Raw genomic sequence first — 60441 nt, 5'->3', positions numbered from 1 at the left:
AGGTTATCACACTTGATGGAATCACTGAATTGCCTAAGTATATTGTCATTTTACATTTTGTTCTCTCACTTCTCTGGCTTGATTGTTTCCATTACTCTGTCCCCCAGGCCATTAATTCCTCTCCTGTCTTTAGCCTGCTATTTCTTCTATCTAGTGTATTTTTTATTTCTATGTGTTGTTGTTGTTGTTTTCTATCTCTGGTTGGTTCTTTTTTATCTGTTTTAATAGTCTCACTAATGTCCTCTGCTCTTTTCTCAAGTCCAGTAAGTATCTTTATGATCATTACTTAAAATCTATCAGGCTTATTAGTTATCTCTGTCATTCCTTCTCCTACACCCAGTCATTCACTCCTTCTTCTCCTCTTCTCCCCTCCTCCTCCTCTCCTTTCTACCTCCTCTCTCCTCCTCCTCCTCTCCTCTCCTCCTCCTCTCCCTCCTCCCCCTCCTCCTCCTGATGCTCCTACTCTAATTCCTCCCACCCCTCTTCCTTCAACGCCACCTCCTCGTCCTCCTCCTCACCTCTTCCCCCTCCCCCTCCACCTCTTCCTCCTCGGCCTCTTCCTCCTTCTGCTCCTCCTCTTCTGCTACTGCTCTTTCAACCCTGGCTCTATCTTTTCTCCTCCTCCTCCTCTTCCCTCTGCTCACGTCCTCCTCAATTTCTTCCCCCAGCTGCTCCTGCTCTTTGCATCATCCTCTTCCTCATCCTGGACTTCCTCCTCCTCCACTTCTTCCCTCTCCTGCACCCAATCATTCACTCCTCCTCTTCCTCCTCCTCCTCCCACTCCTCTTCCTCCCACTCCTCCTCCTCCTCCTCCTCCTCCTCCTCCTCCTCCTCCTCCTCCTCCTCCACCTCTTTCTCCTAGGCTTCTTCCTCCTTCTCCTCCTACTCTTATGGTACTGGTCTTCCAGCCCTGGCTCTATTTATCTCCTCCTCCTCTTCCCTCTGCTCTCATCCTCCTCAACTTCCTCCCCCAGCTGTTCCTGCTCCTTTGGCTTTTGCTCCTCCTCTTCCTTGTCCTGGACTTCCTCCTCCTCCACTTGTTCCCTCTCCTGCACCCAGTCACTCACTGACTCCTCCTCCTCCTCCTCTGCTTCTTCCTCCTTCTCTTCCGACCCTTCTGCTACTGCTCTTCCAGCCCTGGCTTTATCTTTTCTCCTCCTCCTCTTCCCTCTGCTCTCGTCCTCCTCAACTTCCTCCCCCAGCTGCTCCTGCTCCTTTGGCTTTTGCTCCTCTTCCTCGTCCTGGACTTCCTCCTCCTCCACTTGTTCCTTCTCCTGCACCCAGTTATTCACTCCGCCTCCTCCCCCTCCTCCTCCTCCTTCTTCTCCTTCTCCTCCCCCTCCCCCTCCCCTTCCCCCTCCCCCTCCCCCTTCTCTTCCCCCTCTTCCTCCTTCTTCTTCTCCTTCTCCTCCCCCTCCTCCTCCTCCTTCTTCTCCTTCTCCTCTTCCTCCTCCTCCTCCTTTTTCTCCTTCTCCTCCTCCTCCTCTATCTCCTCCCTACCTCTTCCCCCTCCTCCTCCTCCTCCTCCTCCTTCTCCTCCTCCTCCTCCTCCTTCTTCTCTTTCCTTTTCTTGCTTTTATTCCTTCCCTTCTCTATTTTGGTTACTCTGGTTGTTGGTTTGTTTAAGCAGACATCTGTAATCTATTCTTTTTTTAGAACTGTTCTGTATCTCCTTATTTATTTTCTCTCTCTCTCTCTGTCTCTCTCTCTTTCTGGATTAAGTCATATAGTTTCTCTGATTCTTTCCTGGTCAATTTATTTTTCATTTTCTTTTCCCCCCACCCCTGTTATTTCTCTCTTTATATGGGATAAGGCTTCTTCAACCACCACCTTCATCTTTTTAAAAAAATTTTCCAGGGTTACTTCAATGAAAAAATTAAAGCACACCTGGTTGAAGGCTCAAACTACCACTATGAGTAGAGAGATACAGGAACCAGAATTACAATAACAGAGAGCATGCAACAGACTCCAAAAACACCTCCTCAAGGGCCAGGCCCTGGACAGTGTATGACCTTTTTTTAACATAATAGTGCTTGCAGGTGCAGGACACATAATAAGCTATTAAAACACATAAGGGACAGAAAACTAGTGAAAATGACAAAACAGAAGAATTCTCCTCAAAAGGAAGACTTTATAGAATACAAGTCTACCACAAGAAATCTCAAATAGTAATCTAGCCTTATACCTAAAGGAATAGAAAAAGAAGAACAAACAAAGCCCAAAGTGAGTAGATATAGTGAAAGATATAATAATGATTAGAGTGAAAATAAATGAAATAGAGACTGAGAAAGAAATAGAAATTATCAACAATACCAAGATATGGTTCTTTGAAAACATAAACTTAATTGATCAAACTTCAGCCAGGCTCACAAAGAAAAAAATAGAGATCTAAATGAATAAAATCAGAAATGAAAATGGAGAAATAACAACTGACACCACTAAATACAAAGAATTATAAAGGATTGCTACAAAAAATTATACACCAACATATACATTTTTATAAACATGCAATCTTCCAAAACTAAATCATAAAGAAATAAAAAATATGAACAGACTACTTACAGTAATAAAATTAAATAACAAATCAAAAAGTCCCAATAAATAAAAATCCAAGGCTTGATGAATTAACAGGCTAATTCTACCAAACAGTTAAAGATTTATATACTATAAAGCAATAATTATCAAAGCGATATGATTCTGGCAAAAAAAAAAAAAAAAAGAATAGACATAGATCAATGGAATGGGATAAATACCACAGAAATCCACCCATATTTATATGGTAAATTATCTAAGACACAGGAGGTAAGAATACAGAATGGGGAAAATGCAGTCTCTTCAGTAAATGAGGTTGGGTGAACTGGAAAGCTGTATGCAAAAGAATAAAACTGGACCATTTTTAAAATACCATACACAAAATAAACTCAAAATGGGTTAAAGACCTAAATATGAGACCTAAAACCATAAAATTCCTAAAAGAAAGCATACAGAGTACTATTTTGGACATTATCCTTGTCAATATTTTTGTAGATGTCTCCTCAGTCAAGGATAATAAAAGGAAATAAACTATCAGGACTACACCTAAAATAAAACATTTGCACAACAAAGGAAACCATCGATGAAACAAAAAGACAACCTACTGAATGGGAGAAGATATTTGTAAGTGATATATTCAATTAGAGCCTAACATACAAAAAAAAAAATTTTCTATTTTCACCACCAAATAAACTAATAATCTGATTTTATAATGGTCAGAGCTGTGCATAAACATTTTTCGAAAGAAATCATAGAGATGGACAACAGACACATTAAAAAAAAGTTCAATATTACTCATCATCTGAAAAATTGAAATCAAAACTACAATGATATATCATGTCACACCTGTCCAAACAGCTAGGATCAACAACACAAGAAACAACATGTGTTGATGATTTTGTGGAGAAATAGGAATCGTCATGCACTGTTAGTGGAAATGTAAATTAGAAACTGTAGAAAACAGTATAGAGGTACCTAAAAAAATTAAATAGTAGTAACATATGAGCCATTAATTTCACTCCTAGTTATTTCCCCAGAGAAAACAAAAAAATGCTAATTTTAAAGTATGTGCAATTCAATGTTTATTATGCATTATTTATAATAGCCAAGACATCGGAACAAATTAAATGTCCATCAATAGGCAAATGGATAAAGATGTGGTTTATATATACAACATAATATTATTCCATAAAAGAAGAATGAGCTTATATCATGTGACAAGATGGATGAATGGGTAAACATATGGTGTGTGTATACACACACACACAGACACACACACAGATACACATAGACACACACACACACACAGTGGATTGTTAGCCTTAAAAAAGAATAAGTTCTTACCATTTGTGACAACATGAATGGGCCTTGAGTGTATGAGGCTAACTTAAAAGATAAATACCATATAATCTTATTTATATGAGGAATCTAAAAGGCAAAACAAATGAACAGACAAAACCAGAACAGTTTAATAAACACATAGAACAAACTAGTGGTTGGCAGAGAGGAGGTGTGTAAGAAGGTGGGCAAAACAGGTGAAGTGAGTTAAAAGGAGTTAAAAGCAACAAACTTCTAGTTATGAAATAATTAAGTCATGAGGATTAAAGGTACAGCATATGGAATATAGTCAATAATATTTTAATAACATTGCATGGTGACAGACACTTACACTGGTTAACATAACTTAATGTACAGAACTATTGAACCACTATGTAATATACCTGAACTAACAGAACATGGTATGTTAGGTACATACACTTCAGTAAAAATATTAAATAGGGCTCTGTGCTGACAGCTGAGAGCCTGGAACCTGCTTTGAATTCTGTGACTTCCTCTCTGTTCCTCTCATGCTCACACTCTGTCTCTCAAATATAAACAAACATTAAAAAATTAAAAAGAATGAATTCAAACAAGTGACCATCAACTTAACACAATCAACAAAACTAAAAGGCAGACCACAGAATGGGAGAAGATGGTTTTATGTTAAACCAGGGATTGTCACATAGGAAAAAATATAGCAGTAAAGCTATAGAACATAGATGAAAGTGATGGTGAAGAGTTTAAACAAACAACATAGCAGCTCCTAAAAAGTGACAGTCGTGCTATCCTTCAGGGCTAATAAATTGAATTCCTAAATTCAGGGCTACATTTCTATTTACCTATTTCAAGATTTTTTGAACTTTTGTGATTTGTCTTTTACCCTTATCCTTTGTTTCTGTTGTATACACCTTCCTGTCACTGCATCAATTGTCAGTACAATTAATAAAAACAAAAGTGTAAGTACCTGTCACACACAACACAATATCATGCTAAAACCATTGGCTAACAAGTGGTTTGACTAACCTTATGTTCTAAAACATGTCACTTAACCTCTACATGTCTTCCTCATCTCAGAAGTAGATTACAAGTGTTTTCCTTCTTGTGATCTCTACATATTACTGGTTCTTTGAAGTGGTAATAGTGGAACTGCTTCAAGACTTAAAATGGAAATCTACTGCTACCAACTATCCTAACTTTTCTTTTGTTTAAAATTATGAGCTCTATAATATTTTTTTCCTTTCAGTTTTTTTTGAAATATAATTGAGATACAGCACTATATGTGTTTAATACATACAGCATAATGACTTGCAAATGTGAAAGGATGACCACAATAAGTTTAGTAAACATTCATCATCTCATATACTTAAAAATTTTTTTGTTGTGTGGGATGAGAAATATTAGAATTTATTTGTTTAGCAACTTTCAAATACAGCCCTGGTAACTATAGTCAACATGTTGTATATTTCATCCCATGTATTTATTTATTTATAACTGTTGTACCTTTTTCCACCTTCATCAAATTCCTTCACCTCATACTCTCACCTCTGCTAACCACAAATCTAATCTATTTTCTATGAGTTTTGTTTTAAGTTTACACATATAAGTACATATTTGTCCTTTTCTGGACTTAATTTCATTTAGCATAATGCCTTCATGATCAGTCCAGGTTACCTAATGACACAGTGTTTTTGTGTGTGTCTAAATACTATCTGACTGTAAAGATAAACCACATTTTCTCAGCCATGAGAAATACCGTCTGTCAGTAGGTATTTAGATTTTTTCCCCATATCTTATGTGTAATTACACACACATAATATTGTTGTGAAACAAAGGTACAGGTATATGTTTAAACACTGATTTTGTTTCCTTCAGATAAATACCCAGATGTGGAATTGCTAGATGATATATAGTTCTATTTTTAATTTTTGAGCTCAATTCATACACTTCATAGGTGGATATATCAATTCCACTAACAGTGCATAAATATTCCCCTTTCTTCTCAACAAGCTAGAATTTATCTCTTGTCTTTGTGATGATAGCTATTTTTTAAATGTTTATTTCTGAGAAAGAGAGAGACAGCACAAGCAGGGGAGTGGATGGAGAGAGGGAGACACAGAATCCAAATCAGTTTCCAGGTTCTGAGCTGTCAGTCCAGAGCCTGATGAAGGGCTCAAACTCATGAGTTATGAGATCGTGACCTGAGTTGATGTCAGACGCTCAACCGACTGAGCCACCCAGGAGCCTGTTGATGATAGCTATTCTAACAAGCATAAGTTTTGATTTGTGTTACCCTGATAAGTAATGACATAGAACATTTCATGTAACTGTTGGCCATCTGTATGTCTTCTTTGGATATCTATTCAGATCTACTGTCCATTTTTAATTGCACTGTTTGTTTTTCTGCTATTGAGTTGTATGGGTCCTTTATATATTTTGAAGATTAGCCCCTTATCATGTATGTCTTTGCTAATACTATCTCCCATTCCAAAGGCTGCCTATTCATTCTGTTGATATTTTCCCTTCTCTGCAGAAGCTTTTTAGGTTAATGAAGTGTTATTTATTTACTCTTGCTTTTGTTGCTTTTGCTATTCTAATCTCATCTTCTGTCAAGGAGTTTACCGCCCATGTTTTCTTCTAGGAGTTTTATGGTTTCAGATATTATATTTAAGTCTTTAAAATATTTTGAGCTAATTTTAGTGTATGGTGTAAGATTGCAGTTTGTTTTCATTCTTTTGTATGTGACTATCCAGTTTTCCTACCCGCAGTTGTTGAAGACACTGTTCTTTCTGCATGTTATATTCTTAACTCCTTTGTCATAAATTAATTGATGACATACGTGCGTTAATCTCTGGCCTCTCTATTCTGTTCCACTGGTCTATATGGCTGCTTTTATGCCAGTATTGCAGTGTTTTACTTATAACAGCTTTGTAATATAGTTTGAAATTAGAAAGCATGGTAGCCTCAGCTGTGATCTTTCTCAAGGTTGCTTTGGCTTTGGTATCATTTGTGGTTCCATACAAATCTTAGGGTTATTCTAATTTTGTGAAAAGTTGTCACTGGAATTTTTATAGGGATTGCATTACATATGTAGATTCTGTGAGTAGTATGGAAATTTTAACATTAACTTTCCACTCCATGAGCATAGAACATTTTCCATTTATTTGAGTCTTCTTCAGCATCTTTCATTAATGTCTTGTAGTTTTCAACATACAGCCTTTCACTCCCCTCCTTTTTTTGATGCATAATTAACACATAACATTATGTGTACAGGTGTACAACTAACAACTTGATATACGTATATATTGGCAAATGATCCATAACAATAAGGCTAGTTAACATCAGTCACCATATATAGTTACAATTTCTTCCTTATGATAAGAATTTTTAACATCTTTTCTCTTAGCACTTCTCAAATATTGAACACAGTATCATTAACTGTAATCATCTTGTATCCATTATATTGCATAACTTATTTATTTTATAACTGAAAATTTGTACCTTTTAATCCCCTTCACCATTTTTCCTATCTCCACTTACTACCTTAGGCATGCACCAGTCTGCTGTCTGTATACATGAGGTTATATTTTAGGGGGGTGGAGGGTCATTTTAAATTTCATATGTAAGTGAGGTTATCATATATACATATATGTAATAAAATTTGTATTCTATATATTATATCTATTAATTTTTAATGTTTATTTATTTTTGAGAGGGAGAGAGACAAAGTGCAAGTGGGGAGGGGCAGAGAGAGAGGGAGACACAGAATCAGAAGCAGGCTCCAGGCTCTGAGCTGTCAGCCCAGAGCCTGATGCGGGGTTTGAACTCACAAACTGTGAGATCATGACCTGAGCTGAAGTCGGACACTTAAATGACTAAGCCACCCAGGCACCCCAGAAGAATTATTAAAATATCAGTACAGAGCCTTACATGGGTCTCAAACTCGTGAACCGCAAGATCATGACCTGAGCCAAAATTGATGCTTAAGTACTAAACCACCCAGATGATCCCTCCTCTTTTTTGGGGGGCATCTTTTCATGTGTCTGTTGGCCATCTCTGTGTTTTTGGGGGGAAACATATATTCATATCTTCTGCCCATTTTAAATTGGATATTTGGGTTTCCCCCCTTGAGAATGGTATTAGTTGTGGGTTTTTCATAGATAGTCTTTATTATTTGGGCATATTTTCCCTCTAAATCTACTTTGTTGAGGGTTTTTTATCATGTACGGATGTCGTACTTTTTCAAATGCTTTTCTGCATATATTGAAGTGATCATATGATGTATATCCATTCTTTTACTAATGTAATGTATCATGTGGATTATTTTTTGAATATTTATTTTTAAATCTTGAAGCAAATAGACAATCTATTAAACATCTCAGATGAAAAAAGATGAAGTTACAAATTCTCTAGAAGAACATTTTTTACCCTTTTGCTTGTTTTACACTCACCTGCTTAAAATATCTTATGAAAAATATATATAAGATATAAAATATGAATCACACTAGGACTTTTACCGCTTTCTCTTAGTGGGTATTGCCATTTAAAAAGTGTACTAAATGGGTAGGAAAAAATTTCCAAAGGAAAACCAGGAATAAACCCTACTTAGTTGTAGTCAATGGTTTTTAAAAGTATATTGTTGGCTTCAGTTTGCTAGTGTTTTACTGAGAAGTTTTTGCATCTATGTTCATCAGGGAAATTGAGCTGTATCTCTCTTTTTTAGTGGGGTCTTTGGTTTCAGTATCAAGGTAAGACTGGCATCATGTAATGAGTTTGGAAGTTTTCCTTCCTTTTCTACTTTTTTGGAATAGCTTGATAATAGGTATTTACTCTTCTTTGTTTGGTAGAATTCACTTGTGAAGCCATCTGCTCCTGGACTTTAGGAATTTGGGAGTTTTTCAATTAATGATTCAATATCTTAGCTTGTTATTATTAGTCTATTCAAGTTTTCTATTTCTTCCTTTTTCAGTTATTGTAGCTTACACGTTTCTAGGAATATATCCTTTTCTTTAGGTTGTCTAGTTTTGGGCATATAGTTTTTCATATTATTCTCTTATAACTGTTTGTATTTCTGTGAGATTGGTTGTGATCTATCCTCTTTCATGCATGATTTTATTTGTATCCTTTCTTGTTTTAAGTCTGTCTGGATGTTTATCAATTTTATTGATTTTTTTCAAAGAACCAGCTCCTGGCTTCATTGAGCTCTTCGATTTTTTCAAAAAATTTATATATCAATTTTTGCTTTAGTCATTATTTCCCTCCTTTTTCTGCCTTTAGACTTCATTTGGTGTTCTTTTTCTAGCTTCTTTTGGTGTAAGATTAGGTTACATATTTGAGATTTTTCTTATTTCTTATTGTAGGCCTGTATTGCTATACACTTCCCTCTTAGGATTGCTTTTGCTGTACTCCCAAGGTTTTGAACCATTGTGGTTTCATTTTCTTGTTTCTATATATTGTTTATTTCTTCTTTGATTTCCCGGTTGACCCATTCATTATTTAACCCCCGTGTATTTGTGGTCTTCTCCAATTTTTTCTTGTGGTTTCATAGCGTTGTGGTAAGATAGAATGTGTGTTATGATTTCAATCATTTGGTATCTGTTGAGGCCTGATTGGTAACCCCTTATGTGATCTATTCTGGAACGTGTTCCATGTGTACTTGAAAAGGATGTGTATTCTGTTGCTTAAGATTGGGATGTTCTGAATATATCTGTTAAGTCCATCTGGTCCATTCAAAACCATTGTTTTTGTTAATTTTCTGTTTAGATGATGTGTCCATTACTGTAAGTGGGGTGTTAAAGTCTCCAACTATTATGATATGATATGATATGATATTAATTATATTATATTATTATCAATTAGTAGCTTTATGTTTGTTACTGTTTTAAATATTAGGGTGCTTTCATGTTCAGTGCATAAATGTTTACAGTAGTTAGATCTTCTTGTTGGATTGTGCCATTATGATATAATGCCTTTGTCTCTTGTTACAATCTTTCTTTTAAAGTCTATTTTCTGATATAAGTGTTTGTACTGTAGCCTTCTTTTGACATCTGTTTGCATAGTAAATATTTCTGCATCCCCTCAATTTCAATCTTCAGATGTGTTCAGTTGTGAAATGATTCCCTTATAGGCTGATAGTTATATATAATTATTTGCCCATTTTGTAATGAGCTTGCTGATCAGTTTTCTATTTTGGAGAAATTTCAATTCAAGTCCTTTCTTGTTTTTAAATTGTGTTGTTGTCTTTTTATTCTTGAGTTCTACATGTTCCTTAGATTTTATATATACGAGTCCCCATCATAGTTATATGCTCTGCACATATTCTCCCTTATTGTTTTTGCCCACTTTTAAACTTTTTGTTTGAGAGAGAGAAAAAGAGAGTACACATGCACATGCCTGGAGAGTGGCAGAGACAGAGGCAGATAGAGAATCTTAGCCAAGCTCCACATCTAGCACAGATTTGTGAGATCATGATTTGAGCCAAAACCAAGAGTCAGACACTTACCAACTGAAATGACCCAAGTGGCCCAAAGCAATAAATTTAAAAAAAAAAAATTTTTTTTTTAATGTTTATTTATTTTTGAGACAGAGAGCATGAACGGGGGAGGGGCAGAGAGAGAGGGAGACACAGAATCTGAAACAGGCTCCAGGCTCTGAGCTGTCAGCACAGAGCCCGACGCGGGGCTCGAACTCACGGACCGTGAGATCATGACCTGAGCCGAAGTCGGCCGCTTAACCGACTGAGCCACCCAGGCGCCCCAAAAGCAATAAATTTTTAAAGTGAAGTCCAATTCATCTGTTTTTTTGTTGCTTATTACTTTGTTATATCCAAGAAACCATTGCTTAACCAAATTAAGAATATTTGCTTTCTGTCTTTAAAGAATTTTATGACTTCCATGTCTTACACTTAGTCTAAGATCATTTTTTGAGTTAACTTTTGTACATAAACTATTAGGGAGATGTTATTTCACCTTCAACTGCTTCATATTTGAGGAACTTACTGCCTTTTAAAAAAAGTCCCAAAAGGAGTAGCTAAATAGATTTCAGTTTGACAGGAATCTTCTGTTTAAGAGAACTTGATAAATTTAAAACATTAATATTCTGACTAGTAGTTCTGTCTTGACACTATGTCATTTCAAAACACACTGCCTATTAGAGAAGAAATTAAAAAAAAAAAAGGAAACAAATGAAAATACAACAATCCAAACACTTTGGGATGCAGCAAAGGCAGTCCTGAGAGGAAAATACATTGAAATCCAGCCCTATCTCAAGAAACAAGAAAAATCCCAAATACAAACTCTAACAGCACACCTCAAGGAAGCAGAACAGCAAAGACACCCCAAACCCAGCAGAAGAGAAATAATAGAAATAAATAATAATAATAATAATAATAATAATAATAATAATATCAATATTATTGATAAACCTCTAGCCAGTCTTCTCTAAAAGAAAAGGGAGATGACCCAAATAGATAAAATCATGAATGAAAATGGATTTATTACAACCAATCCCTCAGAAATACAAGCAATTATCAGGGAATACTATGAAAAATTATATGCCAACAAACAGGACAACCTGGAAGAAATGGACAAATTCCTGAACACCCACATACTTCCAAAACTCAAACAGGAAGAAATAGAAAATTTGAAAAGACCCATAACTAGTGAAGAAATTGAATCAGTTATCAAAAATCTCCTAAAAAATAAGAGTCCAGGACCAGACGGCTTCTCTGGGGAATTCTACCAGACATTTAAAGCAGAGATAATACCTGTCCTTCTCAAGCTGTTCCAAAAAATGAAGGATAAGAGAAGACAGCAGTGTAGGAGGACACTGGGCTCACCTCGTCCTGCTGATGACCTATATTCCATCCACATCTGCCTAAATAACCCAGAAAACTGCCAGAAGACTAGCAGAATGCACTCTCTGGAGCCAGGTGTAGACAAGAGGCCCTTGGAAGAGGATAGGAAGGGCAGAGAGGCAGTGCGTGCTACACAGACTGGCAGGAGGTAACTGGGGTGGTGGAGTGAGCAGCCCGTAGGGCAAGGCAGAGCCCCCAAAGTCTGGCTTGCAAAAGTGGAGTCTCTGGACTCCGTGAGTTCTGACAGCCAGTGGGACTTAACATCTGGAATATTATAAGTCAACAGCTCCGCTCTCAGAGAGTGGGGAGGGCAAGAGGACGCTGGAAGGGAGAGTTGTTGAGCCTGGAAGACAGAGCTCAGCTCAGTGGGGAACAAAGGTGCTCACCAGCGCCATCTCCCTCTCCCATCCCCCAGCCAAAATCCCAAAGGGAACCAGTTCACCGAACTTGCTTGCGCTGTGCAAACGCCCAATGCTGTGCTTCTGTGGATCCATCCCTCTAATGGGCCTGCCTCCCTCCTGGTGCTGCAGGGCCCCTCCCGCAGGGGATCACCCACTGCAAAGCGAGCTAAGCCTGCCCCTCCCACCCCTGTGCACCTTGCAGATTCACCCCTGCTAATACACCTTTAGCCAGATCCCATCCAAGCAGCACCACAAGCCTGGCAGGGTGCAAGCAGACCAGACAGGGGCACACCACTCCACAGTGAGACCTACTTCTGAGAGAGGGGAAGATAAGGTACACACCAGTCTGACTGTAGCACCAGTGGTGGGCAGACCCACCCACCAACACAAGTATCTCCTGGCAGCACAGGGGAAGTGCCCTGCAGTTGGGAGCTACCGCAGGGACTAACCCAAATGACAAAGTGGAAGAATTCTCCTCAAAAGAAATTCCAGGAAGTAGTGACAGCTAATGAATTGATCAAAAACGATTTAAGCAATATATTGGACAGTGAATTTAGAATAATAGTCATAAAATTAATCACAGGGCTTGAAAAAAGCATAGAGAACAGCAGAGAATCTATTGCTACAGAGATCAAGGCACTAAGAAATAGTCATGAGGAGCTAAAAAATGCTATAAATGAGATGTAAAATGAAATGGAGGTGACCACAGCTCGGACTGAAGAGGCAGAGGAGAGAATAGGTGAATTAGAATATAAAATTATGGAAAAAGAGGAAGCTGAGAAAAAGAGAGATAAAAAAATCCAGAAGTATGAGGGGAGAATTAGAGAAGTAAGTGATGCAATCAAACACAACAATATCCGTATCTTAGGCATTCCAGAAGAAGAAGAGAGAAAGAAAGGGGCTGAAGGTGTACTTGAACGAATCATAGCTGAGAACTTCCACAGTCTGGGGAAGGAAACAGGCGTTGAAATCCAAGAGGCACAGAGAACTCGCTTCAGACGTAACTTGAATCAATCTTCTGCATGAATGTCACAGTGAAACTAGCAAAATACAAGGATAAAGAGAAAATTCTGAAAGCAGCAAGGGATAAACAGACTCTAACCTTCAAAGGGAGACCCATAAGACTAGTGGCAGACCTATCTACTGAAACTTGGCAGGTGAGAAAGGAATAGCAGGAAATCTTCAATGTGATGAAACAGAAAAAATATGCAGCTGAGAATCCTTTATCCTGCAGGTCATTCAGAATAGGAGAGATAAAGATTTCCCAAACAAACAAAAACTGAAGGAATTCATCACCACTAAACCAGGCCTACAAAAGATCCTAAGGGGGATTCTGTGAGTGAAATGTTGCAAGGACCACAAAGTACCACAGACATCACTATAGGCATGAAACCTACAGTTATCACAACGACTCCACACCCGTATTTTTCCATAATAACACTGAATTTAAATGGACTAAATGCTCCAACCAAGAGACACAGGGTATCAGAATGGATAAAAAAACAAGACCCATCTATTTTCTGTCTACAACAGACTCATTTTAGGCCTGAGGACACCTTCAGATTGAGATGGAGAACTATCTATCATGCAACTGGAAGTCAAAAGAAAGGTGGAATAGCCATACTTATACCAGACAAACTAGACTTCAAATTAAAGGCTGTAACAAGAGATGAAGAAGGGCATTATACAATAATTTTACAGAGACTATCCATCAGGAAGAGCTAACAATTATAAATATCTATGCGCCGAATATGGGAGCCCCCAAATATATAAAACAATCACAAACATAAGCAACCTTATTGATAAGAATGTGGTAATTGCAGGGGCGCCTGGGTGGCTCAGTCGGTTGGGCGTCCAACTTCGGCTCAGGTCATGATCTCACAGTTTGTGAGTTCGAGCCCCGCGTTGGGCTCTGTGCTGACAGCTCAGAGCCTGGAGCCTGCCTCAGATTCTGTGTGTCCCGTTCTCTCTGCCCCTCCCCCACTCACATTCTGTGTCTCTCTCAAAAATAAACATTAAAAAAAAAAAAAAAAAGAATGTGGTAATTGCAGGGGACTTTAATACTCCACTTACAGTAATGGAAAGATCATCTGGACACAGTATCAATAAAGAAACAAGGGCCCTGAATGATACACTGGATCAGATGGACTTGATAGATGTATTTAGAACTCTGCATCCCGAAGCAACAGAATATACTTTCTTCTCAAGTGCACATGGAGCATTCTCCAAGACAGATCACATATGGGGTCACAAAATAGCCCTTCATAAGTTTACAAGAATTGAGATCATACCATGCACACTTGCAGACCACAATGCTATGAAGCTTGGAATCAACCACAGGAAAAAGTCTGGAAAACCTCCAAAAGCATGTAGGTTAAATAACATCCTACTAAAGAATGAATGGGTCAACCAGGAAATTAGAGAAGAAATTAAAAAATACATGGAAACAAATGAAAATGAAAATACAACTATCCAAACGCTTTGGGAGGCAGCAAAGGCCATCCTGAGAGGAAAACAGTTTGCAATCCAGGCCTATCTCAAGAAACAAGAAAAATCCCAAATACAAAATCTAACAGCACACCTCAAGGAAACAGAAGCAGAACAGCAAAGACACCCCAAGCCCAGCAGAAGAAGAGAAATAATAAAGATCAGAGCAGAAATAAACAATATAGAACCTAAAACAACTGTAGAGCAAATCAACGAAACCAAGAGTTGGTTTTTTGAAAAAATAAACAAAATTGATAAACCTCTAGCCAGGCTTCTCAAAAAGAAAAGGGAGATGACCTAAAGAGATAAAATCATGAATGAAAATGGATTTATTACAACCAATCCCTCAGAAATACAAGCAATTATCAGGGAATGCTATGAAAAATTATATGCCAACAAACAGGACAACCTGGAAGAAATGGACAAATTCCTGAACACCCACATACTTCCAAAACTCAAACAGGAAGAAATAGAAAGCTTGAACAGACCCCTAACCAGCGAAGAAATGGAATCAGTTATCAAAAATCTTGCAACAAATAAGAGTCCTGGACCAGATGTCTTCCCAGGGGAATTCTACCAGACATTTAAAGCAGAGATAATACCTATCCTTCTCAAGCTGTTCCAAAAAATAGAAAGGGAAGGAAAACTTCCAGGCTTATTTTATGAAGCTAGCAGTACTTTGGTTCTGAAACGAGACAGAGGCCCAGCAAAAAAACAGAACTACAGGCCAATACTCCTGATGAATATGGATGCAAAAATTCTCAACAAGATACTAGCAAATCGAATTCAATAGCATATAAAAAGAATTATTCACCATGATCAAGTGGGATTCATTCCTGGGATGCAGGGCTGGTTCAACATTCGCAAATCAATGTGATCCATCAAATTAATAAAAGAAAAGATAAGAACCATATGATACTGCCAATGGTTGCAGAAAAAGCATTTGACAAAATTCAGCATTGTTTCTTAATAAACACCCTCAAGAAAGGAATAGAAGGAACATACATCATAAAAGCCATATAACAAGAGCTCACAGCGAATATCCTCAATGGGGAATTGAGGATATCCTCAATGGGGAAATATCCTCAGCTTTCCCCCTGAGATCAGGAACACAATAGGGATATCCACTCTCACCACTGTTGTTTAACATAGTGTTGGAAGGCCTAGCATCAGGAATCAGAGAGCAAAATGAAACCAAGGCATCAAAATTGGCAAAGATGAAGTCAAACTTTCACTTTTTGCAGATGACGTGATACTCTACATAGAAAACCTGACAGACTCCACCAAACGTCTGCTAGAACTGACACATGAATTCAGGAAAGTCACAGGATACAAAATTAATGTACAGATACTGGCTGCATTTCTATACACCAATAATGAAACAACAGAAAGACAGATAAAGAAACGGATCCCATTCACAATTGCACCAAGAAGCACAAAATACCTAGGAATAAACCTAACAAAAGATGTAAAAGATCTGTATGCTGAAAACTACAAAAAGCTTATGAAGGTAATTGAAGAAGATATAAAGAAATGGAAAAACATTCCGTGCTCATGGGTTGGAATAATAAATATTGTCAAAATGTCAATACTACCCAAAGCTATCTACACATTCAATGCAATCCCAATCAAAATTGCACCAGCATTCTTCTCGAAGCTAGAACAAGCAACCCTAAAATTTGTATGGAACCACAAAAGACTCCAAATAGCCAAAATAATATTGAAGAAGAAAACCAAAGTGGGAGGCATTGCAATCCCAGACTTTAGCCTCTACTACAAAGCTGGAATCATTAGGATAGCATGGTATTGGCACAAAAACAGACACATGACCAATGGAATAGAGACACCAGAATTAGACCCACAAAAGTATGGCCAACTAATCTTAGACAAAGCAGGAAAGAATATCCAATGGAAAAAAGACAGTCTCTTTAACAAATGGTGCTGGGACAAGTGGACAGCAACATGCAGAAGAATGAAACTAGACCACTTTCTTACACCATTCACAAAAATAAAGTCAAAATGGATAAAGGACCTGAATGTGAGGCAGGAACCCATCAAAACCCTTAAAGGAGAGAGTAGGAAAAATCCTTTTTGACCTCAGCATCAGCAAGTTCTTAGTTGACACATCTCCAAAGGCAAGGGAATTAATAGCAAAAATGAACTATTAGGACCTCATCAAAATAAAAATCTTCTGCACAGTGAAGGAAACAATCAACAAAACTAAAAGGCAACTGACTGAATGGGAAAAGATGTTTGCAAAAGTCATATTGGATAAATGCCTAGTATCCAAAACCTATATAGAACTCACCAACTCCACATCCAGAAACAAATAATCCAGTGAAGAAATGGGCAGAAGACATGAATAGACACTTTTCTAAAGAAGACATCGATATGGACAACAGGCACATGAAAAGATGCTCAACATGACTCCTCATCAGGGAAATACAAATCAAAACCACGCTCAGATATCACCTGATGACAGTCAGAGTGGCTAAAATGAACAAAATCAGGAGACTATAGATGCTGGAGAGGATGTGGAGAAATGGGAACCCTCTTGCACTGTTGGTAGGAATGCAAACTGGTGCAGCCGATCTGGGAAACAGTGCGGAGTTTCCTCAAAAAATTAAAAATAGACCTATCCTATGACCCAGCAACAGCACTGCTAGGAATTTACCTAAGGGATACAGGAGTGCTGATGCAGAGGGGCACTTGTACCCCAACATTTAGAGTAGCACTTTCAACAATAGCCAAATTATGGAAAGAGCCTAAATGTCCATCAACTGATGAATGGATAAATAAATTGTGGTTTACATACACAATGGAATACTACATGGCAATGAGAAAGAATGAAATATGGCCTTTTGTAGCAATGTGGATGCAACTGGAGAGTGTTGTGCTAAGTGAAATAAGTCAGTCAGAGAAAGACAGATACCATATGTTTTCACTCTTATGTGGATCCTATGAAAATTGACAGAAGACCATGGGGGAGGGGAAGGAGAAAAAAAAAAGTTAGAGAGGGAGGCAGTCAAACCATAAGAGACTCCTAAAAACTGAGAATAAACTGATGGTTGATGAGGGGTGGTGGGGAGGGAGGGTGAGTGATGGCATTGAGGTGGGCACCTGTTGGGATAAGCAGTGGGTGTTGTATGGAAACCAATTTGACCATAAATTTCATATTAAAAAAAATTTACACAATGTTATATATGAAAAAAAAAAAAGAATGTGATTATTAACTCATTATCCAAAGTCTCAAAATCCTAAAGGATTTATTATGAAAGAGAATAAACAACCCCATATGAGCACTTATAAAATGTGATAGTCCCAGACATCCCTACAACCACGTAGGTGACCAAATCTTTACTTTAGGGAAGCATTAATGATAAGCTGAACTATTCCTTACAGGCAATAATCTACTAAAACAAAAATTAACATTAATTATCTGTGAAGGCCATTGTTAGGAGGGAGATAAAACCCTCTTCATTGTAAAAATAAAACAAAACCAAACTATTAAAAGACTTGGCCAAAAAAAATACCTCAATGATATTTACATATTTAAGATTAATTTTTAGCTAAATGATATATAAGCCCAATAGTTAACATACTCATTTTGTTCTCTCATGTATCAAGAAAATATCATACTAAGGGGTGCCTGGGTGGCTCAGCTGGTTAAGTGTCCAACTTTGGCTCAGGTCATGATCTTATGGTTCATGGGTTCAAGCCCTGCGTTGGGCTTTGTGCTGACAGCTCAGAGCCTGGAGCCTGCTTAAGATTCTGTGTCTCCCTCTCTCTCTCTCTGCCCCTCCCCACACTCACTCTCTCTCTCTCTGACTCTCTCTCTCACTCAAAAATAAAATACACATTGGGGCGCCTGGGTGGCGCAGTCGGTTAAGCGTCCGACTTCAGCCAGGTCACGATCTCGCGGTCCGTGAGTTTGAGCCCCGCGTCAGGCTCTGGGCTGATGGCTCGGAGCCTGGAGCCTGTTTCCAATTCTGTGTCTCCTTCTCTCTCTGCCCCTCCCCCGTTCATGCTCTGTCTCTCTCTGTCCCAAAAATAAATAAAAAACGTTGAAAAAAAAAATTAAAAAAAAATAAAATAAAATAAAATACACATTAAAAATTTTTTTAACTAAAAATATTATAATGGGATAAGTATAAATTCAGTATTCTGGGTCATCATAACCTTAGTTCATCTTGAGAGTCATAAAAAAATTAAGAATTAGAAAGTGACAGCAGCAAAATGGTAGCGTAGGCAGTTCTAAGCTACATTCCTCCAATGCAACATCAGAAAGCACGCTGAACTGCTAAAAATCAATTTTGTCAGGACTCTGGAAACCTGTCAAGTTTATAAGAACCAAATAAATGTTGAATCAAGAAAAAGGTAAGTTGAAAATGGAAGGAAAGCTTTGTAGGAAAGCTTTGGAGATTTATATGCTCCTCCCCATTCCCTATATGGCACAGTAATAGTTTGGAAGTATAGATAGATTTCTAGTGGGGGACCCTGTTTTTGGGCTCTGGAAGGAGCAAAGTAAAACTTTTTTTGTAAATTATTGCATATACAGGTACTAAACTGTCTGCAAGGAATTGATGTAAGGCACTCATCTCTTTCATGTAGGAAAAGCAAAAACAACATAAAGCAAATTAACAACTGCAGATGTTGGAGCAAAAGTAAGACATATAATTGACTACCTAAGACTTCAAGGAAAAGCTATACAAGATTCCATGGAAACTGGAACTCTTGGAAAAAAAGCAAAGGGAAGGAAACATTTCCCAACTTATATGATAAAGTCACCATTATTCTAATCCAAACCCAGATAAAAACTTCATGGGAAGGACAAAACGAAGACAATGAACTAGAAAGCATTTGTTCTCTGATTATTACACCAGTAAACAAGAATACAAAGTATCACTGTGAACTCTAAAAGCCAATTAGGAAGCTGCAACAACCAAGAAAACAAAATAAGCAAAAGTTGCACTCAAACAGTAGAAAATTTCATGACGTCTTTGCTTATCCTTACTGTACATGTATCCCCAACAAAGCTAAAACCAGTAGCATCAAAGCCACCCAATTTCTGGTCCTCCCTTGAGTTAGAAGAAGAAAGTGGAACTTGCTTGCAAGGGGCCACCCTGGAAATTATATCTGTCTCACCTAACTCGGAATGCTGATGGGAAGAGTGGCATAATTTGGATATGAAATTGGAGGCTACTTGAAATAATGGTAGTTGCTTGGTGTGTGAAAGCTGTAGAGGTGTGGCAGACCCATGGGCATCTGGAGATTGTAGGCAGAGAATCAGAACAGAAATAAGTGGTGGGCTCAAATTACTAGATGTGAGACTACTAGGAAAATTTAAATATTTACAAGCAGACATAATATGTGGGAACTGAAACAAAAGACCATGCACAGTCACAGGGAAGATGCATCCCTAGGAAAAGTTTGAGAGGGCAGTGGCCAGCTAGCTAAATGTTGAAGAGTCAGTCCATGAACACTATGAGAGGTGGCTATCACATCAAATGATTAATTATAAGTAAAAGATCATAGAGCAAAATTGCACAATAAAAAAAACAAAACACATCTCTAAAAATGACCTAAAGAAACAAAATCCTCTGATTTAGACATGATAAACACTTAAAACAACAGTGTCAAAATGCTCAATGAGCTAACGGAGAACCCAACCAACACCTAAATGAAATCAGGAAAAACAATTTACAATAAAATGATAATATTAACAGAGACACAGAAATTATAAAAGAGAATCAAACAAATTATGCAAGAAAACTAAGCATAAACACTGGAGTCGAAAAATTTCAAAAATACAATAACTGAATTGAAAAATTCACTAGAGAGCTTCCACTGCAAATTGAAGAGGCAGAAGAATCAGCAAACTTGAAGACAAGTTACTTGAAATCCCCGAGTAAGAGAAACAAAGAAAAAAGGAAGAAAAGCAAACACAGCGTAAGAGATTTATGGTAAACCATCAAAGCAACCAGTGCATTACAGGAATCCCAGAAGAAAAGGAGAAAAAGCAGGAGATACTTTATTTCAGAAATAATGGCCCAAGCTTTCCAAATTTGAGAAAATACGAGGCTCAAACAGCACACTCAACAAACTCCAAACAGGATAAAACCAAAGGGGCCCATACCAAGACACGTTACTCTCACAGTGTTAAAAAACCAAGAAAAAAAAATCATGGAAGTAGCAAGGAAATATAACTCTTCTCAAAGAGGAAGCTTCTAAAAGATTTATCAATGGATTTTTCAACAAATATTGCAGGCCAAAAAGTAGTATGACAATGTGTTTCAAGGGCTGAAATAAAAACTTCTTCATTGTGAATTCCATATTCAGCAACACAGTCTTTCTAAATGAGGCAGAAATTAAGTCAGAAAAACAAAAGCAAGACACACCTCATTACCACCTTACTTAACTAACCTAAGGAAAATGTTAAAAGGAGTCATTTAAGTTGAAACAAACAAACAAAAACCCCACCAGAGTATCTTGAAGCCATATGAAAACATCAAGATGGGGATGCCTGAGTGGCTCAATCAGTTAAGCATCTGTCTCTTTGACCTAGCCCTGGATCTCAAGCTCGTGACATTAAGCCATGCATCGGCTCCACACCGACAGGCAGAGCCTGCTTGGGATTCTCTCTCTTCCTTTCTCTCTACCACTCCCCTGGTTGCGGTCTCTCTCTCAAAATAAATAAACTTAAAAAAAAAAATTAAAAAAAACCCAAGATGTCCAGTAAAAAGGTCAATATAGAAACATAAAAATCTGTATTAATGTGGGGCGCCTGGGTGGCGCAGTCGGTTAAGCGTCCGACTTCAGCCAGGTCACGATCTCGCGGTCCGAGATCCGTGAGTTCGAGCCCCGCGTCAGGCTCTGGGCTGATGGCTCGGAGCCTGGAGCCTGTTTCCGATTCTGTGTCTCCCTCTCTCTCTGCCCCTCCCCCGTTCATGCTCTGTCTCTCTCTGTCCCAAAAATAAATAAAAAATGTTGAAAAAAAAATTAAAAAAAAAAATCTGTATTAATGTAATTTTGTATAATTATAGTTTTGGTTCATAACTCTACTTTTAATGTTTTAATGGATCTTAAAGATCCTTTTTAATGTATTCTAAAGTAAAAAGAACATAAAAGCATTAAAAATAATAACGGATCTATGTTAATGGGCACATAATAAAAAGATACAATTTATGACATCAATAACAGAGTGGCAATAGTAACTTCTTCCTGAAACTAATTACTTTAAAAATGCACATGAATTACACTCTAGTCAAAAGACACAGACTGACAGAATGGATAAAACACAGGATCTAACTACATAATATTTATAAGAGAGTTACTTTAGATCAGAAAACCTACACAGGATGAAAGTAGAAATATATTTCATGGAAACAGCAACCAAAAGAGAGCATGAACAAATATATTAATAACAGAAATACAGACTTTCAGACAAAAACTCTAATAAGGGTATTGTATAATGGTATATAATGACATAATAAGAGAAAAATATAACAATTACAAATTTGTAAGTAAAAAATCAGAGCTCTTAATATACACAACAGACACTGACAAAAGGAAAGGAGAAGTAGAAAGGTTTATTCTAAGAATAAGGGACTTTCAATATCCAACCCTCAAAAATGAATATAACAATCAGACTGAAGCTCAGTAAGGAAATTTAGGGCTTGAACAATAAGTACTACAACACATCTGGACTTAACAGACATAGGCAAGAACACTCCACTCAACAACAGTTGAATATGTATTTTTCTCTAATGCATGTGGAATATTCTCTGGGATAGAACTTATGTTAGACCACCAAATTTGAGACTGATATCATGTATCTTTTCCTAACAAAATGAATCAAACTAGAAATCAACAGCTGAAGGAAATCAGAAAAGTCCACAAATATATAGACCTTTAATAATAAAATCCTAAATACCCAATGGGTCAAAGAGGAAATCAAAAAAGTTAGAAAATATCTTAAGATTGGGGCGCCTGGGTGGCGCAGTCGGTTAAGCGTCCGACTTCAGCCAGGTCACGATCTCGCGGTCTGTGAGTTCGAGCCCCGCGTCAGGCTCTGGGCTGATGGCTCGGAGCCTGGAGCCTGTTTCTGATTCTGTGTCTCCCTCTCTCTCTGCCCCTCCCCCGTTCATGCTCTGTCTCTCTCTGTCCCAAAAATAAATAAAAAACGTTGAAAAAAAAATTTTTAAAAAAAATAAAAAAAAGAAAATATCTTAAGATGAAAAAAATAAAACAAAAACATACAAAACTTATGGTATAAAGTGATGGCAATGTTAAGATTCAAATTTATAGCTATAAATTTCCATTAAAAAAGATAAGCTCTCAAAACCAACAGGCTAAACTTATTTGTTACAGTACAAGGAAAAAAAATAAACTTAAACCCATAACCAGGAGAGGGGAGAAAACAAAACAGAGGATAGAAAAATAGAGCAAAACAATGAAACCAAAAGTTGGGTCTTTGAAAAGGTCAAAACTGACAAACCTTTGGCTGGACTGACTGAAAAAAGAAAAACAGAAAAGATTCACATCACTAAAATAAAATGAAAAAGGTCATTATCTAATTTGACAAAATGAAAAAGTACTGTAAGAGAATACTATGAACAACTGTGTGCCAACAAATTGGATAACCAAATGGATGTATATGTTCCTAGAAATATAACCAACCATTATGAGTTATAAAGAAATGGAAAATCTAAATAGACCCACAGCTAGTAAGAAATCAAATTTTTTTGATTCTTTGTTAGAATAAAAAATTCCCAACAAAGAGGGGCGCCTGCATGGCTCAGTCAGTTGAGCATTGTGTGTTCAAGCCCCACATCAGGCTCTGCACTGATAATGCGGAGCCTTCTTGGAATTCCCCCTCTCCCTCTTTTTCTGCCCCTCCCTCACTCACATGCTGTTTCTCTTTCTGAAATTAAATTAAATTAAATTAAAAAAAAATTCCCAGCAAAGAAAAGTAAGCCCCATGCCTGATGTCTTCATTGGTGAGTTCCAACAAACATTTAAAGAACTGACACCAATTCTCCTTAAACTCTTCAACAAAACTGAAAAGCAGAGAACACTTCCAAAATTATTCTATTAAGCCAGTATAACTTTGATACCAAAGGCAAACAAAGGCACTATAAGAAAACTACAGATGAATATTCCTAAAAAATACTAATTCTAAAAACCTTGACAAGATACTAATAAACATAATTCAACACCAAAATAAGAAAGATTATATACCACAACCAAATGCAATTTATCCCTAGAATGCTACAATCATTCATCGTATCAATGTCAATCAATGTAATAAGCCACATTGGAGTAAAAATATACTGGCTCATCTCCACTCTGTTTCACAAAAAACATTTGACAAATTTAATACCCTTTCATGATTAAAAAAAAAAAAAGCACTGAACATTTCAGGAACAGTAGGATAATAAAGGCTATACATGAATAGTACACATCCATAATCAGTGATGAAAAGACTAAAAGCTTTTCCTCTAAGATCAGGAAAAATATAAGGATGACCATTCTCTCCACTTTTATTCAACATAATCCTAGAAGTCCTAGCCAAAGCAGTCAGGCTAGAAAAAAGAATAAAAGATATCCAAGTTAGAAAGGAAAAAGTAAAATCATCCATTTGCAGATTACATGAGTCTCATGTACAAAGTCCTAAAAATTCCACCAAAAAAATCAAATCAATAAACAAAGTCAGCAAAACTGAAAGATAAAAAAATCAACATACAAAAATTAGTTGTATTTCCACACTGGTAATGCATATCTTAAAAGGAACTTAAAAAAAAAAAACCCATTGACAACAGCATTAGGAAAAATAAAACTTAGGAACAGACTTAATCAACAAGGAGGTAAAAGACTTGTACACTAAAACATATAAAACACTGCTAAAGAATTTAAGAAAACACAAATAGAAAGGCATCCAGTGTTCACTAACAGGAAGACAACATGGTTAAGAGGTCCATACCTAACCAAAGTCATCCATATATTATTCAATCCCAATGCTGTTTTGCAAAAAATCAAAAAATCTATAATAAAATTCATATAAAATTTCAAAGGACCAAACAATCTTGAAAACCCAATTTTGAAAAATCAAAACAATCCTGCAGAAAGACAAAGCTGGAGATTTCATTTTCTGATTTCAGAAGTTCCTATTAACGTGACAGTAGTCAAAACAGTATGTTAACTGGCATAAAAAGACATACAAACCAGTGAGACAGAACTGAGAACCCATAAATAAGCCCATAAGTCTATGGCTAAATGCTTTTGTTGTTATTAGTAATTTATTTATTATAAATTTTCTTAAACAGTGCACTACACGCATCACAGGATGGGTATCAATTCTAAACACTAAAATAATACTGTGACGTATACAGCTTGCAAGTAGCTTTGCTATACGTATCTTTACTACCAGTTTTGCTTTCTTCTCCAAATTTTATTAAGATATCATTTACATAAATCACTGTATGAGTTTCAAATATATAGCAGAAAGGTTTGACATACATATTGTGAAATAATTACATTTGGTTAATATTCATCCATATATATATGGAAATAGAAAAAAATTATCTTTTGGTAAGATAGCATGATATCTACTCTCTTAACTTTCCTATATAACATACATCAGTATTAGCTCTAGTCTTCATGTCATACGTAAACCCTAGCACTTATTTATAACTGGAGATTTATACTTTTTGACCACCTTTTTCCAGCTCCCCCTTTTTGCACCCCCAGTAATCATAAATCTGATCTCTTTTTCTACAATTTTTCCCCTTAGATTTCACATGTGAGATTATACAGTATTTGTCTTTGTCTGACTTATTTTAGTTAGCATAATGCTTCAGGTCCATCGACACTCACAAATGACAGATTCCCTCATATTTTATAACTGAATAATGCTCCACATATATTTATGTATCATAACTTCTTTTACCATTTATCCATCCATGGACACATAAGGGTTGTATTTTTATGTTTTGGCTATTGTAAAGAATGCTGCTTTGTATATGGGAGTGCAGATAACTTCAAATCAGTGTTTTCGTTTCCTTTGGCTATATTCCCAGAAGTGGAACTGCTGGATATGACAGTGCCATTTTAATCTTTTAGGGAATAACCAAACTATTTTCTTTTTCTTTTCTTTTTTTTTTTTTTTTTTAATGTTTATTTATTTTTGAGACATAGAGAGACAGAGAATGAACGGGGGAGGGTCAGAGAGAGAGAGGGAGACACAGAATCTAAAACAGGCTCCAGGCTCTGAGCTGTCAGCACAGAGCCTGACGCGGGGCTCGAACTCACGGACCGCGAGATCACGACCTGAGCCGAAGTCGGACGCTTAACCGACTGAGCCACCCAGGGACCCCCCAAACTGTTTTCCATAATGGTTGTACCAAATCACAATCCCATTATAAGGGTACAGTGGTTCCCTTTTCTCCACATCCTCACCAGCATTTGTTATCTTTTATCTTTTTGTTGAAGGTCAGGTATAATAACTTATTGTGGTTTTGATTTGCATTTATTCAGCATCTTTCACATACATGCCCACTGATACTTTGACAAGGATGCCAAGTACACTAAATGAATAAAGAACTCTCTTCACTAGATTTCCACATAAAAAAAAGGTAGACCCATTTTAACTCTCACTATATATAAAAATTAACTCAAAATAGACCACTATTATAAGAGCTAAAACCATTAAACTCTTTCAGGAAAACATAGATGTAAATCTGATAACCTTAGATTTGGCAGTAGATTCACAGGTATAACACCAAAACCATTAGTAACAAAACAAAAAAATTATACTTTGTCAAAATTAACATTTCCATACAAAAGAAAGAGGGTATTACCAATAAGGTCAAAAGCAAACATACAGAAATGGCAAATATACTTGGAAATCATGTATCTGACATGCATTTAATATTCATATTATATAAAAAAACTACTGCAGTTGAGCCATACACACAAAAAAAATTCAAAATGGCAAAGAACTTGAATAAACATTTCTCCAAAGAAGATATAAATTGACAGAAAGTACATGAAAAGATGCTCAATATCATTCACTATCCATTAGGGAAATACAAATCAAAATTATAGATACTATTTCACACCTACTGGAATGGGGATAACTTAAAAAAAAACAACAACAGCAAAAACAACAGAAAAAAAACCAACAACAAACTACAGGTAAGGATGAGCAGAAATTGGAACTGTCCTATTTTGCTGGTGGAAAAACAAGAGTAACCACTGTGAAAAACAACTTGACTATTCTTCAAAAAGTTAAACATAGAATTACCAAGACTATTGAGGTGCATATTCAAGAGAATTGACAGCAGGGACTTAGACAGATAACTTTATCCATGATACAGTATTATTCACAATAAAGGTGGAAATGTTCCAAATGTCCGTCAAGATATGAATGGACAAACACAATATAATATATGCATGCAATGGCATATTGCATATTCAGCCACAATTAGTAAAACATGGATGAAGCTTGAGGACATTAAGTGAAATAAGCCAGACACGAAAGGCAAATAAGAGGTAGAATAGGCTAGAGACATAAAATAGAAGACAAACTAAAGTGAGCGTGTAAAGGGTAACAGGGAGATGAAAATAATATTTAATGGCTGAGTGTTTAAATATGGGCATGGTAAAATCTTTGGAAATGGACAGTGATGATGGCTGCATAACACTGTGAACATAATTAATGAAATTAAATTATACACTTCAAAACAGTGAAAATGTGAAATTTTATTTTACACATACCTTGAGACAATATATTTAAAAAAAAAAATACATGAACAGACTGTACTCAATTTACCAAATCCTAACAACTGTGAGAATTTATTAGAAAAACATAAGGATAGAGAAATACAGTTTCCTGAGGGGAAAAAAAACCTAAGAAAACTCTAGTCTGCTTTGCTACATTTACACTTAAGGACATCAAGTGAAAATAACCAGTTCAGAATGAACTTCCAGTCTCTATTATCCACGCTAAAAAAAGAGAGGTTTCCTTAAATAACTAAAACATTGGATACAGTTATTGAAATATTAATGTTAACTCTGTTTCCCCTTCTTAAAGTAGTCTTACCTAGTAAAAATTTAGGTGCTAGTATTCTGGGTGTTAAAAATAGGCAAAAACACAGCCTTTCTGATTCTTCAAAATGAACAATCTAAATTGAGTTGATGCGACTGAACACATATTATGATTTAAAAAAATGACCTGCACATAGACACTATATTCCAAATGTGCTTCTGAGGAGTTTCTGAAACTATAAGGGTGATAACCAAGACTTCTTTAGTAACAACAAAACAGTAAAGAAGACTAGTAGAGAAGCTTACCTCCTGAAGTTGATCTGCCTGCTCAATTTGTTTTAGGACATTTTTCTTGGATGTTTCCTGAACTTCCCCCCTTAAAGAAACTCATCCAAAATAAAATAAGCCTTCTCAAAATTAAAGATGATATCAAGTTCACACACCTAAAAAGCAAAAAAATAATAATTATGTTAAACTAAAGGATGCAAATTTTGCTTATCGACTATCAGGTGCTAAATAAAATCTAACAAGAGTAAATCAATCGTCTCCTTGTAAAAATAGCAATTATACTAGTCTAAGCATCACTGACTTAATTTTCAGATTTGAAGTACCTGAAAACACAATGTCTACAAGCTAAATAAAATTTGGTTTTTCATGCCCCCAGCAAGAATATCTTACCCTCAAAACTCATTTTTATTTAAAAAAAAAATTTTTTTTTAACGTGTATTTATTTTTGAGTCAGAGAGAGACACAGCATGAATGGGGGAGGGGTAGAGAGAGGGAGACACAGAGTCGGAAGCAAGCTCCAGGCTCTGAGCCATCAGCCCAGAGCCCGACGCGGGGCTCAAACTCACGGACCGCGAGATCGTGACCTGAGCTGAAGTCGGACGCTTAACCGACTGGCGCCCCTCAAAACTCGTTTTTAAATACTTGTTTAAAAAGTGAATATCAGGGCACCTAGGTGGCTCAGTCAGTTAAGCCACGGACTCTTGATTTTGGCCCAGGTTATAGTCTCACAGTTCATGGAAAGGAGATCCAAGTGGGGCTCTGTGCTGACACTGAAGAGCCTGCTTGGGATTCTCTTGCTCTCTGTGTCTCTCTGCACCTCTCCCGCTCATGCTCTTTCTCTCAAAATAAGTAAGCTTTAAAAAAATAAAATGTGAATATAATTGTTACCCAAATCTAAATTCCATACTAAACATTTTCAAAGCTTTAAAATATTTGTAATTGAACTGCATCCAATTTCAGTATCTTAAAACTTATTCTTAGCATAATAATTAAATGAATAGGTTTCTGGGGGAAAGGAATTTTGACAGTCAACTACTCACACTTACACATAATTCAGTTATTCTTTGCTTGTCAGTAGCATAGTAACATTTAAACAGAACCCATAAAACAAACAATAAACTCATTATGAATATTAAAAAATTACTATGGCATTCAATTTCTTACACTACTCACACTGCCAAAATATTTGTCAAATAATTCCACATAACGATGAATTATTTCCAGAGCAATCAGCTCATTTTCCTGATCCTCAATAGCACAGCAAAAATACAAACTAGCATATCTGTAACAAAATATAAATGTGGAATAAAATTTTACTCTATAGTTGTGTGTTTGTTTGTTTATTTATTTATTTATTAGAAAGTATGAGTCAGGGAGGAGCAGAGAGAGAGAGGAGAGAGAATCCCAAGTAGGCTCTCTGCTGTCAGCACAGAGCGCAATGCAGGGCTTGAACCCATAAACCCATGAGATCATGACCTGAGATGAAATCAAGAATAAGGTGCTCCACCAACTGAACCACCCAGGTGCCCCTGTACTTGTGTTTTCTAAATATATTTTTTTAGTATTGTGAAAATCTCCACATACACATTTCCTTTCTTTCTCACAATAGTGCAGATTCTTCTTCTTCTGGACTATAAAAATAAATGTTCCTAAGAGAAATTCTGAAAAGTACACACAAGGAAAAAGAAAACACATCATTCAATCACATAAGCTAGAAAGGACGATTTATTTTGCTTTTCTTCCTTTCAGACTCCTTTCTCTGGGTACTTAAAACATTTTCTATGATCCAGCTTTCTTCTTGAGTTCACTTAACTAAAACATAATAGACTCCATGATTCATTCAAATGAAAAGTAAGCAAAGCAGAAAATAAAGGACTTATCAAAGATATTGTCAAATGAATCATCACAATAACTGTATGGATACAGAACATGGTTTAGTTAAGTAATGGACCCAGGATAAGAAATGCAACAAAGATTTCACTCCAGGCCACAAGTTTTACATTAAATAATAAAGGAAAAAAGAACCTGTTGCACTATAATAAAAAGCATTGTGGGGTTCCAATTCTCTTGCCTACTATCTCATTCCCCAGGTTGCTGGCTACCTTGAGAATGGCAGCCCACATTTGTAGTGCTGACTGCTAATGCCAGAGAGTGCAATAGGAACTTTCCTTACAAAGAATTGTGGTACAGGTTACCACCAGTCTGGTGGCTGCCTCAAAGACTAGGTAAGGATATGTCTTTATATCTCCCAGCTGTGAGCATTAACAGGGCTAGGATGATTTCACAGGCAGCTTTTGCTCAAAGTGTTTAAAGGCAAAACTATTAGCTGCAGTAACAAGGGGCGGTAAATAATAGCTGGAGCAGCAGACATTTGGACAACTTAAAAACCTGTGAAAGAAGGACTGGAAAAGGAGACATGGTGGAGTAAGAAAGTTTTTAAAATTCCGTAACTATTCTGGGTAATTCAGAACTTCATATGTATGTCCACAGCTGGATGCATGCTTGGAGAGTTCTGAAAAGACTCTCGAGAATATTTGTGGTCAAACTGTCCAAATGCAATGAAAGAAATGAATCTATACATTCAATATGCTCTATCAATTCCAGCAGAAAAATTAAAAAAGACCCACACTGAAACAGATTATATTCAAATTGCCGAAAAAACCAAGGAGATAATCTTGAAAGCAGCAAGAAGGAAAACGCTCATCAAGTAATAGATCTTCAATATTAAGAGCTGACTGCTATTCAGAAACTATGGAAGCCAAGAGTGGTATTACATATTTAAAGTGCAAAAAGCCACAACAACAATAAAGCCAACCAAGAAAAGTAGAGTATCTAGATTACTATAGTCTCAAAAGGAAGTGGGAACATTATTACTTACCCTGAGAAATAAAAAGGAATATAATAGTATACTACACTAATAAATTAGACAATTTAGACAAAATGGAAAATTCAAAGGAATACATACAGTACGAAAAATAACTAGAAAAGAAATAGAAAATTGAGTAAATTTGTAACAAGTAAGGAGACTGACTTGTAGGAAAACCTTCCAAAAATGAAAAGCCCAAGAACAGGCCTCTTCAATAAGAAATCCTACCACATTTACAAATTCTTCCCCAAACAAAGAGGGGGAAGCATGTAACTTATTCTGAGACTACCATTACCAGGATACCAAAACCACATAAAGATTTCACAAGGTAATTACAGACCAAAATTCCTCAAGAGAATAATAACAAAACTGAATCCATCAACATGTTGAAAGGATTGTACAATATGACCAGGTGAGGTTTCAAAAAATTCAAGGGTGGTTGAACAAAAAACAAAACAAAAAACAAAACAAAACAAAACAAATTGGTTCCACAGCACTAAAAGAATGAAAGGTAAAATTACATAATCATTTCAAGCGATGCAGAAAAGCATTCCAAATCAGCACCTTTTTATGAAAAGAAATAGGTAAAGGACTTGAATAGACATTTCTCCACAGAACATAAACAAATGGCCAAAAAGCACAAGAAGATGCTCAACCTCATCAGTCCTTAAAAAAAATGCAAATTGAAACCACAATATCATTTCACACTACTCAGTATGTCTTAGGGGAAAAAAGGAAATAAAGTGCAAGATTCTAGAGAAATTGGAATGCTTGTACCTTTCTAGTGAGGATGTAAAGTATTGCAGCCATCACAGAAATAGTCTGGAAGAACTTCATAAATATAAACACAAAATTACCTATGGCCAGCAATTCCATACCTAGCTACACAGGAAAAGAACTGAAACAGGTAGCAAAAAAAATGCATGAAGGAATTTTTGTGTTTTGTACATGAATGTTCACAGTAGCACTATTCACAACGGCCAAAGGTACAAACAATTCAAATGTCTACCAACAGATGAATGAATACACAATGTGGTAAATCCATACTATGGAATATTATTCAGTCATTAAAAGGAATGAGTATATACATGCTATGACAAGGTCAAATCTTACACACACACACATACACACACACAAATTTATCATCAAATTGTCTTACACACATACAACACCCACTGCTCATCCCAAAAAGTGCCCTCCTCAATGCCCATCACCCATCTCCCCTCCCCTCCCCATCCACACTCAGTTTGTCTCTTGTTTAAGAGTCTCTTGTGGTTTGCCTCCCTCCCTCTCTGTTTGTAACTATTTTTCCCCCTCCCTTCCCTCATGGTCTTCTGTTAAGATTCTCAAGATCCACACTGACATGGTCAAATCTTGAAAACATGTTAAATGAAAAAGTTACATGCAAAAGAACACAAGTAAATGATTCCATTTATTCCATTTACTTGAAATGTACAGAAGAAAGCAAATCTATGGACACAGAAAAATTAGTAGTCACAAGGGAAATGTACACGAAGAAATAGGTAGTCACTGCTAATACATATGAAGTTTCTTCGGTGGTGATGAAAATAGAGGTGAGAGAGGTGATAATTACACAATTCTGTACATACAGTAAAAACAGTGCATTGTATAAAGGATTAGTGGTTTATGTGAATTTTACACCAAGTTAGTAAAACACAGTGGGTGCCATTTTATACCTAATAAAATGGTGATAATAAAAAAGACAGGTAACAACATCTTTTGATATAGATTTGGAAAAATTTGAATCCTCACAGACTGCTACTGGAATGTAAAATTGTACATACACTTTGGAAAAGTTTAGCAGTTCCTCAAACTGTTACTTTATGACCCAGCAATTCCAAACCTGTGTAAAATCTTAAGAGAAATAAAAACATATGTCCACAAAAAACTTGAACACAAATGTTCACAAATTACCTGTAATATCCAAAAAGTGGAAACAACTCAAATGTCCATCAACTAATGAATGAATAATGTTGACAATCCATGTAACAATATATTTGACAATGAAAAGAAATGAAATACTAATACATGTTACAAAAAATCTTCAAAATATAATGATAAATTAAAGAAGCCAGTGTCAAAGGACCACGTTTTAGAAGTCCATTTACATGAAATGTCTACAACAGGCACATCTACAGCGTTGTACATGGTTTCTTTGGTGGGTGTGGGGGGGGGGTGGGTGGGTAAGAGGGGGTGATAATGGTAACTGGGAATTCTCTAAATTGATTATACTGGATGCACAGCTCTGTGAATATACTAAATATATTAAAAGCCAATGCATTATATACTTTGAATGGCTGAATTGTATGATATGTTAGTTATATCTCAATAAGACTGTTACAGAAAAAAAACCCAGCTAAAATATTATCTGTATTTTTTTTAAATTTATTTTTATTTTTTAATATATGAAATTTACTGTCAAATTGGTTTCCATACAACACCCAGTGCTCATCCCAAAAGGTGCCCTCCTCAATACCCATCACCCACCCTGCCCTCCCTCCCACCCCCCATCAACCCTCAGTTTGTTCTCAGTTTTTAACAGTCTCTTATGCTTTGGCTCTCTCCCACTCTAACCTCTTTTTTTTTTTTTTTTTTTTTTTCCTTCCCCTCCCCCATGGGTTTCTGTTACGTTTCTCAGGATCCACATAAGAGTGAAACCATATGGTATCTGTCTTTCTCTGTATGGCTTATTTCACTTAGCATCACACTCTCCAGTTCCATCCATGTTGCTACAAAAGGCCATATTTCATTTTTTCTCATTGCCACGTAGTATTCCATTGTGTATATAAACCACAATTTCTTTATCCATTCATCAGTTGATGGACATTTAGGCTCTTTCCATAATTGGGCTATTGTTGAAAGTGCTGCTATAAACATTGGGGTACAAGTGCCCCTATGCATCAGTACTCCTGTATCCCTTGGATAAATTCCTAGCAGTGCTATTGCTAGGTCATAGGGTAGGTCTATTTTTAATTTTCTGAGGAACCCCCACACTGCTTTCCAGAGCAGCTGCACCAATTTGCATTCTCACCAACAGTGCAAGAGGGTTCCTGTTTCTCCACATCCTCTCCAGCATCTATAGTCTCCTGATTTCTTCATTTTGGCCACTCTGACTGGCGTGAGGTGGTATCTGAGTGTGGTTTTGATTTGTATTTCCCTGATAAGGAGCGACGTTGAACATCTTTTCATGTGCCTGTTGGCCATCCGGATGTCTTCTTTAGAGAAGTGTCTATTCATGTTTTCTGCCCATTTCTTCACTGGGTTATTTGTTTTTCGGGTGTGGAGTTTAATGAGCTCTTTATAGATTTTGGATACTAGCCCTTTGTCCGATGTGTCATTTGCAAATATCTTTTCCCATTCCGTTGGTTGCCTTTTAGTTTTGTTGGTTGTTTCCTTTGCTGTGCAGAAGCTTTTTATCTTCATAAGGTCCCAGTAATTCACTTTTGCTTTTAATTCCCTTGCTTTTGGGGATGTGCCGAGTAAGAGATTGCTATCTGTATTATTTTTAACAGTGAGTTTAGGTTTACTGTAACAATTAGTTTTCAGAATACATCTGGAAATATCTATTCATATATTCAAAACATTTGACTTCTCTTTGGTCCGCTGAATATCTGGAGACTGTCTGTGACAGCTAAATATAATACCCACAGGTATATTAGTAAAAACTTTTATTATTTTAAAAAATCTATTCAGTAATATACTTTAACATATTCTCAAAGAGATAATTTGGAAATGTGTGTAATTTTCTAGTAAATTTAAATCCAGAGCCTCTTCCTCAAAATAAAATTTAAAAAAAGCATTCAATATACTCTCTTCAAGCAATCTTCAAAAACATTTTCTTTAGAGATGAGAAAACAAAAGCACAATGCTAGTGGTAGAAACAGGGAATGAAATTGAAGTGTCTAGATTTTCAGTGTGTTTTTTTTCCAACTGTATTATCTTTTGTCCATATTGTTCTTTCCCAAACAGAAAGAATCTGTATGAGACATATTCAAAATGAAGAACATAGATGAGACAAAAAATAATGTATATGTTATAAAGATATAAGTTATGAAGATATAAACACTACTTGCTGGTATTAACAGGTATCTCTAATGTTCTGAGATTATTCTCTTACTTAAAAGATCTTTCCTCTTCCAGCTGCACTAAAGAAAACAAATCACCTGTTTACCCTAACAAAACATTTGTCAATAAACAGTAGCATAAATAAGGTTTTTAATACAAAACAGGGAGAGGGGATTTTAATATAAAAACTGATTATAAATGATACAAAACTTTTGTATGTGAATTCTCCCTCAATATGGCTCTTCCTTTTGTTTGTAATGTTTGCCTTTTACATAAACAGTTTCTTGAACTCAAGTATCAATCACAGTAGATTATACACTACAGCCTTTAAATGAAAAAGTAGGGGCACCTAAGTAGCTCAGTCAGTTAAGCACTGATTCTTGATTTTGGCTCAGGTAATGATCTCATGGTTATGATGTGATGGTTATAAGATCAAGCCCCACACTGGGCTCCATGCTGGGCTTGGAGCCTGCTTAAGATTCTTTCTCTCTTTCTAAACAAACAAACAAACAAACAAACAAACAAACAAATAAATTAATTTAAAAAATAAATAAATAAAAGAAGTTATCACCTAACTTGGGAAAGACTGATTGACATGTGTAGGAACACTACTGCTTTTCCTTTCATCCCCTTAACAGCCCTTTTCCATCAACTATAGGAACTTTGATTCATGAGATGTGAAGGCACTTTTAACTCTTCCTCTTTTAACAGGGACTCCTTACTCCATGTATAAATAAGCTTAAGGTTCTCAATCTTTTTTTAAACCCTATCTCCCAGTCCTAAGATTATGAGTGGATACTACTTCTTCTTTCCTTCACGGCAAAAATTCCCCAAATAGTCTACACTTGCCTTTTAAACTTCTTCATTTTTTCACACTAGATATCACTACATGGAGAGTTCTAATTTTTTTATTTATTTTGTATTTTTTAATTTTTTTCTGGCGTGTTGGAAGCTTGACTACCCTACGTTCTCCTACAAATGGACCTTGAGAGCTTGTTTGGAGGTTCTAGCAGGGGAGTGCAGCTACTCTTATACCCTTGACCGAAGAACGGTCCTTGTCTATCGGGGAAGGTCATCCTCTTCGACTGAGCGCACAGCTGTGGGAGGGATGCATATGGAGCGGTGAGGGAGGAAGGGGACACCCGCCTAGCCAGCCAGATCAGCCAAATCAACCCTGGCGATCAATGGGGTGACAGATGTCACAGCCAGATCACCCTCACATCCGGAGAGTTCTAATTTACTGAAAATTTGGCAAAGGGCACTTATGAAAAGCTCACAGTAAAATCTAATGTATTATTTCTTCATTTTAATTGAACTTTACCTGACATTTGAACCACATTTGAACTAGTAATTTTATTTTTAAATAAATTACCTTACTGACTACACGGGAGAACAGCCTTGCTGAAAAAGACATAAGGCATTGTTCTAGAAAATTATCTAATATCTAATATCTTGGAATCCCCTGCCTGATGAGGGCATATTTGTTTATTGGGGCCCTTGGCCATGCCACATAATCTATGCTAAGAATTAGTTATTGTGGGGGTTCTGGGCCACCACATATCTGCTGAAGTTGGCATTCAGTTACCACAGTTATGTGATCAAACAAACCCCAATAAAAACTGACCACCAGACTTCCCTGGTTGAAATGTTTTATGTGTATTTTTAGATATTACAACATTAGAATGTCATAATTCCATCAAGGGAAAAGAACCAGAAAGTTCAAGCTTGGAACTCTTCTGAACTGTATCCTATGTATCTTTGTCCTTTCTCATCTGGATCCTTTCCCTGTACTTAATTGTAACCATGAGTATACTATGTTTCAGTAAGTTTTGTGAGTTATGATTAACTCATAGTGAATTAAGAACCTAGGGGTAGGCTTAGGGATTCCTGAACGTTACACTGATTACATACTTCTCTTCTTATTCCACTCTGAAGGTTTTTTTTTCTTTTATCCCTTTGGCTGTCGCTTAAATGGTACTAGTTAACAATTTATAACAAAAATTTCTGCAGACTTTCAGAACATTCACTCCACCAGAAACTAAACACTGGCAAATGCAAGTCAAACACACATCCCAAACCATCCAAAAAATGAGCCAAGTTCTCTAGTTTACCATTTTCTTATTGTTCTGAACAAGAAACCACCCTACTCCTTTCCTTTACTCATTGCCTTGCCTGTTTCTACTAATAACCAAGTCTTATAAAATTTATCTTTATTAAACTCTCCTTTAATGACAAAGACATTACCAGGGTCTTACTTCATGACCTTATTATAATACAGTCTCTTAAATTATTTCTTAGGACCCAGTCTCATAAGTACATAACTTCCATTCTCCTATTATTACAATGATCTTTTAAGAAACAGAAAACTGATCTCTCTAATTTGTTTAAATTGAGGTTTGATCGGGGTGCCTGAGTGGCTCAGTCGGTTAAGCGTCTGACTTTGTCCCAGATCATGATCTCATGGTTCGTGAATTCAAGCCCTGCGTCAGGCTCTGTGCTGACAGCTCGGAACCTAGAGCCTGCTTCGGACTCTGTGTCTCCCTCTCTCTTTCTGCTCCTCCCTAGCTCACGCTTGCTCTCTCTCTGTGTCAGAAATAGGGCACCTGGGTGGCGCAGTCGGTTAAGCGTCTGACTTCAGCCAGGTCACGATCTCGTGGTCCGTGAGTTCGAGCCCCGCGTCAGGCTCTGGGCTGATGGCTCAGAGCCTGGAGCCTGTTTCCGATTCTGTGTCTCCCTCTCTCTCTGCCCCTCCCCCGTTCATGCTATGTCTCTCTCTGTCCCAAAAATAAATTAAAAACGTTGAAAAAAAATTTAAAAAAAATTAAAAAAAAAGAAATAAACTTAAAAAAATTAAAAAAAAATTGAGGTTTGATCAACAATAGCAGTTTGCTGAGAAACTGTCTATTTGTAGAAGACAGAAGCCAACTGGACAAAGATACAGGCTTCCTATTCCTGATTTTACAAGAGCAGCTGTACATCTACTTCAATTTAAGGTTCTACCTCCAAGAGAAAAGGCGTTAGAAAAAATATTTAAGTAGATTATTCTGAGATATTCTCTAGCTCTAGATTTCTATTATTTTTATTGTATTTTCTTAATAAGCACTAAAATGCACCCAACATAAAAAATGCAGATGATAAAATTCATTCTGTTACTCTACAATACTTAAACAACATTGTATGTTCTATAATTTCCATTTCCTCTGTCTTCATTCCAATAAAAATATCACCATCCATATCCAGCAGACAATAAAAGCAGATAAGAAAATCAGATTTCTTTTTAACCCTCACTACATCTGTACTGTTAATTCCCTGAACATTCCCCATGTAAGAGATAATGTTCTAAATATATAAACTGCCTTATTTTACCTTACTTAAACTCATTAGGTTAGCTACTTGTATCTTTAAATTAAACTTAAATTAATTTAATTAATTAATCAATTAATTTTTAATTTTTAAAATTTAATTAATTAATTTAAATTAATTTTATATAATTTTTAATTAATTAATTAATTAAATTTAAATTAAACTTTAAATTAAACTTAAACTTAAAACTTAAAGGGAAAAGGAATGGCCAGAAACAAAGTAAATGTTGCCCAGAAAACGTCCTATAGAAGAAATTATATTTATTTTATTTATTTCTTAGAAGAGTCTTGCAAAATGCATTTTAAACTTTTCAAAGCTTCAGATAATAATAAAATAAGAAATACGCTATTACTGGTAATAATTAAGACAACACTTAAAAAATAAATTTAGTGTTAAAAACAATCTATGAGATAGATTGGGAGATCAAACTTTAAAGACTCCATCTTTGTCAAAATTGATACTTATTCATACCTCTCATCATTGCTTCATTTACTTAGAAGTAATAAGCATGACTAAAAATCAGATCCTGCATATAAACATAAATTACAAAATAGATATATTTAAACAACTACATGACTAAAGAGGTCTGTATTCTGAGTGTGTTTATAAATGAATAAATTTGAAAACTGATAAAAGCATGATTATTATCAGTCATTAGAGATTCATAAGAAGAGATGGAATGAAGGGGGAGAATAGATTATTATATCTCTTGTCTATTTTTACCTAAATTTAGAGTTGTGACCATTTAAAATACTGACCTACATAACTTGCAAAGGAATGAGTTCACTGACTTTTTCCAGAAGATTAATAAACATGAACATCATTATTTGTAAACTGTTGCCCTGATGTTAACATTTAATATGGATGGTAAAAATAAGCTATTTTAAAAACACCAAGTTTCCACCTATCTTATAAGAAATTTATTACAAATATTATCTCTCAAAAGTCTGCAATTCCACATTACAAATGACCTAACATTTGATTCTGCTACTTCTGAATTTCTGATAAATAAAAACTATACCTTTTGTAAACAATCTTCAGATCTCACTACTCAAGAAAGCTGCACATTTTAGGTTTACGTGCTAAAATGGTTCGAACAATTTCCCTTGTGATTTTTTTCTTCTCTCTGTCTGATACTGAGACATACCATTTCTGCAGTTGTAGCTTTCCCTGGCAGCTAAAAAGCAACATAAACTGTATCTGTTAAGATAAGTAAAATCAAAGTTACATTTGAAGATTTCATTCAGTAGAGTTAAGATTAAAGATTAAAAAAGCTTTGAAAAGACATCTGAAAATGAAAGGAAATACTTCTTGTAGAAAAATCTTCCAACCTCCTTTGGTTTGCTTAAGTCTGGAAAGGAGATACCGGGTGGGACAGGGGTGAGAAGATACCGGCAGGGAAGAAAACCATTACCTGTTGGAAACAACTTTGCAACTTAAAAAACCATTTTGTACGTTTTCTGTACATTCTATAACTGTTTACAACAAAGGAGAACTGTACACCTCAACTGGCTTAGACATATTTGAAAGAAAAAAAAAGACCCACTACTTTTCACCTTTGGGCTCTTCCTGGTCCTGGAAGAATAATTTATACTTTCACTTAGAATTCTTTCTTCAGGTAATACTGGCATATCTTAAGCAAACATTAAAAAAATCTAAAAACAATGGGAAAAAAAGGATCCCATAAACACAGATTTTTCTTAAAAAGCTAACTTTTAGGTATCTATCCACTTAATTTTTAAAAAATCCAACACAAATATGTATACAATAAAGAACTGAGTTGATTTAATATTATAAAAGAGACTAAAACTCTTTAAAAGTCAAGATACGTAGTGGATTCACAATCATTACAAAATTCTTCATTCAAAATAATAAAAGTAGGTTCTAAAGATGGAGTGGGTGCTGAAATCTGGCAAATTTATAAACTATTTCCTTTATATTTATTTCGGATCTGCAAAGCAATCTGATTTATATCTATGTTTAGTTTTTGAAGAAAGCTCCTTGTAAGTCCACTGGCCATGCCAAGTGCAAACCTAAGTGTGGTTTCTTACAAAGATCATTTAAAGACAAAATTTACATAGGTAATCTTTTTTTTCTTTTACTTATTGAAGTTCCTCTTAATTATTTAAAAAAAAAAGTGCTTCAATACTGTCACTGCAAGTGAAATTCAAGCCTGTCACTAATGTGCACCACACTATTCTAGATTTGAATAAAGGGTGAATTTACACAACCGAGAAAAAAATGACCCCTAAACCGGCAAAGTTGCTAAGACATTGTCAGATTTCCACATAATCCAAGAAATACTGACAAAACATTTGTAGATTTACGAAGTGGCATTAATTGGCTTGACGACCGGAACTCATTTTATTTAACTTAAATGACTCATACATAACACAAACAACTGTTAAATATGAATGTGCCTAATTAGATAAGGTCTTGTACTCTTGAAAAAAGCAACACTAAGCATCACTAGCATCAGTATATAATGCAAGCTGGCTACCAAAATTTTGAAATGGTTGGACCCCCTATTCGTGGATATTGAAAGCAAAGAGGGGTCGAGTCTGGCAGGGTTCCGTATTCCCCACGTGCCCACCACCCTTGCGATCCTTTATAGGACTTAACAATAACTTACTCTTCTTTAAATAAAATTCTCTACAAGAATAGGAAAGTAATCAGTTACAAGACACAAGCATTCATTCCTCCCCCCACTCCCCTTAAAAAACAATGCTTTGATTCCCCCCAAATTGATAGAGAACTTTAAGTCTTTCAGATCGCTATTAAAAACCCGGGCTTAGCCCAGGAGCCGGCTTCATTCGGTTCAACGTTCTTTGGTCCGGCCGTTTCCGAAGTTTTCCTAGGGACCGATGACAGAGAAGGTGTAGATCAAAGACCTCAAGCAACGCTGACTCTGGTCTTAAGCCCCACCCAAGAATGCCCACACAATTCCCGAACCAAAGATGCCGGGGTAACAGAGCATCCGTTACTGGCTTTCGCATCTTCCGGTGTGACACGCAGTAGAAAGATGCTCAACTCTTGCTCATGGTCCCGACGCGCCCGCTCGCCCCCGCCAAAACTTACGGCGGCCGAGGGCCGCGCGCGCGACGGGACTCCTCCTGTCGCAGCAGTGGCAGTTGGGGGGAACTCCCTGTCACCGAACTGAGGTAGAGAAGCCATGTTGCTGCGGACAACGACAAGGTGGCAAAAAGAAGGCTTCGACCGCGAGGGGAGGGCGAACCGACGGACTCCGCCCCAGGGACCGGACAAGGGACGAGCCGGGGTTGTGGCGGGCGGAGGAGAAGTCAGGGTGACGCACTAGAGCGAGTTGCGCAGTCGCGGTGTCCAGGGAGGGACAACAGGTGACTACACAATCCTATGAAGCCAGACCAGAAGCAAAGGCTTGTGTTCCGGAAACAGTTGTCGTGGGCGGCGCGCCTCCGGATTTCCTTCTGAGGAGGCGCTACAGGGAATTCGTTCCAGAAACGGGGTGGGAATGTGTGGTCTTGCAGGTCACGAGCTTGTTTTAAGACCGGGTAATTCTCTGTGTCCCCAGCTAGTAGTGCCCGTTGGGGATATTGGGAGTGTGGGAACCGATACCCTTGGTAAAAGAACTCTGATTTTTCGTGGAGTTCGTGCAGACGTTAAAAGCACCATTTGCAAGTTTCTCTGCCACAAGACTGCTTGAAACTCAAATGAGAAGCCTCCTCCTTCCCGTATATAGTTCTGCACATTTTATCTCAGACTTTTGCATGCGTCTGTTCTTGAGATTGCCTCTCCTTGCTAATTCCTTGACGTCACATTGTTCTCTACTGAGAAGCCAAACAGCTGCTCAACTCAAGAGGTGAATCCCGTTCCTTTTTGGCACATGACCACGCAGACACCTGACTTTCAGTTTAACTTGGGCGACGACCTCCCCTGGCAGACATATACATTTATTTTGTGAAAGCACATCCTAAAACACTTGTAAATCTAATTTTTTCATTCACATGCCCATGGGCCTCTGTATAGCACATGATCCTAAACATTCATTTTGCAAGCCCAGACTCCTACAGTATTTAGAAACAACTAAAAACATCAGTTGTGACTGATAAGGACCGTAAAATAATAGACCTGTTAGAGCCATAGTACCCAGCATAGTGCCTGGCATAAAATAGGTGCTCTTCTTTCCTTCATCTCCTGTCTTCTTTCTTAATGGATAAATATATGAATCCGCTTCTTTAACTTGTCTTATGCACATGAAAAAAGGGGAACTCCATAGTGTTTTAATCAGCCATGAGTTTTCCTATGTGGAATGCTGATTACGCATGGTCTGAGTACTTAAAAAGGAAGCAAAAAAATTAACCTTGTTGGGGCATAAACTTTTGGCTGAATCCCAAACCAGATTTTTTCAGAATTAGATCTTTTTAAAAAGTATTTAATTATAATTACAGGATAGTTAATTTACAGTGTTCCATTAGTTTCAGGTGTACAGTATAATGATTCAAGAATTCTGTACATTACTCAATGTTCATCATAATAAATATACTCTTTTGATTTTGAGGGAGATTACAAGTAATACTTTTTTGGGGGTAAATATTTATTTTATTTCCAGTATGGTTAACATACAATGTTTCAGGTGGACAATATGCTGATTTAACCATTCTATACATTACTCAGTGCTCATCGTGGTAAGTTCTTTAAGTCCCATCACCTATTTCATCTGCTCCTCCACCCCAACCTCCCCATTGGAAACCATCAGTTTGTTACTCTATAGTTAAGATCTGGTTCTTGGTTTGTCTCTCTCTCTTTTTCTTTGCTCATTTGTTTTGTTTCTTAAAATCACATATGAGGGGTACCTGGGTGGCTCAGTTGCTTGAGCGTCCAAATTCGGCTCAGGTCATGATCTCACAGTTCGTGGGTTCAAGCCCCACGTCAGGCTCTGTGCTAACAGCTCAGAACCTGGAGCCTGCTTTGGATTCAGTGTCTCCCTCTCTCTCTGCTCCTCCCCTGCTCATGTGCTCGCTCTCTCTCTCTCTCTCCTTCAGAAAAATAAAAACATTAAAAAAAACCACACACATATGAGTGAAATCATATGGTATTTGTCTTTCTCTGACTTATTTCTCCTAGCATTATACCCTCTATCTCCATCCTTATTGTTGCAAATGGCAAGTTTCATTGTTTTTATGGCTGAATAATATACGTTTTATATTTACCACATCTTCTTTTTTTTTTTTTTTTTTTTAAATTTTTTTTTTTAACGTTTATTTATTTTTGAGACAGAGAGAGACAGAGCATGAACAGGGGAGGGGCAGAGAGAGAGGGAGACACAGAATCTGAAATAGGCTCCAGGCTCTGAGCTGTCAGCACAGAGCCCGACGCGGGGCTGGAACTCACGGACCGCGAGATCATGACCTGAGCCGAAGTCGGCCGCTTAACCGACTGAGCCACCCAGGCGCCCCTACCACATCTTCTTTATCCATTCATCAGTCACTGGACACTAGAACTGCTTCCATAACCTGACTACTGTAAATAATGCTGCTGTACACATAGGGTTGCATGTATCCCTTTGAATTATATTTTTTTATTCTTTGGGTAAATGCTAAATAGTGGGATTGCAGGATCATAAAGTGATTCTATTTTTAACTTTTTCAGGAAAATTTTGTAGTTTTCTACAGTGGCTGTACCAGTTTGCATTCCCAACAACATTGTCAGGGGTTCCTTTTTTTTTTTTTTTTTTTTTTTTTTTTTTTCCCAAGTCCTTGATAACACCTGTTGTTTCTTATTTTTTATTTTATTTTACCCATTTTGATGCATGTGAGGTGATATCTCATCAGAGTTTTGATTTGCATTTCCCTGTCAAAATGATTAGCATCTTTTCATGTGTCTGTTGGCCATCTCTATGTCTTCATTGAAAAAAATGTATATTCATGTGTTCTGCCCATTTCTAATTGGATTATTTGATTATGGGGTGTTGAATTATATAAGTTCTTTACATATTTTGGTAAACTAGCCCTTTACCAGATATGCCATTTGCAAATATCTTCTCCCATGCTGAAGGTTGGCTTTTAGTTTTGTTGATTGTTTCCTGACCAGGCAGAAGGTCTTTTATTCAGATGTAGTCTAGTAGTTTATTCCTGTTTTTGTTTCCCTTGCTTCTGGAAATATTTCTAGAAAAATTTTGCTACATCCCATATCAAATATGTTATTGTCTGTCTTCTCTTCTAGGGTTTTTATGGCTCTAGGTTTTACATTTAGGTCTTTAATCCATTTTGAATTTACTTTTGGGTATGGTGTAAGGAAGTGGTACAGTTTCAGTCATTTGCATGCTGCTCTCCAGTTTTCCCAGCATCATCTATAAGTGGATATTTTCCCATTGCATACCCTTTTCTGCTTTGTTGAAGAATAATTGACCATATAGTTCTGGGTTTATTTCTGGGCTCTCTATTCTGTCCCATTGATATATGGGTCTATTTTGTGTGAGTAGCATACTGTTTGATTACTATAACCTTGTAATATATTTTGAAGTCCACAATTGCAATGCCTCCAGATTTTTATTTTTACAGGATGCTTTGGCTCTTCAGGGTCTTGTGTGGTTCCGTACAATTTTGGGTTGTTCTTATTTCTCTTTTTGTTGCTTCATTTTTAATGTATAGAATATGACATATTGTCTGTGCATTAATTTTTTTTTATCCTAAGACTTTATTAAACTGATTTACTTCTGGTAATTTTTTGTTGGAACCTTTCCAGTTTTCTATCTATATTATCATATAGTCATAATATATTATCATATAGTGCAAATAGTGAAAGTTTTACTTCTTCCTTTCTTATATAGATGCCTTTTATTTTTTCCTCATTGTTGTCTGAATGCTGTGGTTAGGACTTCCAATTCTATGTTAAATAACAGTGGTTAGTGTGGACATCCTTGTCTCATTCCTGACCTTAGGGGAAAGGACATTAGTTTTCACACTCAGGATGATACATTAGTTTTCACACTCAGGATGAAAAATGTGGATTTTTCATAAGGCTTTTATTATTTTGAGATATTTCCCCTCCACACCTACTTTATTGAGGGTTTTTCTTGTAGATGTTATAGATGTACTTTGTCAAAAGCTTTCTGTGGATCTATTGAAATGATCATATGGTTTTTATCCTTTCTTTTAGAGATGTGATGTATCATGTTGATTGGTTTACAAATAAGTAATCACCCATGCAACCCAGTAATAAATCCCACTTCAGCACTGTAAATGATTTTTTAAATGTATTCTGGATTTGGTTTGCTAGTTCAGCATTTTTTCATGTGGATTCATCAGAGATATTGGCCTGCAGTTCTCTTTGTTTGTGTTGTCTTTATCTGGTTTTGGTGTCAGGGTGATGCTAGCCTCATAGAATGCATTTGGATGTTTTCCTTCCTGTTCTATTTTTTGGATTGTTTGAGAAGAATATATAGTAACTCTTTAAGTGTTTGATACAATCCCATCTGGCCCTGGACTTCTGTTTGTTGGGAGAGTTTTTGATTACTGATTCAATTTCTTTGGTGGTTATTGGTTTGTTCCAGTTTTCTATTTCTTCCTGTTTCAGTTTTGGTAGTTTATATGTTTCTAGGAATTTATTCATTTCCTCTATGTTGTCTAGCTTGTCGGCATGTTGTTTTCCATAGTATTCTTTTAGAGTTGTTTGTATTTCTTTGATGTTGATTATTATTTCTCCCTCATTTGTGATTTTGTTGTGTCCTTTCTCTTTTTTTCTTGATAAGTCTGACTACAGATTTATCAATTTAATAATTTTTTTTTCAAAGAACCAACTCCTGGTTTCTTTGATCTGCTCCATTGTTGTTGTTTCTGGGTTTTGGTTTCTATATAATTCATTTCTACTCTGATCTTTATAATTTCTTTCCTTCTGCTGGTTTTAGGTTATGTTTGTATTAAATGTGTAAATTACTTTGGCTAGTGTATATATATATATATTTTAACAGTGTTCTTCCAAACATGATCGTTTTATGATCATGATTTTTTTTTCCATTTCTTTTTGTCCTCTTTAATTTCTTTCATAAGTGTTCTATAGTTTTCAGAACCAATTTTACCTCTTCAGTTAGGTTTATTCTTAAGTATCTTATTATTTTTGGTGCAATTGTAAATGGAATTGATTCCTTGACTTATTTTTATTCTGCTTGATTATTGGTGTAAAGAGATGCAACAGATTTCTGTACACTGATTTTATATTCTGGAACTTTCTGGAATTCATGTATTAGTCTAATATTGTTAGTCTAGCAATATTTTGGTGGAGTCTTTTGGGTTTTCTACACAGGGTATCATGTCATGCAAATAGTGAAGGTTTGACTTCTTTGCTCTTTTGGATGCCCTTTATTTTGTTGTTGCTGTTGTCATCTAATTGCTGAGACTAAGACTTCCAGTACTAAGTTAAATAGTTATGGTGAGAGTGACATCCCTGTATTGTTCCTCACCATAGAGGAAAAGCTCTCAATTTTACCCCTTTGGGGATGATAGTAGTGTGGGTCTTTCATCTATGACCTTATGGTGTTGAGGTATGTTTCATCTTTCAACTTTGTTTAAGGTAATTATCAGAAATGGATGGTATAGGCTTTATTTGTTGTTCCTTTTCTAGCTCCTTTAAGTGTATTGTTAGGTTGTGTGTTTGAGACATTTTTTTGCTACTTGAGGTAGGCCTGTATTGAAATATACTTTGCTCTTAGGATGGCCTTTGCTGCATCCAAAATGTTTGAGACTGTCATGTTTTCATTTTCATTTGCTTCCATGTACTTTTTAATTTCTTCTTTAATTTCCTGGTTAACCCATTCATTCTTTATTAGGATGTTCTTTAACCTCCCATGTATTTGTGGTGTTTCCAAATTTGTGTGTGCGTGCGTGTGTGTGTGTGTGTGTGTGTGTGTGTGGTTGTCTTCAAGATTCATATCTTTGTGATCTGAAAATATGTAGGGAATGATCTCAGCCTTTTTGTATTTGTTGAGGGCTGACTTGTGACCCAGTATGTGATCTATGCTGGAGAATGTTTCATATGAACTAAAAAAGAATATGTATCTGCTGTTTTAGGAGAAATGTTTAAATATGTCTGTTAAGTCTATCTATTCCAGAGTGTCACTCAAAGCCATTGTTTACTTGTTGATTTTCTGTTGGATGATCTGTGCGTCACTGTAAGTGGGGTGTTAAAGTCCCTTGCTGTTGGATTATTATCAATGAGTTTCTTAATGTTTGTTATTAATTGATTTCTAACTTTGTATGTTTCAAGTTGAGGGCATAAATATTTACAGTTGTTAGATCTTCTTGATGGATATACCCCTTAATTATGATGCAGTGTTCTTCATCTCTTACAGTCATGGGTTTAGAATGTAGTTAGTCTGATACTGTAGTTAGCCAATACTCATATTGGGCTCATCTCCTTAACCCACTTATATTTGACAGCTTAATATTCCTAGACCAGGATATTTCTATTAGCAATAATGACACTGAGTTCATAGGAGGAGCGAATCTTAACCTGCCCTTCCAAACTGAACAAGAGCATTGACTTTATATGCCCAGACCTCAAAGGTGGCTTACTCCAGCTCCTCCTATGTCTGTTACCAGACCCAGCAATTTATCTGCTTGTCTCAAACTAAGAATCAACTTGCTTTTACATGTACAGCCCAAAATCTCCATAAGGCCAGACAATTATATCTTTGTCTCAGCCACAAATTTTGAAATACCTTAAAAAACAAACATATCTCACACTCCTAATGTTATAGCTTGCTCTAGTCTCAAGTATTCAGATCACCCCTGGAATAATATTCTTTGGACAACCTGTTACATAGAGACTGAGCATAATCTTCACTGGGGCAATTGAGATATTATTGATAGGGGTCCTAAATGACATCTTGAAACAAAATATTCAAATAAAAACATATCTTTTGACCAATCTAGTAGGGTGAATATTTTTGGAAAGACAGAGACTTTTCCAGCCCCATAATTTCTACACATACAGGGAAATTAAAAGGACCTTGACTTGTTAATCTTTGGAAGCTAGGCCTTTCCTTCTTCACCCATACTGTTAGCCATGGTGAAATTTATGTAAATCAACATATTAATGTAACTTGGGCCTCCCTACACAATGATCAAGTTGCATGGACCACTCTTTGTGTACCTTCTCCCTAAGTTCTCTTTGCTGATTCTACCTTACCAGATCAAGTAAATAGAAAATAATTATAACATCTCTAACTCCCATGGCTGGTTCATGTCTTGCATAAATAATGATAACATTACCCAATTAAATATCTCTTTACTAGTACTTAGATAGTGTGTCTTGGCTTGCATTCCTGTTAATATCTCTGATCCCTACATGTATCCATCAGGACTAGGCGCTTTTTCCAAACTTATTCAACACTGGTACTCAACTCCAAGGCAAAAAAAAAGATTTGTTAATTATGGGCATCTTAGCAGCAGTATGTGTTATTTTTCTGCACTGTCACTGGAATCAGTCTATGTCATATACTACCCAAACAGCCTTTGTCCTTAATAAATTTATGGTCAACACCACCAAAGAATTAATAAGCCAAATTTCCATTGATAGACAAGTTTCGGCCCAGCTAGAAGCTCTTGAGGCTGCAGTGGAATTTATTGGGAAAAGACAGGAGGCCTTGATCCTCCACTCTAAACTGGCCTGTGACCCTAACTGCCAACATATTTTGTGACTGGCATTCCCTTTTATCACTCCCAATCTTGGGATGCTGTCCAGACACGACTTCATAGTGTTTTTTCTTCCAACTTCTCTAACAATGTAAAAAATTTAGATGTGACATTGCATCAACAGCTACAATATGCAGAAGACCAACTTAGAAATGAATGGGTTGATTGCTGGGCAATGTGGCATCACCTAAATCCTATCTCAATCATAGCCAGCACCCATTGCAAATTCTGGATAACTCTTTGAAGTGGAATGCTTTTGCTGTGTCTCTGTTTATGTTTTTGCAGAATCACCCTCCAAGCCACCCGACAGCAAAAGAAGAACCAGGAACTGGTCATGAGAGTACTTGAACACAACACTAGAAGAACCAAGGAAAAAAAGAGGGGATGGGGAGGGGGACTGTGGGGAATAAGTTTAAAAATTCTCTGAGCTTGCACCAATGGGTTAACAAGGCTTAGGGCTGAAAGCCACCACAGGGCAAAAGCACCCAGGATTAATCATTAAGTAAAACAAAGCATAGAACAGAAAGCCACTATAGGACAAAAGCCCCCAGAGCTAATTAGCATAAAAATGCCCTTTTAACCCTGATTATCTTTATCTGTCTTAGCCCCTCGAAAAGTTAAGATAAACAGACATGCTGCCTGAAGCCTGCAGTAAATGGCCATCTGCTGGACACCAGAATTTTGATTTGTCTTGACTGTAACCACCACCCCCCCTTCTCTCACACACGAGTTAATGATCACTGTTTTATTGTCTCTTTCTGCACGTCCTTCATGTATGTAAGCGTTCTGATCATCATAGACATGGAGAAAGGACGCTTACTTGGGGCTCTTGTGTCCTTCTGGACAATAGCTTCTTTCTGTTCAATTCTGTGTATGCTCTCTTGTTGGACAAAAGAGAGAACTCCAGACTCAAAGTCTGTGACCTCTTACTACTTACATATCTTACTATTACATTACTAAAGATATATTTACATCAGTTCCTTATACTCAGTATATCAAAAACCTACTAAGTGACATAACATAATAGAACATACTGTTATGCCCAGAATTCATGATCCCCAAAGACCACCAGGGAGCTGAGTCCGATGCAAAAGTAAAGAGCCTTTATTCGAGATAGCTCGAGCTCAATCTCCTACCTGCACTGATGCAGTGGTGAGATACTGGAGAGAGCCAGCTAGTTTCAAAAGCACAAAGGTTTTATCGGGGTCTAGGGGCAGTTGGTGAGGTAATGGCTGTGGCCTTAGCCGACTGGCTGGGGAAGGGTCGTGGCCTCAGCCAAGTGGCTGGGGAAGGGTCAGAGTCCTGTTAGGCAGGTTGCCTGGCGTGTTTTGATTGGGAAGTTTGAACGGGTGAGTGGGAGGTTAATCAAGAGGGAGGAGGCATGGTCTGAGGTTTCTGCGGTTTTCCTGGAAAGGGGGCCATGTCTGGGACATAGTCACTCAAGATGCAGTCCGCTGGGGTAGGTCTGCTCTTACAATACCAAAGGGCAAAGAAAAAGTTTGTTTTTGGAATTTCTAGATTACCCTTTATGTACTGTCAGACATTGCTCTAAGTACTTTACATGCATTGTTTCATTTACTCTTTAAAAGTCACCCAAAACCAGGGTACCCAGGTGGCTCAGTCAGTTAAGTGTCCAACTCTTGGTTTTGGCTTTGGTGATGATCCTACAGTTCATGAATTCGAGCCCCACATTTGGCTCCATACTCACAGTGCAGAGCTTTCTTCGTATATACTCTTTCTCCCTCTCTCTCTGCTCCTCCCCTGCTCCTGCTCACATTCTCTCTCTCCCCTCACAATAAATAAACTTTTAAAAATAGTAAAAAATATATAAAAGTCACCAAAAGAATATGAGAAGATTATTTCTTCTTGCCCCAGCTTTAGGATATAATTGACATATAACATTGCATAAGTGTACAATATGATGATTTATACATGTATATATTACAGAATGTTTGCCACAGTAAGGTTGGGTAACACATTTTCATCACAGATAATTCCATTATTTTGTTGTTGTTATGTTGAGAACATTTTAAAATCTACTTTCTTACCAACTTTCAAGTATACAATAGAGTTTTGTTAATATAATCACCCTACTATACACTAGATCCCCAGCAGTTATTCTTTTTATAACTAGAACTTTATGCTTATTGACAAAAATCTCCTCATTACACCCGACCCCAAGTCCTGGCATCCACCTATCTATTCTCTGTAGTTTGGCATTTTTAGATTCCATATACAAGTGAAATCACATAGTATTTCTCTGTATGACTTAGCATAATACCCCCAAGGTCCATGAATGCTGTTGCAAGTGGCAGGATATCTTTTTTTTTAATTGAGCAAATATAGCTGAATATACAAATTACACACACACACACACACACACACACACACTATATGTATATTTTATTATTCTTTGATGGATATTTAGGTTATCTTTGTATCTTGGCTATAGGGAATAATGTTGCAAGGAACATGGGGTGCATATATCTCTCAATAGTGATTTCATTCCCTTGAGATAGTTAGCCAGAAGTGGGATTGGTAAATCATAAGGTAGTTTATTTTTAATTTTGTGTGGAAACTCCATACTGTTCTTCATAGTGGCTATGCTAATTTATAATCCCATCAATACAGCAGAGTGTTTCTTCCTCCATGTTATCACCAGCACTTATCTCTTGGCGTGTTGACAAAAACCATCCTGACAGCTGTGAGGTGTTATGTTATTGTGGTGATTGCATTTTCCGGATAATGAATGCCATTGAGCATCTTTTCATGTGTTTTTTGGCCACTTGTATATCTTTGAAAGTAACAATTTGGGTTCTTTGCCTATTTATTCATCAGATTATTTTTTTTTTTTTTTGTTTTTGAATTATATGAGCTTATTATAAATTTTGGATCTCAGCCCCTTATCAGATTTGTCGTTGGTAAATATTGTCTTTCATTGCATGTACTGCATTTTTATTTATTATTTCCTTTGCTGCCTATAAGCTTTGTAGTTTGATGTAATCACCTGTGTTTAATTTTGCTTTTGTTGCCTTCGTCTTTGATCTTATATCCAAAAAACCATTGCCAAGACTATGTCAAGGAGATTTACCCTATGTTTTCTTATAGGATTTTAATCGTTTTAGGCCTTTTATGGTTAAATGTAAAATAGAAGCCAAAAGCTTATGTAAACATCTTATAGATATAACAATCTTTTTCAGCCTGAAAATTAAACTTTAGTCACTCAAAAAAAAAATTTACCATGCATTCCTTACCTTACCGCCTCCCCCCTCCCCTACACATGTTTTGGTTGCCAGAATTTAAACTGGATATCCATTAATAAACTGTAGCTATGGCTATTTTAAAACTTCTGGTCTTTAATCTTTATATTACAGTAAGTGATAACACAATGCCATTACAATATTGGAGAATTTAAAAATTTACCATATACTTACCTTTACCAATGTGTCTTATATTTTACATGTTTTCATGTCACTAATTAACATCTTTTATTTCAGTTTGTATATTTCTTCCTGCATTTCTTTTTTTTTTAATGTTTATTTATTTTTGAAAGAGAGAGAGACAGAGCATGAGTCAGGGAGAGGCAGAGACAGAGGAAGAGACACAGAATCTGAAGCAGGCTCCAGGCTCTGAGCTGTCGGCACAGAGCCCCACGTGGGGCGGGAACTTGGCACCAATGATAATCACGACCTGAGCCAAGCTGGACGCCCAAATGACTGAGCCATGCAGGGCCCCTCTTCCTGCATTTCTTGTAAGTCAGATCTACTTAATGAATTCTCTCAGCTTTTGTTTGTCTTAGAAAGTCTTTATCCCTCCTCCATTTCTAAGGGCAGCTTTGCCGATAAAATATTCTTGGGTTGAGCTTTTTCTTTCTTTCCTTCAGAGCTTTCAATACATCATTCCCCTCTCTCCTGGTTGTAAGGTTTTGGCTAAGAAACTTACTGATAGTTGTGTGGGGGTTCCTGTGTAAGTAACAATCTTCTATTCTCTGACTGCTTTCAAACTTTTCTTTTTGTTTTAGCTTTTGACAGTTTTACTATAATGTGTTTTGGGGGATTTAGTTGAATTCCTTTATGGACCTATCAGCTTCATGAATTTGGATGTCAAATCTCTCCCAGTTTTGGGAAGTCATTAGCCATTATTTCTTTAAATAAGCTTGCTACCTTTTCTCCCTCTCTTCTCCTTCTGGAATTCCAATAAAGCATACATTATTTATAGTGATTGTGTCACATAAATTCCATAAGCTTTCTTCATTCCTTTCATTCATTTTCCTCTTTGTTCCCTGACTAAATAATTTCAAATGATATGTTCAACTTCACAGATTCTGTCTTTCACCTGGTTCAGTCTGATTTTGAAGCTCCTATTAATTTCTTTAGTTCAAGTCATTGTATTTTTTAGCTCCAAAATTTCTGTTGAATTCTTTTAATTTTTTTTCTCTTCGTTGAACCTTGTACTTTGTTCTTTTTTACTTTACTGATTTTATTAAGTGATATGTTCTTTTGTACCCATCTGATCATCTTTACAATTATTGTGTATCTTTATAAAGCAATTCATGTGTCTCCAATTATTTAAGGTCAGCTAGTGGAATGTGCTGTGTTTCTTTGGTGATGTCTTGTTTCCCTGATTCTTTGTAATCTTTGTAGCCTTTTGTAGTGTCTGTGTATATTAAGAAGCAGTCTCTTCTTCTGGGATTAGGGACTAACTTGGAAAGGAAAGAGCTTCACCTATGCATATTTTGGGGAGGAGGGACACATGCTCGAACATGTTGTGACCCTCAGCTTAGTGATGCAGGTGCCAACTGTGGGGGTATTTATGGTCCTGTTTGGGCATGACATGTTGCTAGCTGAGACTTCTGAGATCCACACCATCAATATCTGCATGATCCTAGTTAGAACTGCTGGGTTCCACAGTGACTTCAAGGACTGTTGGTGTCCTTAGTGGCATCTCCAGGCCCAATAGATAGGAAGGAGAGTAGGAAATTTTGATAGCCATAATCTAGTGTCCTCATGTTTGACTGCAGGGACTATCTTCAAGTATCTGAGCTGTAAAAAAGGAAGAGATAGGTTAGATCTTAAAGGATAAGATTAGTTTATGTAGATTAATTGATTTGATATGAGGTAGGCATATATAGGGCAGACAAAAGACTATACTAGGGGATGATGGTTCTATTTACTGAGAGAGAGTATTCAGGGTAAGTGCACACTGGTGATGAAATGACAAGCTCATTTTTTTAACCTCCAGAATCAGCATAAGAGAATCGGACTCAGAATCCAGAATTAGAATCAGAGGATAAGATTACTTCAGTAAAATGTTTATAGTTAAAAGAAAAAATAGAATAGTGTTAAAAGAGATTGTCAGGGTGGATCAAAAAAAGATGCAACTACATAATGTGTACAAGAAATCCTCTTTAAATAAAGTCACATATTGTCTGAGAATATATGAATAGAGAAAAATATACTATGATAATATTAACCAAAGCAAAAGCAGGGGGAGCTACATTAATTTCAAACAGAGCAGACTTTAAAGCAAGGATAGCATGGATAAAGAAGGATATTACAGGGGGCCTGTGTGGCTCAGTCGGTTAAGCAACTGACTTTGGCTCAGTGATCTTGTGGTTCATGAGGTTGAGCCCTGCATCCAGCTCTTCACTGACAGTTCAGAGCCTGGAGCCTGCTTCAGATTCTGTGTCTCCCCTCTCTCTCTGACCCTCCCTTGCTCATGCTTTCTGTCTCTCAAAAGCTGAATAACTGTTAAAAAAACCATATTTTTAATAATAAGAAATAAAAATAAAAAAAGGATATTGCATAATAAAATGGGTTTATTAACTTAAATTGAATACAGATGATATCTAGTTGTAAAGGTGGGATGCGCTGAGTTCAGGGTCCTCCAACTCCACCAGCTCCCTAAGTGAAGTCATTGTTATGCTGAAAGTAACAAGATTAATCCAGAATTTCTGCTTATTAAGCTATCACTGAAGTATGAATTTGAAAGAATGGCCATTTTCAGAGAAACAAAATTACTCAGATGCTCTTACTGAAAGACCTATCACTATATATATTTCTGTAAGAGGTTAACTTGAATGTATAATGAATTAAGATTGAAGAAAGAATCATTTTTTAATGGAAAATGGAAATGGGAAAATATTCATAATGTGAAATTTTAAAAAAATTAACATGGATCTAAAATAAAGGAAAACTAAAATATTGAGCAAAACAATAGACAAGTGTACAGGAGCAGAAAAGAATAAACTATTCTTATATTGCTCTAACTAGAAATATTAATTTCATTTTAATTTTATAGAACAAAATATGAAAATTAAATGTTGAGAAATGGTTAAGGAATAGAATCTGTAGCTTCTCAACCATTAGTTATAAAGGGGAAAAAATCATGATCAATACAAAAGAAGCAAAGTATTTTTAAAGGAAGTATAGAAATAAAGTATTTAAAGTACAAAATAATAAACCATAAATAAACCTAAATAGTATTGTTTCTGCCATAATATGCCATGTATGTTCCTAAAATGTCTCACATTCTATGAAACCACACACTAAAAATGAGACAGTTTATAGGAAATAAAAGAAATGGAATGATGATAATATTTAGGCATATTCTGTGACAGCCTATCACTTTCAGTGAGAGTGATAATCAGGAATGGAGGAGAACCTAATCTATAAACATGTAAGTGCTTAAATCTGGATGACACACTGCTTTTAGTAAAACCAATTTGTACTTGCTGGTACATCCAATGACATATTTTTTAATGTCATTTAATTTTATTCTATTAATGATTTAGTGAAATGTGCCTCTTCTTTACAACACTGTAACCCATACAGCAGTTCCTTGTCTTCCTCTCCTCCAGGGTGGTAGCTATTTATCAAGTGGCAGGGGACTATCTCTGAATTTAACAATCTATTTTCAAGGTCTTCTCTGTAAATTTGGTTGTTTGATGGGATTCTTGACTTCTGTAGAGAGTTATCAACTAGAACAGTTGAGTACACAGATTTCTAAATGGGAAAGTAGGGGATTATAGGGAATGGGATAATATGAATCGAAGAACTAGAGCCTAAAAAAGTTTCCTGCAGATGGTAACTTCCCCCATGCTTCTAGAGTCCACTTTTCCTTCTGTTTATTTGAGTTAATTTCTCTGGTTCTTTTCATTTCTTTCCTTTTAGCAAGTTTGACATACTTTTCCCTTCCCAAATCCTTTTGCTCCTGCATAAGATTTAAATTCCCAGCTAGAGAGCTAAATTATCCAGTAGCCAAGACAAACTGTAGTTGTAACCATAAACTTGTCTTTGCGTTAGCCTTCAAGAAAGTGCCTATAAGAAATTTTTTAAGAAAAATTAACTTCTGTAAATTGATAAATTTATTTTAGCTGATTATGTTTTTGGAAAAGCATGTCTGTGATTTTCTGACTGCTCATTAAAGATCATGCTCCAAATAAAAAGTACTGCTACCAAACAGTTACTAGTTTCAGACAGTGAAAATTAGTGCTTTAAAAAAATTTTTTTTAATCTTTATTTTTGAGAGAGAGACAGAGCATGAACATGGGAGGGGCAGAGACAGGAGAAGACAAAGACTCTGAAGCAGGCTTCAGGCTATGAGCTGTCAGCACAGGCTCTGATGTGGGGCTCAAACTCACAAACCGTGATATGACCTGAGCTGAAGTCGGACGCTCAACCAACTGAGCCACCCAAGCGCCCTGAAAATTAGTGCTTTTTACTGGATATTGTGAAACTGGCTAATTTATATAGCAGAATGGATTTGGATTTGAACTCTTTAAGTCTTATTCTTTAACATGGAATTTCATGCCTTCTGGTATTTCTAGCAGTCAAGCAGTTGTTTATTTTGGCAAGACATCACAATTCAATTCAGCTTCAAGATTCATGCCATCCTATTTCCATTAAAATAATGATATTTCTTCCTCCAATATTTCCTTGCTTTATGTTCAACCTCGCTCTTTCCATGTAAATACTCAAAGATACTTTAAACATAAGATGCTTCTGTCTTAAGTGCATGCACATGGTGCGCGCGTGCGCGCGCGCGCGCGCGCACACACACACACACACACACACACACACACACACACACAGCCTTGGCAGACCATGATAGTCACCTCTAGTTATAACATTTCAAAAGAACAGACTAACCTTAGTATATCTATTTGTCACTTCTTAAAGACTTGTAAGCCTATTTCATTGAAACTTTCTATTACTATTCTGAAATGAGTTTTTTTCATTAAAATATTTCAAATGTTAATTTATTTTTTGAGAGAGACAGAGAGAGACAGAGAGAGACAGAGCGCCAGCAGGGGAGGGGCAGAGAGAGAGGGAGACACAGAATCTGAAGCAGGCTCCAGGCTTTGAGCTGTCAGCACAGAGCCAGACGCAGGGCTGGAACCCATGAACCGCAAGACCGTGACCTGAACTGAAGTCGGGCACTTAACCAAATGATCCACCCAGGCGCCCCTGAAATGAGTTTTATCAAAGTGACCAAGTGACTTTTTTTTTCTGCTCAATCCAATAAATTCTTTCCAGTCCTTTAGCATCTAATAGTGGGTTCCTTATTTAGCTTGAGCCCCCACTTACACTTTGATTATAAATTTTTGGGCCCTTGCATAGGCCCATTTTGTTCCAAAACTCTGTCTTTTCCACTCAGTTTTACTTCACTTTACAAGGTCCTAGCCTGGACCAATGAACTGAGATTGAGCTATATTGCATAGGGCAAGGAGGTTTGATTCATAATTCTGCCATGGCTATTGGTAAGTTTTTTAGTAGTCTTTTTCTATTTGTGTTATTCCCAGTGAGGGGAACACTACTCTTGATCATTCACATAAGTAGTGACTCAGTAGTTTCACTGTAGTGTGCTTCAATAATCAGGAGTAGCCAATTTCCAACCACAGTAATTAATAGAATCTGAGTGTCTGTGTCTAGACAAGTCTTGGAATACTATTCCTAAGTGTGGGAGATCAATGAGAACAGGAATCCTTGCCACAAAGGAAGTAGTAAATGGTAAGGGCATATGGATATCCCAGGAATAAAGGAGTTGTTCATATTATGATGTAGGAACCAAGGCCTTACCTTACCTGGATTACATGTTTGGATTTCAATTATTCTATTCCAGGTGGCATTTGGCCTGTTGCTCTATGAAGTTTGTTGAATTTCAATTTATAATTACCTAGGGTCTGGTAAATATATTGTAGTAATTATTTCTTTTTCTTGGCTAGATATGCAAGCAAACATACAAGTTGAATTGTTTACGTATGCATTGTCTACATAGTTGCAAGTGGAAACTTTTCTGGTCTCATTTGGTGAAAGCAGAATTGCCCAGAAGTTGTTAACATGGGGATCTGTTGAGGGAGGTCATATCTAGTGTTCAGTGAAGACTGGGGACAGTGACATCTGTATGGGATACCTAACAATGGTGTTAAAATGAGTATGTTTTGACCTAATACTTGTAATAAGAAAGGCAAAATAAAACCAAAATTAAAAACACTAAGTAAGACTGTCTTAGGGGTGAATTAATAGTAAAAAGGCAAAATGTGTATTGAAAATGAGAAGAAAGGGATGCCTGGGTGGCTCAGGCAGTTGAGCATCTGACTTTGACTCAGGTCATGATCTCACACCTCATGATTTCGAGCCCTGCATCAGGCTCTGTGTTGACGGCTCAGAACCTGAAGCCTCCTACCAATTTGGTGTCTCTGTCTCTCTCTCTCTGCCCTTCCCCTCTTGTGTTCTGTCTCTCTCTCAAAAGTAAATAAGTGTTAAAAAAATAAAAAGAGAAAGAAAATGAGAAGAATAATCATTATAAGCAAGTAGATTAAAAAAAAGGCAGGAATTAAAGGTCTTGGTATCATGTCTTGGGCAGAAGCTATCCATTATCCATCGTCACCTGCTTAGTATATTATCCACTTCTAAAGGATCTCTGAGAATTCTCAGTTTGAGGTGGCCTATTCAAGTAGGGGGATATTTGTGTGGAATTTTGAACTTCTTCTTTTGTTGTGACATATTAACCCAAGGGTTATCTCCATGGGATTTCACTGCTTTTATTTTTATTAACAGGATCTTAGAGGAGGTTCAAGAATGGTTTTTGTATGAAATCTCTTCCAATACCCTAGTTGAAGATTATGAAGACATGATTTAGGAAGGTGTTATAGGAGGGCTGCCTTGGTGACTTGGAGTAGTACATGAATCTCTGGCAATATGTTGTCATGTGCATATGCAGGAGGACTAAATCTAGTATTGGAGGTGAAATTCTTAGATACATGAGCCTTCCAGTTACCACTTTGTAGAGATTAACTCATGTGTCCTCAAGGGAGTGGGCTATTTGGTTACAAGGGGTAGTGTGAGTCCTTTTGCCCAGTGGAGTTTAAGGACTATTGAACATTTTTTCAATTTTATTACAAGGGTGCCACTGGTACTTTCAACCTTTATGGAAGGTTGTATATGGTAAGGCCAGTGTGATTTTAGTAAGAGATAATGTAATGCTTCCTATAGCATACTTTATAAAGTATGTACCTTGATTAGGTGGTATAAAATTTGGGATGGCCCAGGTTGGAAACAGTAACACAAAGACAACAAAAGAGAGTAAAAGCAATAGCCTGATTCTACCAAGGATGCCAAGCAAATCAGAACCAATACAAACTGATGTACCAAACTGAGAATAAAAAGCTGAGGAGCTAAATAATCCATGAATGACCATAAGAAGCTTTGGGCAAGGAAATGCTTCAAACAACCCTGGAGATAGGAATGCTCTAACTAAAATATAATCAATAATAGAGGGTAGAAGCTGGGTAAGACCCATATGAAGGTGTATGTATGCAAAGGGCCCTTGTAGTTTTGGTTTCTGGCCAAAACCCAGGTTTTCTTGTCTCCTTTACAGTTTTTCCAGGATTCTGTTTTGACAGGTGATCTATGACTCAAACATAACCTCAGCTATATTTTACTTTCCCCACCAGTATTGATTTGATATAATCAGTTTGACTATGACAAATGCATAGTTTGTGATGGCTGTAAGATCCTGAACAAATTGATATCCTTGCCTTTTTTGTTTACAGTTGGAAGGAGGGATACAAGGCCTAGTGTAAGGACATGAGAAGGCCTTTGTCTATAAGGTTTTCTACTATAAATTTAAGCCCATCTTTTGCTCTGGCTTCGGGAGATACTGGGGGAAATTAAGGTAATGGTTTGATAGTATCTTATTTCAACTTTTATAGATTCTGTTCCAATTATTTTTCTTATGTTAGTGGAATTTTTAGCTTTTTGACTGTCAGGTACAATGTCAGTACCATTATCTGAGTTATGCATCAAATAGTGGGAAAAGCAAAGGTATATAAACACCACACACAATTTGATTATGAATAAAGACATTCCTGGAATCCCAAAAATAGTCCTTCTAATTTAAGATTAGCATTTAAGATTCACAATTTCATTCTCAAAGAAAATCTCTCCTTGTTATATTTATAGCTGTTGTACCACAGAAGAGGACGGAATGTTTTCCAGTTAAGTGTCAAAGGGATGAGAGAGAACA

The 60441-nt window shown here is 36.6% G+C and overlaps 1 pseudogene; it reads right to left on the bottom strand.

The window, feature by feature from the left end:
* Positions 1-27813: 27813 nt before the first annotated feature.
* Positions 27814-41238, bottom strand: LOC145715067 (AP-1 complex subunit sigma-2-like; annotated as a pseudogene).
* Between the last annotated feature and the right edge of the window lie 19203 nt (positions 41239-60441).

The sequence above is a fragment of the Panthera onca genome, chromosome Y (genome assembly GCF_046562875.1).
Source record: "Panthera onca isolate mPanOnc1 chromosome Y, mPanOnc1 haplotype 2, whole genome shotgun sequence".
NCBI lineage: Eukaryota > Metazoa > Chordata > Mammalia > Carnivora > Felidae > Panthera > Panthera onca.
The sequence above is the reverse complement of the archived record's forward strand: the minus strand, read 5'-3'. Positions and strand labels throughout refer to the sequence as shown.